General features: G+C 53.1%; 1 protein-coding gene and 1 pseudogene across 1 annotated transcript; one reads left to right on the forward strand and one right to left on the reverse strand.

Moving 5' to 3' along the window:
- Positions 1-6,927: 6,927 nt before the first annotated feature.
- Positions 6,928-7,836, reverse strand: LOC142076264 (olfactory receptor 14A16-like; annotated as a pseudogene).
- Positions 7,837-28,533: 20,697 nt separating this feature from the next.
- Positions 28,534-56,050, forward strand: LOC142076265 (antigen WC1.1-like). The gene is made up of 11 exons (XM_075138632.1): positions 28,534-28,864; positions 30,304-30,548; positions 34,691-34,994; positions 35,042-35,395; positions 35,673-35,987; positions 38,497-38,592; positions 38,998-39,081; positions 39,278-39,430; positions 39,659-39,682; positions 40,340-40,400; positions 55,699-56,050. Exons 1-11 carry the CDS (start codon positions 28,534-28,536, stop codon positions 56,048-56,050), a joined length of 2,319 nt encoding a protein of 772 aa, XP_074994733.1.
- Positions 56,051-70,648: the final 14,598 nt, after the last annotated feature.

Below are 70,648 nucleotides of genomic sequence, written 5' to 3' on the forward strand. Positions count from 1 at the left end.
GGGGCTCACCCCTTCGCCCACTGAGAAATGCCCAGGCATTTAACGTGAGTATTTCACAGACTCGAGGGGAATTTTTAACCGGTATCTTTATGTAGCTATAAGCCTTTGTCTTTCATGAATTTACCTAGCTATGGGCCCCTGCGTGTGAATAGATCTATATTGTGTGTGTGTGTGTATTGATATAGATAACTAACGATACGCATAATCTGTAATTTAGTAATTGCAGTAAACTTGATTAACTTGCTTTGTAACTGTTAAATTAGGCAATGATTAAGTGCTGTCAAAATCTTATGATCTACCTTAAAACTGTAAATGAACTTTAGATTGCTGCTGGACACTTTAAATTGCTCTAAACACATAGAACCCCTTAGGCATAAACCGTTGCCCAAGTCTGAGACTAGGGGTAGATCCAGCCGCACCTGGACTCCTCTCTGAGAAGGAGTTTAGAAAGCAAGGGGGTCTAGTCTGAACCTCGTGACTCAACGGGAGGGTCTTCCTTACCCTTTTTGTTCTTGGTCTTTCTATCAATCATTCCAACGTAATTCTGACGCGATTTTCCCTGTGTATACTTAATCCATGTAATGAGTAATAGAGTGAACCTTGCCATTGAATTCTGTTAAGTCGCACTTTTACAAATTTCTATTAAAATCACCTTTTGCTGATACCTTTGCCACTCATTCTTTAAGTGGCCTCAAAACCACTCACTCGCAACAAATTGGCATAGCCGGCAGGATCCTAAATCAGTATTTCGCGACACGGAAGAAGGAAGGGCTTTAAAGTGGCAATACCAGAGCATGTTCATGAAAGCACCGTCATGCAAGTACACATCCCTTATCACAGACCAACTGCACCGTTACCTCAGTAAGTGACGTTGTCTGCTCATTTGCAGCTCAGGGTCTCTTTTTTCATTAGCGCCGAGCAGTAGGTTGGAATTGGAGCTGGGAAGAAAACCATATGCAGTCAGTCTGGTCTCGTTCAAGTTCACATTTACTAGGAATCACAGCAGGTCCCATCTGTCTCTCCAGACCCCACCACCACTTCTGTGCAGTGTCCTGAGGAGCAATAAGCGCAGAACAAGAAACCTTCCTTCAAAATAAGGCCCACAGCCTGCTCTTTCAACAGGACGCACAGAGCACCAGCTGAGAACAACCTCTGCTTTAACTATGCCTAGCTCCGCTGCCTACGTAAGGAGACCAGCTCCTAAATGATCCCTAGCCCTAAAACCACCGATCTTCCCTAGGGCAATGCTAAGGAAATACCAGAGCCCAGGGACACCTGGTCACTCAGCTTAAGTTGACGGGGAGAAGGACAGTGGACTAGAAAGAGAAAAATATGATGAGAGAAAAGATAGAGGAGCTGAGAGAGAAAGAAAGGTACAGGGGAAAGGCTAGAGAGGTGGAGAAATCAAGAGAAATAGGGATGAGGAGCCCTGCGGAGAGATGGAGGAAGAAAAAGTAGGGTCAAGGAGCAGGACAGAAGGACAGAGATGGTGGCGGGGAAGGAGAGGAAGAAGGAAGGGGGGGATAGAGAATGACAGGGACAGGGAGCAGGACGTCCAGATGGAGAGAGAGAAGGAAGGACAGGGAGCAGGACAAAGGGACTGAGAAATAAAGAGAGGGTCAGATCCTGATGAAGAGACCAAGAAGGGGGAAAAAAATCAGCAACGGGCTTGAGGACAGAGACAGGGGAAGAGGAAAAGAGGGCTGAGAAGCAGAAAGAGGAAGAGAGAACAAATAAAAGGGAGAGCCAGCTGGACGGGGCAGCAGGATATAACAAGAAGCAATGGGACAGGCAGCGGGACAGAGAAATAAAGACAGAAAAGATGGGGACAGGAAGCAGGGCAGAGGGACAGCGAGAGGAAAAAAGGGGCAGGGAGCAGGACAGAGGTGGAAAAAGAAGCAGCAGGAACAGAGGGGGAGAGAGAAGAAAAAGAAAGGTAGGAAGAAGGACGGGAGGCAGAGAGGGAAAGACAAGGAAAGGGAGTAGGACACAGATTGTCAGGGAAAGACAAGGACAGGGAGCAGGACAGGGCGATACAGAGAGAGAAGAAAGGCACAGGGAGGCAGGACAAAGGGAAAGACAGGCAAAACTAAGGGACGGGGAGCAGGACACAGAAGGAGGTAAAAGAACCTGGGCTGGGCAGTGGGACAGAGAGATGGAAGGAAAAAACAGCACTGGGCTGCAGGACAGAGATGGAGTGAGAAATAGCAGCGACAGGGAGCAGGACAGAGTGAGAGGGGTGGGGGGGAACCTGAAAAGGGAGTAGGACAGAAAAATAGTGGGGAGGAGAGACAGGGAGCAGGACAGAGAAACAGAGAGAGACTTAGAGGGCCAGGGAGCAGGACAGAGAGATGGAGCAAGAAGGGGAACAGAGATGGGCAGCAGAACAAAGGGAAGGAAAGACAAAAACAGCAACTGGGAGCAAGAGAAAGGGATGGGAGAAGAAAAAAATAGTGACAGGCTGCAGGACCGAGATGGAGGAATTAAAAAATGGACACAGGGAGCAGGCCAGAATGACTGCGAGATAAAAAAGGAACGGCGGACAGGACACCATTGGAGGGCAACGCCAGCTATGATGGGCAGTGGGACAGAGAGATGAAGAAAGGAAAAATACAGAGCAAGAGAGAGAGGAAAGAAGGCACAGCCAGCTGGACAGGGCGGGTAGTGAGAAAGGGTGGGACAGGGCATGGGACAGAAAGACAGAAAAGAGAAAAAGGACCGAAGGACAGCAAGAGAAAAAAAAGGACAGGGATCTGGACAGAGGTGGAGAAAGAAGCAGCAGGGAAAGAGGAAGAGAGCAGAAAGAGGGGGAGGGAGCAGGAGAGAGAGAGAAATAAGGGCTAGGGGCAGGATAGAGATCGCAAGAGATGAACAGTAAGGAGGACAGGGACAGTGGGATACAGAATGGAAAACCACAGTGGCGGAGATAATTCAGTTAGAGAGAGTGCCTGTTTGGGGGTTTTAGGAGTTTGAGGGCTGTGGTGGTGCATTCCCCCTTCCCTCCCCTTCCTGGGCTGCTCCCCGATCTCAGAAACTCCCATTAAACCTTGGCCTTGGTGTAATGAGTCAGGCGGTGAAGCGTCCCCTTACTGTACCAGGAACTCCTGTGGAGCTGAGGTTGGGGAATGTACTCATTGTACCAGAATCTTCCGCCGCCTGGCCCAAGTGGAGGACGAGGGCAAGGGTAATTGTCATCCTCTGATACCCTTATCTGAGTCATAGCTCAAGTGGAACGATACCACTGAGAGTTTTGACGGATGACTGAAGTCAATCATCTTGCGACCCTATAAACAGCGGTCCCAAGTGAGGCCCTCTGAGCTCTCCTGGACGGCAGCGGGCTGTGCCCAGAATCTCCCTCTGAGTGGAACGCTTCTCAGAGCTCGCGAACTCTCAAGTTTGCGATATTCAGAGGACCGTCACGACTGGCATGGGACCTGGGCTGCAACACTGCTCGGCCGAAACACCCCTCGAGGCTCAACCCTTTGCCCGTTGAGAAATGCCAAGACATTTGACGTGAGCATTTCACTGAACTCGAGGGGAATTTTTAACAGGTATACCTTTGTATATTTATCTATTTTTTGTGTCTATGTGTGCGTGTGTGAATTGATGGAGGTACCTACTAGCAAATACAGTTTGCTTAAATCTTATGATCTATCTTAAGATTGGGAATGAACCTTAGACTACTGCTAAACACATATCATCCTTTAGACATAAACAGTTGACCAAGTTTGGGACTAGAGGTGGATCCAGCCGGGTCTACTCTGAATCGTGTGACTCAATGGGAGGGTTTCTTTACCCTTTTTTTGTATTAGATATAAACCGTTGTCCAAATCTGAGACTAAGATTGGATCCAGCTGGGTCTTCTCTGAACCTCGTGACTCAACAGGAGGGTCTCCCTTAACCTTTTCATCCTCAGCCTCTGTATAAGTCATTCCAACTCAATTCTAACACGATGTTCTGGTTTTGGCTGGGATAGAGTTAATTGTCTTCCTAGTGGCTGGTATAGTACTCTGTTTTGGATTTAGTATGAGAATAAGGTTGATAACCTTAGACCGATGGTTTAGTTGTTGCTAGGTAGTGTTTACCCTAGTCAAGGACTTTTCAGCTTCCCATCCTCTTTTCCTTTGTGTGCTTCATCCGAGTAGTAAGTGATAGAGTGAACCTCGCTATCGAACTCTGTTAAGTTGCGCTTTTATAATTTTCTATTAAAATCACTCTCTGCTAACACCTTTGACAGTGATTCTTTGAGCGGCCTCTAAACCACTCATTCGTGACACCTCACCATGAGCTTCTGAACCACATGACTGCTGCTGGCCTTTCAGCTTCTCTGATGGACACGACCAAGGCACGTGCCTGCTACTGTCGCATCATGGATGCAGGTGGAATGGACGTGACAACTCGCATACAAGCCCTTTTCCTGGAGAGGGCCTATGGGTACTTTGGCAGAGGTACATTCCCAGCCATGTTCCTGCTGCTGGCCTATCGCCTCCAGAGACAGAACCGACCTCACAGTCCCCTTCACAGCCATGTGCTTCCTACTGGATTATGGGTTTCTGAGACACAGCTGACTTCATAATACCATACCCATCCATCACTCTCCTTGTGGCCCAGGACCTGACCAGATAAAAGTATGCTTGTTTGATCAAATCTATCAAATATATTTCCTACCAACGATTTGAGTGGAGAAATTTTCTTCACAGGAACTGCTGTATTTATGTTGACACATTTCATATCTCCTGCCTCTCTTTTTTTTTTCTTCTTCCTCTGCCTATTCTGCCTTCAAAAATCTCTCCAAGGGAAAGATTCACTGAAGCATAGAATAACTCAGGAAGGGATCCCTGAACATCATCTCGTCCGACTCTCATGCTCAAGGCAGAGTGAACTAGACGAGGTTGCTCAAGGCCTCTGCCCAGCTTTGTATCATCCACAAAGGAGCTGGAAGTCCACTCCGTCACATCATACAGGGGGATAGTAAAGACGTTCAACAGTGTTGGCCCAAGTGTTGGTCACTGAGGGATGCCGACAGTGACTGGCTTCTAGGAGGACTTTGTACCACTGATGGCATTTGGGCCTAATCATCCAGCCAACTTCCCACCCCTCATAACATCCACCTCTTCAGCCCAGATAGCACCAATCTGGCTATAAGGACACCATGGGAGACCAGGTCCAAGGGCTTGCAAAATTCCAGGTACACAACATGCTCTTCTTTCCCCCGGACCATTTTGGTTCAGCAATCCCTTTCTTGTCCTTCAAGTGCCTGGAAATGGCTGCAGGAGGATGTGCACCATCACCTTTCCAGGGACGGAGGTAGGCTGACCAGTCTGTAATTCTCCCAATTCTTGCTCCTGCCCTTCTTGAAGATGGGTTTGACATCTGCCTTTTCCAAGGACCCCAGAACCTCTCTGATTGCTTCTGGCACTTCTGAGGGCATAGTCCAGAATCCCAGGCAAGGGTGACGTAGCAGACAGGAGCACTTGCAATGAACCTGTCCAAGGCACCTGAGATGAATGTCACTGGGACAGTGGGGGTTGTTCCTGGAGTGACCCACAGAAATGTCAAGATTCTGTCAGGTGTCCACATCTGAGCTGGCTTTGTGCACTCCTTATGTGCACAGGGGTGGTCAGAGACAGAGTCTTTCCCTTTTACACACAGAGGCAGTGCACTGCAGGAGTCACAGTGTCTCTCTGAATTCCTCCAGAGGATAGGAGACATCTCAGCCCTGCGGTGTATCACCCTGCTCTGCACCCATCTGAGATAGCCCAAGGCATGAAGAATGGACACAGGGACCTCAATTCAAGGGATTTCCCTGGTTTCCCAGGGAAAGTTACTCTCAATGTGAAGTGACCTCAAGGCACTGTCTCTCAGGCCTTCATGGAACCCCTGGGAATAGCCGGTGGCATTTGTGCTCACTGGGGTTCATCTCACCTCACATACATGATGTGCATGCTTACGTCTCATCCCTACAATGCAAACAGGGACTTCTGACCTAGTCATTCGGTGTCCCTCCGTGGAGGGACAAAGGACCTCTCTGGGCTGGGGTGAGAGCCCAGTGCTGGAAATGGTGCTTTTGAGGGGCTCGTCCATTATGATTGCCCTGGGGCAGCTTCCCCAGGGTGTCCAGCGAACACGGGCACAGAGCAGGCCCTGCTCTGCTGGTCCTTCAGGCCTCTCGCAGGAGGCCTGGCTGTGCAAGGACATTGCTGCAGGCCCCAACCTTGCACACTCACATTGTTTAGCTGTTCACTGGTGTTTTCATCTGCGGGCCACTTGCTTGGGCATGTTCTTGAGAGCAGCTTTGGAACAAGACCTAAGCCTTCAGGCAGTGCCCTGAGAAGATCACCTTGCTTTATGGAAATGCTGTTGTGGAGGCCAGCTCTGTCCCAGAAGTGCCCATTGCCTGTCCCTGCCTGCAGTCACAGGACTACCACGCAGCAGGACTGTGACCAAGCTGCCAGAGCACTCAGGCCTTAACCAGTGCAAGAGCTGAGAAGGACAGAGTAGAAGTGGAAAGTGAGCAGCTCTGGAAAGACCAAGCACCGGTGCTCCCTGGCAGTGCTGCTGTGCTGGGACTCTTTTCCCCTCCACCTCTGCACACAGGCACTGCCCCTGTAGCTCCAGAGAAGGTCTCGAAGGAAGGATCTCAGACAAGACACTGCGGGGTTCATTGTTTTGTTTAAACACACAGACAGCACAGCTCCTTATTTACACAGACTCTGGGTAACACCAAAGTTGGATAGACACGTAATTAAAAATGGCACAAATAATGACATATCTTTAGGGACAACATTCTGTGAAGTAAAACAAAGCAAATAAACCCCAACCCCACAACCAAAACCAACAAAAACTACAGAAGATGGGCTTGGCCTGTAAGGAGTTACATTATGAGTGATTTGCAGAAGATGAAAAGCAGTTTATTGCTTTTGAAAATCATCTGGTCACCAGTCTCCACACTGCATCCTTGAGCTCCTTGTTCTTCGTGCTGTACATGACAGGGTTCACAGCTGGAGGCACCACTGAGTCCAGAACTGCCACCACCAGATCCAGGGATAGGGAGGAAATGGAGGGAGGCTTCAGGTAGGCAAACGTGCCAGTGCTGATTAACAGGGAGACCACAGCCAGGTGAGGGAGGCACGTGGAGAAGGCTTTGTGCCGGCCCTGCTCAGAGGGGATCCTCAGCACAGCCCTGAAGATCTGCACATAGGACAGCACGATGAAAACAAACCACCCAAATTCTACACAGATACTAACCACAATGACCCAAACTTCCCTGAGGTAGGCATCTGAGCAGGAGAGCTTGAGGATCTGGGGGATTTCACAGAAGAACTGTCCCCAGCATTGCCTTGGCAGAGTGGTATTGAAAAGGTATTGGCAGTGTGTACCACAGGAGTGAGTGAACCACCACCCCAGGCAGCTGCTGCCATGTGGACACAAGCTCTGCCGCCCAGGAGGGTCCCGTAGTGCGGGGGTTTGCAGATGGTAACGTAGCGGTCATAGGCCATGATGGTGAGAAGATAAAACTGCTGTAGCACCAAAAAAGAAAAAAAAGACCTGTGCAGCACATCCCGAGTAGGAAATGGCCCTGGTGTCCCAGAGGGAGTTGGTCATGGCTTTGGGAACAGTGGTGGAAATGGAGCCCAGGAGGGAGAGGTTGAGCAGGAAGAAGTACATGGGGGTGTGGAGGTGGTGATCACAGGCTACGGCGGTGATGATGAGGCCATTGCCCAGGAGGGCAGCCAGGTAGATGCCCAGGAATATCCAGAAGTGCAAGAGCTGCAGCTCCTGGGTGTCCGTGAATGCCAGGAGAAGGAACTGGGTGATGGAGCTGCTGTTGGACATTTGTTCACTCTGGGCATGGGGGACTGTTGAAAGAGGAGAAGACATTGACTTCTTTGAGCCAATCCTATGCTTGTTTCCCAAAAAATCCCCCCCCAATTACTTCTCTTTCTTTGGTGTAACTTTGTTCCGCTCCTTATGGTGATCTCAGGTTTGTGCTGCTGAGTGCGGGCACTTTCTCTGAAGGGGCAGAAATCATCATCTTCCACATTGCTCTCCGCCTGAACACTGGTGAGCCCTGAGGGACAAAAGGGTTCCCTGTGCCCCCCAGTGCAGAATCAGGAGAGCGGCTCTGCCCGCGAGTGACCTCCTGGTCACCACACGGGTGCCCTGTGCTTACACCACTCTCTGCTGCAGGATGACATCACTAACAACATACTTGAAGAAGAAACTGGACTTTTGTGAGCGTGGAAGAGTCCAGTTTCAAATTCCATTACTGTTCTCCTTCCCTGTGCAGCTGAGCAGAGAGGGATGCAGAGGGGTGGCATGGCTCCCTGCTACCTGGAGCTGTCCCTGATGGGGGCTGTTTCTCTGTCGCCAACTCTCCTCCCTGTCAGTGCATCCCCCCCGCTCTGTGCTCAGCTCTGCCCTGAAGACACCTTCTGGCAGCAGGGCACTGCCCAGGGGCATCTCCCTGTTTTCAGGTCCTAAGGAGCAAATCAGACAAAACCTCAAGCCTCAAGCAAAGGCGATGTCGGTGCTGTCTGTAGGTAGAGAAGTGGTTGAAGGCACTTTCTGAGGTTTCTGGCAGATCTGCTAATCCCTCAGTGTAACAGTTCAGGAGTCTCGGAGACTTATTCAAACTTGACAGCCGCTTTCCCCTTTTCCTTAGAAGAAAGCTGAGATCACAGACCCTGAAAAGGTCCTCGTCTTTAAGGTAGCCCCTGCCTTGACTTTACTCTTGAAATGCGCAGCTTGAGGCCATTTCCTCTCGTCCTATCGCTGTTACTTGGCAGAAGAGACCAACCCCCACCTGGCTACAACCTCCTTTCAGGTAGTTGTAGAGCATGATAACGTCTCCCCTCAGCCTCCTCTTCTCCAGGCTAAACAACCCCAGTTCCCTCAGCCGCTCCCCATCAGACTTGTGCTCCAGGCCCTTCACCAGCTTCGTTGCCCTCCTCTGGACACGCTCCAACACCTCCATGTCCTTCTTGTCATGAGGGGCCCAGAACTGAACACAGGATTCGAGGTGCGGCCTCACCAGTGCCCAGTACAGGGGCACAATCACCTCCCTACTCCTGCTGGCCACACCAGTTCTGATATAGGCCAGGATGCCGTTGGCCTTCTTGGCCACCTGGGCACACTGCCGGCTCATGTTCAGCCGGCTGTCAACCAGCACCCCCACATCCTTTTCCTCCAGGCAGCTTTCCAGCCACTCTTCCCCAAGCCTGTAGCGTTGCCTGGGGTTGTTGTGGCCCAAGTGCAGGACCCAGCACTTGGCCTTGTTGAACCTCATACAGTTGGCCTCGGCCCATCGATCCAGCCTGTCCAGGTCCCTCTGCAGAGCCTTCCCACCCTCCAGCAGATCAACACTCCCGCCCAGCTTGGTGTCATCTGCAAACTTACTGAGGGAGCACTCGATCCCCTCGTCCAGATCGTTGATAAAGACATAGAACAGGACCGGTCCCAGTACTGAGCCCTGGGGAACACCGCTCGTGACTGGCCGCCAACTGGATTTAACTCCGTTCACCACAACTCTCTGGGCTCGGCCGTCCAGCCAGTTTTTTACCCAGCGAAGAGTGGACCTGTCTAGGCCGTGAGCCGCCAGCTTCTCTAGGAGAATGCTGTGGGAGACAGTGTCAAAGGCCTTACTGAAGTCCAGGTAGACCACATCCACTGCCTTTCCCTCATCCATGAGGCAGGTCACCTGCTCATAGAAGGAGATCAGGTTGGTCAAGCAGGACCTGCCTTCCATGAACCCGTGCTGGCTGGGCCTGATCCCCTGGTTGTCCCACACATGGCTCATGAGCGCCATCAAGACGAACCGCTCCATAATCTTCCCCAGCACCGAGGTCAGGCTGACCGGTCTGTAGTTCTCCGGATCCTCCTTCCGGCCCTCTTGTAGATGGGCGTCACATTGGCGAGCCTCCAGTCGTCCGGGACCTCCCCAGTTAACCAGGACTGCTGGTAAATGATGGAGAGCGGCTCGGCAAGCTCCTCCGCCAGCTCCCTCAGTACCCTCGGGTGGATCCCATCCGGCCCCATAGACTTGTGAACATCCAGGTGGCGTAGCAGGTCATGAACTTCTTCCTCTTGGATTATGGGGGGTTCATCCTGCTTGCCATCCCTGTCTTCCAGCTCAGGGGGCTGAGTACCCTGAGGATAACCACTCTGACTACTAAAGACTGAGGCAAAGAAGGCATCGAGTACCTCAGCCTTATCCTCATCCTTGGTGGCAACGTTCCCCCCCGCATCCAATAGAGGATGGAGATTCTCCTTGGCTCTCCTTTTGTCTTTAATGTACTTGTAAAAGCATTTTTTGTTGTCTCTCACAACAGTGGCCAGGTTGAGTTCTAGCTGGGCTTTTGCCTTTCTAATTTCCTCTCTGCACGACCTAACGCGATCCCTGTACTCTTCCTGAGTTGCCTGCCCCTTCTTCCAAAGGTGGTAAACTCTCCTTTTTTCCTGAGTCCCAGCCAGAGCTCCCCGTTCAGCCAGGCCGGTCGCCTTCCCCGCCCGTTCTTCTTGCGGCACATGGGGACAGCCCGCTCCTGCGCCTTTAAGACTTCCTTCTTGAAGAATGTCCAGCGTTCCTGGACCCCTTTGCCCTTCAGGACTGTCTCCCAAGGGACCCTCTTGACCAGTGTCCTGAGCAGGCCAAAGTCCGCCCTCCGGAAGTCCATGGGAGCGGTTTTGCTGGCCCCACTGCTTACTTCACCAAGTATCGAGAATTCTACCATTTCATGGTCGCTAAGCCGGCCTCTGACCACCACATTTCGCACCAGTCCTTCTCTGTTTGTGAACAGCAGGTCAAGCGAGGCACCTCCCCTAGTGGGCTCGCTTACCAGCTGCGTCAGGAAGTTATCCTCCACACACTCCAGGAACCTCCTCGACTGTTTCCTCTCTGCCATGTGGTATTTCCAGCAGACGTCCGGAAAGTTGAAGTCCCCCACGAGAACAAGGGCTAGCGACTGGGAGACTTCTGCCAGCCTCTGGTAGAATATTTTGTCTGCCTCCTTGTCCTGGCTAGGTGGTCTATAACAGACTCCCAGCAGGACATCTGCCTTGTTGGCCTTCCCCCTCATCCTTACCCACAAGCACTCGACCTCATCATCACTACCATCGAGCTCTAGACAGTCGAAGCATTCCCTAACATACAGGGCTACCCCACCGCCTCTCCTTCCTCGCCTGTCCCTTCTGAAGAGCTTATAGCCATCCATTGCAGCACTCCAGTCGTGCGACTCATCCCACCGTGTTTCCGTGATGGCGACTAAGTCATAGCTGCCCCGCTGCACAATGGCTTCCAGCTCCTCCTGTTTGCCGCCCATGCTGCCTGCATTGGTGTAGATGCACTTGAGCTGGGCTGCCGATTTCTCCCCCGACATTGGCGTGCGGTCCCTAGGCTCTTCTCTAGTGAGCCTGGTTTTACCCCCTTCCCCCTTCGAACCTAGTTTAAAGCCCTCTCGATGAGCCCCGCCAACTCATACGCGAGAATCCTTTTCCCCCTGTGAGACAGCTGAACTCCGTCCGTCGCCAGCAGCCCCAGTGCCGTGTAAACCTCCCCGTGGTCAAAGAAGCCAAAATTCTGCCGATGGCACCAGCCCCTGAGCCACGTGTTGATCCGATGAGTTTTCCTGTTCCTTTCAGTGTTCTGCCCTGCCACTAAAGGGATCGAGGGAAACACTACCTGTGCTCCCGATCCTCCCACCAGTTTAAACGTGTCTGCTTAGTGCTGTCTTGTCAGTGCATCCTCTGTTTCGGGCACCCTCTCCTGGTATTGTAATGCTACCCTAAAATGAGAGGATAGATGCGGCTAGCATCAAAGGTCAAATACATACCTGTATGTATAAGGGGATAAGGAAGGAATGGCACTGCTGTTCTAGCGCTGAAAATTAACCAGGCAGATTAGCTTTCTAGTCTTTCAGCTGTGAACATTGCAGAAACAACTGGTAGAGTGGTGGATGTTTGGGAATGATGAATGTACGCGGTAATGGTGGAGAGGCCTTCAAAAATGCGTTACTCTCCTTTTAGTACGCTCTTGAAGGTCAATGTATGAAGAATCCATGCTGTGGTAATCTAAAGGATGTCCTTGTACTTCCTCAACTTCAGGAGGTACGTGGCTGTCATTGCGAGCCTGGTGGTGTTCTAGCAGTGGCAGGGAGCGTGCGCCTTTCTATTTGTACACCAATTGCACAGCAGCCTCTGAATTGCCTCTGCTCATGGGACACTTTGGATGATGTGTGAATTGTTTGTTAACGATATCAATGGTTGCATGGCTGATTCATGATGAGTAGCGTGCAGATACAGACCTATGAGTATGTGGAATCTCAGCAAGTTTTCAAATTTAATAAATATTTCCTAAAATATTGTAGCGTTTTCAAGATTATCTTGAAACAAATACTGGCAAAGACCTTTTTTCTTTTGTCACAGGTCTCCTAAATCGCACAAAGGCCTAGGACCTGCTTTCAGGTGACATTTCTACCACTGTTTTTAGTCAATATAGCATATGTAACACATTTAGTGTTTTGGCACTTTCATGGCTAAGCCAACAGTGCTTGGGCTTCCACAGAGAAACCCTGTTCTAAAGACGATGCTGCTGACATTGTTGTTATTTGTCAGGTGACTGGTTTATTTCACTTAAGTAAACGTGCACTTGGAAGTGTCTAGACTATCACTGTTCTTTCTTAGAAACTAAAGGACTCTATCTGGTACCTATTTGTAATACTAGCGATAGACAGGTTGGCTAAAGTTACCTTCGTATTTTGATGGTTATTTAAGAACACAGAACTGTTGTACAGACTTCATATTTTTGATACTTACATAGCAGAGACAAAATATTTGAGGACTTCCTCTTGCACTGTTGTGTTCTATACCTGTAAGTCTTAGAGTAATTGGTGACAAAGTCGAAATAGGATTTTGGGGGTTTTTTTTAGTTGCACTGAATGTACCAAGAGAGAGCAGGTTATTTATACGAATAAATTTCCACATTCACTAGACTATCAGAACATAATGTTTTGATGTTCAGGTTTTATAATCTGTTTTCACTGCTTTATGTTTTTGGTACAAGTGCTTTATTTGAAGTTCTGATCACCTTTATTTCTTCTTCTAGAAGTCAAACTGAGCCAGGGAGTGGAACACCAAAAGCAGTAGGTAAAAACACAATCTCACCCTTTTTTCTGCACACTGCACTTAATTCTAAACAATGTAGCCTTGGATTAATTTTCCAAACATGAACTTAATATATGTTCCAGTAAAACATAGTATATGTTGTAAATACAATGTATTTGATTCAGCATAGTCAAAACTGAGTAATGCCATCATTTGCACAGTTCCAATGTGGCTATTGGTGTTTGTGCCTAGTAATGCATTGTATTTCATATTGGATACGCCAGACTATTTCCTGAATGACTTTGTGTTCTGCAGGTAATGCACGATCGTTTTTAGATCACGCAGGTTCAAGGTTTGCACAACTGAACATGGTGCCATGTCCTACATCTGCCCGTGTATAGCTAGGAATAAGTATGTTTGTGTAGCTTGTTGTGTGCTTTTTGCTCCTTGCAATAAAAATTGTTTGGAGTGTATTTTTTGCCATTCTGACGTTGTATCACTTAGGTTTTGTTTTTAAATACTTTTTTTTGCCTAATGGTTTTTGAAAATGTTATCAAAAACCACTGAGAAACCATTATTGTTAAACTTGGTACTGTTTCTTACTTTTGACTTGGGGGTTCAAACAAATACCAAAACCAACATATCCCATACGTTCTGAGGACAGTTCCATGCAGCTGAATGCTTCCTTTTCATGTCCTTAAAGACTTGGGTATTTGTTCCTAAAACTGTGTTAATTGAAGTGATATTGTTTGGGCCCCTCCGAGTGCATAAATGTCTTTAATATATTGCCGTGAATGTAAATATCGTTGCTACACAGAGTGGTATGCTAAAGTTCTGCATTTGATCTTTCCACTTTATCGGTCGAAGCAGTTTAGTTTAATAGTTTGTTTGCAAATGAGAACACCTAAAACCCAGTGTACAAATTTTGGCACAAGGTTAGAGCCTGGTGCACTTGTAAAGGGTAAAATCCCTGTCATTTTTCTTAACCTCCGCCTGCAGTACATTTTTGGATCTGGGTGACTTCAGGGCTGGATGCTGCTTTAATTTCCCAAAGGCTAAGCTTTTCTTTAGGATACTGCCACTTTGAATTTACATTTGGAAAAGGGGCAGCATTTTTCTACAGGTTTGAAAACACTGCCGTTCTGCTGCTAAAATAGAAATAAGTAACACAAGGAAATACTTGGCTGGTAATGGTCTAGATCTTGATTTGCCACTTGGGTCAAATACTATCTGTAACTACACATTTCAAAATAGTCCTTATAGGATAAAAATTACTATGTGGTATTTTTTATTTAATCTTTAAGTATAACTGCTTTTTCTTCACTAGAATAGCGTGAGGCATTACACTGACCCTGGATCACTGGATCTGATCACTTGATAAGCTGTTAGGATAACTTAATCTAGAAATTCATGAACTCTGGGTCTGTGTTCTGTGAAGAATACAGCCTCTGATTCTCGTGGAATGGTATACAATCAACTTAAAATCAAAAACTTTTCGTAGGTAGGTCTGAAAGCACTAAGTCTAAATCTGGCATCCGTAATTCTATCACTGACTGGTTTGAATTCCTTTTTGGACATGAATGCCTCTCATTGGGAGTTTGAGTTAGTTTACCAGTGACCCTAGCAGTTAATGTAATGCATTTATGTAAACCACATTTATAGTATTTGATCTGATTCAGATGGGGTTTTCTTTCTTAACAAGTTATTTTTCTCTTTGTTTGCTAGCATGTGCATAAACACAAATCACATGTTCATAAATAAAGTTAACATTCCTTTAGTCTCGTGTGTTCCCTGGCATGTCTGTATTACATGTCTAAGTGGCATCTTGCCATAAGCTAACATAGATGTCTCAAAAAAAAAATTAAAAAGAAGGAAAAATCCTGGAGGGGGAAGGAATACTTAGTGTTAGTTAGAACTAATTAAAGTAAAGGAAAGACAAAGCAAAAACATTCCTTCTTGTTTGCTGTGACTGTACCTGATTTGGGTTGTGGGTAGCCATAGGGAGGGTGGAAGCTTTGCATCTCTCTTTACACGTCCTCTCTCTCTCTCACTGTAGAAGCACTGCGGCCTCAGGTGCTTCTGGTGTTGGAGACACAATTAGCTTTATTCTTAAAGCTAACTCAGGTCTTGGTCTAAAGTGTGGTGGGGTTTTTTTGTTTTGTTTTTTTTTTTTAATACACATATTTCTGTATGTATTTCAAAGCAGAACCTGGATCTTAGTGTGGTAGGAATAAATCACTGCAAAGCTCACCGATTATTGTTGAACAGTAAAGCAGCAAAATTAAAATTAGTTGAGATTTTTTTAAAAAGGATGCACAAAAGGTTATACTTTGAATATTTCTCCATTGTCTTGCTCTTCTGTTAGCTGTCATTCTACACTTCCAAATTTGTGCTGCTGTCCTACTGTTACTACAGCCAAATCAAGAAAGTGGATCCTTTTTGTTTTAGTGTTACTAGTTCAGTAACTGCAAGGGTCTCTGGTTGGTATTTGTCCTTACAGGCTGCAGAAATGCAGAGTCATGCCCGTTGTTTTAGTGCCGTCCAGCACCACTGTGATCCTTCCTGGCTGAAGCTTTAGTTTAGCCAAGCTATCGGGTTTTAGGAAACCACTGTAATTTAAATGTAGCACTCCAGCAGTGAGACCAGCCTTTTCCTCCTATTTCCTGTCCCCTTTCCCACTTGCTTTGTGTTAGTTTCTGTTTAGTCTTCTGTTTGAAATGGGAGTGAATACATTGACTGTCGATGCTGGGGTTTTGGGTTTGGTTTTTGTTTTTTGGGTTTGGTTTTTTTTTCCCAATTCTTCTGCAGTATTATCTGAGGGCTGTATACAAGTTCCATGGAGATGTTGTTTCTACTTGACTGATTGGAGGAACTGGCAGGAAGAAATTCTACTTCAGTAGAAATTTAAAGGGAAAAAAAAGACACAAGAATGTAGGATCATTGGAAGATGGCCTTTGGGCACACGTACTAAATAGTACATTAATTATCTATCTGCTGCTTTTGATAATTGTTGTTATGCAATCATCTCCTTTAAGAAATTAGTCCGTTGCCTGCAGGCCATATAATAACTGCTTCCTAAAAAAGACAAGAACTAGTTAATAGTTTATGAACTGTTCTGTTTCAGTTACTGGTCAATACTAGACTGTTTCATGCTAGACTTCAACAGAGAGCTTTCCTAACTTCTTGTTTGCTTCTGAAAAACCACTAAATGACAGTGGTTGTGCCTGCCATGAGGGAACATAGGCTGTTTTTCCACATGTAAAAAGGAGTGGCATATGGAGCGTGAAGCTGCAAAATACTTAATCAGCCTTCCTTTTTATCATAACTAGGTACAAAACATTCTGAAAAGAAGGAAATTTGAAAGAAGGTCTTTTTTTCCAGATCTGAGTGCTCCTCTCCAAAGGCCCATTTTCAAGAACTCTTGAGTTCGTAATACAGTACTGTTGGATGTGCTTTCCTAAACGTATAGAGAAGGCGTGATGAACTGGAGTGAGGAATCATCTTCTGCATGTAGATTTTTTTTTTCCCCAGAGTCTGCAAAAACTGCTCCCTTGAATTCTTCCACTGCATTAGGTAATAAAGGACAAGAGCTTTTTCCAAGGAAGGGTTTTAATCTCTCTTCTGATCAGTTTAGTGACCTCTTGAGGAGAGCTGTTGCATTTACATTCTATGTTTTTGAGGCATAATAAGCAGTGATTCAAGGGTCTTTCTGATAATGTTTTACTAGGGTCAGCTTAACTGCTGCTTGTGGTGTAATATAATTCAATATACTGGAAAAGGAACAAGATACGAGTTACCCTTTTTACTTGTGGAAAAACTGCACGTCAGTATTAGTCCTCAATAAGCACTGCAGCCCATTACTAACCAGTGGCCTGAGGACTTTGTTCCTGCAAGCTCTTCCAGTAGGAGCTGGGAGGCAGGAGTGTGGTTGCAATGGAGAAAAAAATCACAGGATTGTGCTCTGAACCCATGTTTTCATCATTATTAAAAATTGGTTTGGGTCTGATAGCAAGGAGAATACTATTAAATTCTCACACTTCCCAAACTATTTGGATAGTACGGCCTGTGGCCTAATAAAATACAAGTTTTTGAAGGCTACTCCTTGACGGTAAAGCCCTTTAATTCAATAATTTGAGCAGTTTATTCTTTTTCTAGACAAAGTGGTGGGTTCCTTTTATGGCTGATGTCTTGGACTGGTGTTTTTATTTGGGTTTTGTGGGGTCTGGTGAGGTTGCATTTTGAAACTTACTGACAGGAGGGGCAGAGTTCATCTTTCAGGGCTGATACGGCTGTGCTTTACTTTGACAGGCAACTACTGTGTTCCTAAAAGCATAACCATGTGCGTTTACAAATGATGAGACGTTAACTGATTAATTTACAAGCCACACTGAAAAGACGTTTCCTGTAGTGATGCTTCCTTCTCAAATAAATATATATTTTAAAATCCTTTTTAGCTGAAAATTGAAAGCTTCCTTATCCCTTCGACTTTTAAGCAGCTGTGAGCATTTGACAAGGGTCCCTCTCTGAGATATTCCGGAGGAAAAGGACCTGGGGGTGCTGGTTGACAGCGGCTGAACATGAGCCGGCAGTGTGCCCAGGTGGCCAAGAAGGCCAATGGCATCCTGGCCTGTATCAGAACTGGTGTGGCCAGCAGGAGCAGGGAGGTGATCTTGCCCCTGTACTGGGCACTGGTGAGGCCGCACCTCGAATCCTGTGTTCAGTTTTGGGCCCCTCACCACAAGAAGGACATGGAGGTGCTGGAGCGTGTCCAGAGGAGGGCAACGAAGCTGGTGAAGGGCCTGGAGCACAAGTCTGATGGGTAGCGGCTGAGGGAACTGGGACTGTTTAGCCTGGAGAAGAGGAGGCTGAGGGGAGACCTCATTGCGCTCTACAACTCCCTGAAAGGAGGTTGTAGCGAGGTGGGGGTTGGTCTCTTCTGCCAAGTAACAGCGATAGGACGAGAGGAAATGGCCTCAAGTTGTGCCAGGGGAGGTTTAGATTGGACATTAGGAGAAATGTTTTTACTGAAAGAGTGGTCAGGCCTTGGAACAGGCCGCCCAGGGAAGTGGTTGAGTCACCATCCCTGGAAGTATTTAAAAGACGTGTAGATGAGGCGCTTAGGGACATGGTGTAGCGGGTATGGTGGTGTTACGCTGATGGTTGGACTCGATGACCTTAGATGTTTTTTCCAACTTTAATGATTCCATGATTCTATGATATCCACAAACCCCAAAGGCCATGGAACAGAAAGGGACAGGACACTCCAAACACCGTGGCTCAGAGCCAGGACAAGTGCAGGACACCCCCAAACCCCACAGGTCATGGACCAGAAAGGGACAGGACACCCAAAACCCCATGGCTCAGCGCAAGGACACTGGCAGGATATCCCCAAACAGCACAGGCCATGGACAAGAAAGGGACAGGGTACACCAAACCCCGAGGATCAGGGCCAAGACACGTGCAGGACACCTCCAAAACCCCACAGGTCATGGAACAGACAGGGACAAGACACCCCAACACATGTGAGTCGCAGCTAGGACACTGGCAGGACACTCCCAAACTCCACAGGTCATGGATCAGACAAAGAAAGGGCACCCCAAACCCCAAGGGTCAGAGCCACGACATGGGCTGAACACGCCCAAAACCCACAGGTCATGAACCAGACAAGGACAGGGAAACCAAAACCCCATGGCTCAGGGCCAGGACATGGGCAGAACATCCCCAAACCCCAAAGGTCATGGACCAGACAGGGACCCGCAACCCCAAACCCCGTGGCTCAGGGCGGGGACATGGGCAGGACATCCCCATACCCCAGAGGCCATGAACCAGAGAGGGACAGGGCACCCCAAACCCCGTGACTCAGGCGCAAGACACGTGCAGGACACCCCCAAACCCCACAGGTCATGGACCAGAAAGGGACAGGACACGCAAAACCCCATGGCTCAGCGTAAGGACACTGGCAGGATATCCCCAAACCCCACAGGCCGTGGATCAGGCAAAGAAAGGGCACCCCAAACCCCATGGGTCAGAGCCACGACATGGGCGGGACAAGCCCAAAACCCACAGGTCATGGACCAGAGCGGGACAGGGAACGCCGAACCCTGTGGGTTAGGGCCAGGACATGGGCTGGACACCCCCAAACCTAACAGGTCATGGATCAGACAGGGAACCGGGACCCTCAACCCCGTGGCTCAGGGCTGGGACATGGGCAGGACATCCCCAAACCCCACAGGTCATGGACCAGACAGGGAGAGGACAGGCCAAACCCTGTGGGTCAGGACAAGGATATGGGCAGGAATGCCCCAAACCTCACAGGTCATGGACCAGACAGGGACGGGCCACCCCAAACCCCGTGTGTAAGGGCCACGATGGGGACAGGACACTTCAACACACCACAGGTCATGAACCAGACAGGCACAGGGCACCCCAAACCCCATGGCTGAGGGCCAAGATACGTGCAGGACACCCCCAAACCCCACAGGTCATGGACCAGACAGGGACAGGACACCGCAACACACGTGGGTCGCAGCTAGGACTCTGGCAGGACACTCCCAAACCCCACAGGTCATGGACCAGACAGAGAAAGGGCACCCAAAACCCCATGGGTCAGAGCCACGACATGGGCTGCACAAGCCCAAACCCCACAGGTCATGGACCAGACAGGGACAGGTCACCCCAAACAACATGGCTCAGCGCAAGGCCAATGGCAGGATATCCCCAAACCCCACAGGCCATGGCACAGAAAGGGACAGGACATGCCAAAACACGTGAGTTACAGCAAGGACACTGGCAGGACACTCCCAAAGCCCACAGGTCATGGACCAGAAAGGGACAGGGCACCCCAAATCCCGTCGCTCAGGGCCAAGACACGTGCAGGACACCCAAAACCCCACAGGTCATGGTCTAGACAGGCACAGGACACCCCAAACAACATGGCTCAGTGCAAGGACACTGGCAGGATATCCCCAAACCGACACAGGCCATGGACCAGACAAAGAAAGGGCACCCCAAACCGCATGGGTCAGAGCCACGACATGGGCTGGACAAGCCCAAAACCCACAGGTCATGGACCAGACAAGGACAGGGAACCCAAAACCCCGTGGCTCAGGGCCAGGACATGGGCAGAACATCCCCAAACCCCAAAGGTCATGGACCAGGCAGAGACGGGCAACCCCAAACCCTGTGGCTCAGGGCCAGGACATGGGCAGAACATCCCCAAACCCCAGAGTTCATGGACCAGACGGGGACAGGGAACTCCAAACCCCCGAGGCTCATGGCCAAGACACGTGCAGGAACACCTCCGAAACCCCAGAGGTCATGGACCAGACAGGGACAGTCCACCCTTACTCACGTGGGTCGCAGCTGGGACACTGGCAGGACACTCCTAAACCCCACAGGTCATAGACAGACAAAGTAAGGGCACCAGAAACCCCATGGGTCAGAGCCACGACATGGGCTGGACAAACCCAAAACCCACAGGTCATGGACCAGAGAGGGACAGGGAACGCCAAACCCTGTGGGTTAGGGCCAGGGCATGAGTTTGACAGCCCCAAACCCCACAGGTCATGAACCAGACAGGGACAGGACATCTCAAACCAGGTCACAGTTAGGGCCAGGGCATGAGCTTGACAGCCCCAAACCCCACAGGTCATGAACCAGACAGGGACAGGACACCTCAAACCAGGTCACCGGTAGGACACTGCCAGGACACTCCCAAACCCCACAGGTCATGGACCTTGCAGAGAAAGGGCACCCCAATCCCCATCGGTTTGACCAACGACATGGGCTCACCCCAAACAACATGGCTCAGCGCAAGGGCACTGGCAGAATATCCCCAAACCCCACAGGCCATGGACCAGAAAGGGACAGGGTACCCCAAACCCCGAGGCTCAGAGACAAGACACATGCAGGACTCCTCCAAAACCCACAGATCATGGATCAGACAGTTACAGGACACCCCAACACACGTGGGTTGCAGCTAGGACACTGGCAGGACTCTCCCAAACCCCACAGGTCATGGACCAGACAAAGGGGACCAGAACCAGAGAGGGACAGGAAAACCCAAACCCTGTGGGTTAGGGCCAGGACATGGGATGGACACCCCCAAACCCCACATGTCATGGACCATAGAATCATAGAATCATACAGGTTGGAAAAGACCTCTAAGATCATCGTGTCCAACTGTCAACCCAGCACACCATGTCCACTAAACCATGTCCCTAAGGGCCTCATCTACACGTCTTTTAAATACTTCCAGGGATGGTGACTCCACCACTTCCCTGGGCAGCCTGTTCCAAGGCTTGACCACTCTTTCAGTAAAGAAATTTCTCCTTTCTCATGCTGTTTCCTCTACAAATAAAAGCTTCATCCTCTCTGAAAGCACCCTTCAAGCAGCTGCAGGCTATTACAGCATTGCCCTTGGCTATTACAACATCATGAGGCCAAAGCAGCCCAGCTCCCTCAGCCTCTCCACACAAGTCATGGGATTCAGCCCCTTCACCCCATCTTGGCAGATGTCCTCTGGACCTTCTCCAGATCCTCCCTACTTCTGCAGAACATAGAGCCCCACACCACAACAGATTTATTTCAGAGGTGGCCTCACCAGTGCTGAGTCAAGGGAGAGGGTAACTGCCCTTGGCTGGGTGGCCATGTTCCTCCTAATTCAGCCCCATATGCAGCTGCCCTTAGTAGTGGTCAGCATGCTCCACTGGCTCTTATAAGCATCCCTTGTAGCAACCATGGCCTTCTCCTCAGGCTCACTCCTTAGCCGGTCAGCTCCAAGCTTGCCCTGATACATGGAGCTACTCTGCCCCTGAGGCAGGACTGGCCACTTCTCCATGCAAAACTTGGTGAGGTTTCTGTTGGCCACCCTGTCCTGTGGTGCCTCTAACAAGATGACAGCATGAGGAATTGTGGGACATGACGGACAATAAAAGGAGGTACTAGTGGACTTGCTGAGCAAAGTAAGAATTCCCAATGCAGAATTCCCAGATCCACCAACAGAGGGCACCAGGCAAGCAAAACCAGGGCCAGTGAGGAAAGGGAAAACAGAGGCAGGCTTCTTGTATGAGAGGGTTTGAGGATGACCAAAGGGAAGAACCTGGGAGGGGGGAAACAGGGAGGAAGAGAGTCGGAGGTGAAGCAAAGGGTACAAGCAGGGCTGTTTGTGGGCACCTATCAAGTAGCCCTCAATCTCGGCAGGGAAGTCAGCATGGCTGGGCACACCTCTGATGTGCCCGCACAGGAATGCACACAGCAAAGAGGAGGAATTAGGAGTCTGTGGGCAATGCCCGAGCTATAATCTCACTTAGATAGCAGAGACATGGTCAGATAGCACACACCACCACTGGAGTATGGCCATGGATGGAAGGTGCCTCTTTAGGAAAGATGGGGCAGGTCAGTGAGGAAGGAAAGTTGCCCGGTATGTGGGCAAGCAGAAGGAAAGCGTGGAGCTCTGCCTGGTGACAGGTGATGAGCCAGATGAGAGCTGATGGATTAGTGGGCAGACCAACGTGGGTGACGCTGTAGTTGGTGTCTGCTATGGTGTCTACATATTAGGAAGAAGCAGCAGATGAGGCCTTCTTCAGACAAGTAGAAGCAGCTTCTCATTTGCAGGCCCTGGTCCTCATGGGGGACATTACCCAGCTGGACAACTGCCTGAGGGACAGCACAGCAGGGCACAAGACACCCAGAAGGTCTCCAGAGGGCACCAAGAACCTCCCGAGCATTCAGAGAGGGTGTTAGGAAAGCCAAAGCCCATCTCGATCTCAATCTGGTAATTCAATCTGGACACGAAGAGCATCATGAAAGGATTTAACAATGACGCCAGCAGCAAAAGGAAGGCTCAGGAAAAAGTGGGCCTGCTGCTAGATGGGGTGGGACCCTGGTGACAGAGAACACAGAAAGAGCCAAGGTACTCCATGCCTTCTTCCTCTCTGGAGGAGGAAGTTTACTGGTAAGACCAACCTTCAGGAATCCCAGGCCCCCAAGACCAGAGACAAGGAGCAAGGAAGACTTACCCTTGGTGCAGGAGTCTCAGGTTAGGGAACATTTAAACTCACTGCACATGCGTAAGTCCTTGGGACCTGAGGGCATGCACTCCTGAGTGCTGAGGAAGTTGGCTGATGTCATTGTAAGGCCACTTGAAATCAACTTTGAGAGGTCATGGGGATTGGGTGAGGTTCCTGAGGACTGGAAGAAAGCAAATGTAAATCCCATCTTGAAGCAGGGCAAGGAGGAGGATGCAGGGAGCAGTCAGCATGTCTCCCGTTATATCCCTATAGACAAGGCGAGCAAGTATGGACTAGTTAAGTGGGAAATGAGATGGATGGAAACCTGACTGAAGCCCAGAGGGTTGTGTCCAGTGGCACAAAGTCCAGCTGGAGGAGAGTCACCAGTGGTGTAGCCCAAGGGCTGATACTGGGTCCCATTCCATTCAACCTTTCATTTCAGTTCTGGGTGATGGGACCGAGGGCATCCTGAGCAAGTTTGTGGATGATACAAAATTGGGAGGAATGGCTGATACACCAGTGCACTGGGGAGATCCCGTTTTATTACAGAGAGATTATGGGGGAGCTCCGCCCCAGGGTTAGACACACTCTTACACAGGCTCCAGGTGAGACAGAGCAGGTTCATGCCTCCGGAGAAGTGAAACAAATTCCAACATTTGTCTGGGAACATAATAACCACAAGAAACAAGAATGATAAAGTTAATGATAATGATGCCAATAACGATAATACACCAAAGCACCAGTTTTGGGTGGAATATCCTGGGAGTCGTTTGTGGAGAGAGATGGAGAATTTATGACTATTGCAAAAACTTTCCTGTAAGCCCTGCCTGCGAACGTGGAGAACCAGGACAAAATGCCAACTTCAGAAGAAGATGTGCATGGGGACAATATAGAAAAGAGCCAAAGGGAATCCCCCAAAAAATCACGTGAGCCAGAGAAACCAGCCAATGAGCCCATGAACTCCAAACTGGATTTTGAGGTGCCAAAGAGAGAGGAAGGGTGCTGGTGGGGAACTCCCTTTCCCCGTGGTTGTGGGGGATCTGACAGGTACCTGTAAGACCCCTGTGGGGTGCAGGTGGGGGCTATATAGGTTTCCTTGTCCTCAGGTTGATGACCTGATTGCATGTTTCAAAAAGCTCTGGCTGACTGAGTGAGGGGAGAAGTCAGGAGGGTGCTGGCACTTGCCCACGTCCACCTGAGCCACACCAGCCAAACCCAGTATGCTGTGTGCATGTCATGCCAAGGGATGGGGAAGGGAGTGGTGGTGGTGGATGTAAATGTACTGAATAATGTAGGACCTGAGCAGACGCACACGGTATGGAATAAGGGGTGGAGGTTGTACTGGGTCTGGCTGGGATGAAGTGAATTTTCTTGTTAGCAGCCCCTCTGGTGCCGTGCTTTGCCTTGGTGGCCCAAACAGCTCTGATAACACACTGACATCGTAGCTATTGCTGAGCAGCGCTTGCCCAGCGTCAAGGCCTGCTCTGTTTCTCCCTCTGCCCCAACAGTGAGGGGGCTGGGGGTGGCAAGAGGCTGGGAGGGGACAAAGCCAGCACAGCTGACCCCCAAGTGACCAAAGGGATATTCCACACCACGTGATGTCATGGTCAGCAATAAAACTGGGGAGGAGGGTGTGTTCTTTGAAGTGGTCTTTACTCAGAGACTGGCTGGGCATTGATCTCCTGCTGTGAGCGATTGATTCTGCACTTATTAAACTGTCTTCATCTCGACCCAGGAGATTTTTTTTTCTCGTTTTTTTTCTTCCAGTTCCCTCCTCCATCCCACTGGTGGGGAGTGAGCAAGTGACTGGGCGGGGGATGCCACATGGGGCCACTCCACCACGTGGGCACATAGCAAATAGGTTGGTATGTGCTTGTGAGGTCCCTGGTGCCTAAGTAGATCATAGGCCGAGAGCTGGCACATGGCTTGTGTAAGTGGTTGTGACATTACTGATACCTGAGTAGCTGATAGGCCAAGAGTAGGCACGTAGCTTGTGAGGTCACTTGTACCTTCACATCTCGTAGGCGAGTAGGTAGCAAGTAGGTGGCTTTGTGGTGGTCAGGTCACTGATGCCTGAGTAGATGATAGGCAAGAGGGAGGCACATGGCTTGGGTATGTACTTGTGATGTCACTCTTGGCTGAATAGCTGATAGGCCAGGACCAGGTGCATGGCCTTTCTAGGTGCTTGTGAGGTCACCGGAGGCTGAGGACCTCAACAGCAAGTACATGGCAAATGGGTGTACATGTTCTTGTGAGGTCCCTGGTGCCTGAGGAGCTGATAGGGCAGGAGCAGGCATCTGGCATTGTACTGGTTTTGGCTGGGACAGAATTAACTTTCTATTTACTGAAACAGTGAGCGCGCGACTGTATGGGACTTAGCTGCTGGCCGGGCTTAAACCATGACAGGTACGTGTAGGTTGTTTTGAGGTCACTGGTGCCCGAGTAGCTGATAGGGCAGGAGCAGGCCCATGGCTTGTGTCTGTGCTTATGAGGTCACTCATGCCTGAGTAGCTCACAGGCCGGGAGTAGGCCCATGGCATGTGGAGGTGCTTATAATGTCATTGCTGCCTGAGGAGCTGATAGGGCAGGAGCAGGCCCGTAGTTTCTGTAGGTGGTATGAGGTCATTGGTGCCTGAATAGCCGATAGGCCAGGAGCAGGCCAATATGAGAGGCAGATGCTATGACATCATCTGTGGCTGAGTAGCAGATAGGCCATGGCATGTGTAGGTGCTTATAATGTCATTGCTGCCTGAGGAGCTGATAGGGCAGGAGCAGGCCCGTAGTTTCTGTAGGTGGTATGAGGTCATTGGTGCCTGAATAGCCGATAGGCCAGGAGCAGGCCAATATGAGAGGCAGATGCTATGACATCATCTGAGGCTGAGTAGCAGATAGGCCATGGCATGTGTAAGTGCTTATAATGTCATTGCTGCCTGAGGAGCTGATAGGGCAGGAGCAGGCCCGTAGTTTCTGTAAGTGGTATGACGTCATTGGTGCCTGAATAGCCGATAGGCCAGGAGCAGGCCAATATGAGAGGCAGATGCTATGACGTCGTCTGTGGCTGAGTAGCAGATAGGCCAGGGGCTGTGTATGAGCTTGCGTTGTCACTGGTGCCTGAGTAGCTGATAGGCCAGGAGCTGGCACATAGCTTGTGTAGGTGCTTCTGATGTCACCAGAATAATACTCAGGCCATGCCCAAATGCGGCTTTTTGGAAGAACCAAGGTCAGCAGAAGTCCGTACGCCGCGCACACGTGTGACAGCGTAACTCGTACACACGGTGTCGGCAGTAGGAGGGTGTGAGGTCACCACCAGTATAACTCATGGGCACGCAGCAGTGGCAGGAGGAGGGTGGCAGCAGCCGTGGCACCGATGGCACCCCGTGGCTGTGGGGCTCGGTGCAGAGCGGCCGTGTGCTGCCACAAGGGCATCCCGGGGGATGGGAGCTGCCCGGCCCTGTGTCTGCGAGGCCGAAGGAGCAGCCCCTGCAGCCCTGGCTGGAGCAGTCGGGGTGGGGGTGGCTCGGGGGCACGCCAGGGCTGTGCCCGGGCACGGTGCCACGAGGAAACCACAGACTTCCTGCCTGGGCGCTGCGGGGGGAGCGCGGCGAGCGCCGTGAGGCCACGTGGGCTGTGGTTTGTGCACCTGCAGGCTGTGGCTCCCGATGCGCCGGCGGGGAATAACGGCCCCGTGGTGACACGCTGAGAGCCAGGGATGTGTCTGAGCCTCTGGGCTGTTCGTCTGCTGCCAGGGCAGGGACGTGTCCCAGCGCTGGCTCCTGGGAGGGGTCTTCCATGGGCTCTCCAGGGAAGGAAGGGGGAGCCAGCACTGCTGGGGTGAGGTTCTGGCCTGGGCCAAGGCCCATTCGCAGCTGCTGCTGCCAGCAGAGGGGGGTCTGTAGCAGGGGCAGGGGCTGTTTCCTTCCCTTCCTGACACAGACCCTGCTGCAATCCCAGCCCTCGGGTCCCCCTGGCACGGGGACGGCTGGACTCTCTCACCTTGGGCTCTTGGATGGGCCTGGCGTAGGAGATGCTCAGTGCTCCGGGTCAACACAAGAGGGTTCCAGGGGTGAAAACCCCATTTCCCCCCCAACAACCTGCCCTGTCCTGTGACGGCCCCCCACCACAGTGACGTGACACCTGCAGCAGAGCCGTCTCTCATATATGGTCACGAACGGCGCTGGAGAAGTTCATTGGAGGGCTGGGCTGTGTCGGAGGGGAGATAGCTCCCGATAATGTCTAAAAAGGTCCTGCTGCTTTGATTGGCTCCTCCTGCAGCTGGGCTGGGATCTGCAGAGATATATTGCCCTCCTGTCATCATTGTCCCCAGGAGGCCCCAGGAGCTGAGGCAGGGAGCGTGGCGCAGCAGGGATGTGCTGGCAGGGCAGGAGGCTCAGGATGGGCACAGAGGGACTCCTGTGCCCTCAGATGCTGTGGTTGCTCCTCTGGGTACAGCTGTGCAGCGGTAAGTGCCCGTTCCCTTGTCCCACAGCCCAGGGCCAGCGGGCGCCAGCATGGTCATAGGATCTGTCTGGGAATGGGTTTCTTTGAGGTGCTACTGAGCTGAGGGTCAGAAGGTGCTCGAGTCCATGGACCCTGTGCCTGCCTGTCTGGGTGGGAAAGAGAATCTCCTTTCCCAGGGCTCCGGCGTTTCGGGCAGCCTGTGCCTGGCTGGATTCATAGACCCTCGTAGACACCCTTTTGGGACCCTCTCTTCCCCAGCCGGTGGTGGCCTCTGGAGCCGGTGGTGGCCCAGCTGGCGATGGCAGCACCCAGAGATGCCCAGGGCACTGTCAACCTCTGGGGTGCCCCGGAGGGTCTGTGTGCTGCTCCCTGCCTCCCGGTTCCAGTGGAGCCCTGACCCCCTGAGGGCAGTTTGTGCCCCGAAGAGAGAAGGGGACGGGGACATCTGCGTAGAGAGACATCCTTCCTGGGGGGCCCGGCCCAGCGCAGGGGCTGGGCTGCCAGCAGGGGCAAGGAGGGGCTGTGAGTGGGGAGATCATTGGAATCGTCTCGGTGGGAGCTCGGAAAGCCCTGGGGGTGGGGGTGGGTTTGGATGGTGCGGGGGCAGGTGGTTTGCATGGGAAGCCGTCCTGGGTACACGGGGCTGTTCAGGGGAAGAGGGGTGGGCTGGGGAAGAGCGGGTGCCCTGTGCAGGGCTGGGCACAGTGTGGAGGTGTGCGTGGGCAGGGGGTAGGTGGCCGTTGGGGTGGGCAAAGGTGCTTTCTGTGGTGGGATGGCGAATGACCCAGCAGGGCCAGAACTGCACATCCCCAGCCTTGCGCAGCGTGTGGGGATAGAAGGGACCCCCGTACTGCACTGGGGACAGTCTGGAGGGGAGAGGGCCCCCACCCTGGTATCTCAGACATGGCCAGGGCGTTCCCTCAGACCTGCAGAGCTGGGCCTTGGCACTCTCCTGACTGGTCCCATGTTGGTGTTTGAAGGTGCTGCAGAGGTGAGGCTGGTGGATGGCGGCAGGCGCTGTGCTGGGAGAGTGGAGGTGAAACACAGGGGCAAGTGGGGGACCGTGTGTGGTGACTACTGGAGCATGAACGATGCGGCAGTGGTTTGTAAGCAGCTGGGCTGTGGGTCTGCTGTTGGAGCTCCTCAGTACGGACACTTTGGACCAGGATCTGGCCCCATTTGGATGGATGATGTTGGCTGTAAAGGCACCGAATCTGCCCTGTCTGACTGCCCACATAGAGGATGGGGTAAACATAACTGTGGTCGTAGACGTGACGCTGGAGTGACATGTTCAGGTAAGAGAACAACCTGTTGCTCACCTTTGGGGATGTGACGGGGAAGGGACCTTGGCTGTGCCCTCAGGGAGCAACAAATGAGCACCGGAACATTGCCCAATGTGGCCGGGCACACGGCCGAGCTGGGGCTGTCATTGCTGGTGTTCCCAGTCCCTGGGAAAGCCCAGAGGGAGCCCACCCCAGGGTGAACTAACCCTGCCATAGTGTCTCAGCCCCTCTTCAGTCAGTGTCTTGGGCTGCAGATGGATCCTCCATCCCTGCCCCGGGGTGTCCACTGATCTCCACTGATCTCTACCCATTCTGCCAGTTCCAGCCAACAATGCTGAGGGTCCCTGTGCTGGAGAAACCAGGGGGGACTTGCATGGCACTCCACCCCTTGGAGGAATGGCATGAGATGCTGGTCTCCCTGGGTCATTCCCCTTCACAGGCATGAGTACCTCAGCTGAATCCAAAGGGCTTTTCAGAGGGCGTGAGCACTGGGCCCTGGGAGAGGAACAGGGTGGCACAGAGCCCTTGGCTGCCTGTCCCCAGGGCTCGGCTGTGTGGTCCAGGACTGCGAGGCTTAGGAGCTTGGCAGCTGCTTGACTCTGGCTGCTCCCTTCTGCATCACCACGTGCCCAGGCTGGTCCTGGGACATCCCTGGGGCTGTGACAGTCCCACGGGGACACGGCCCCATGCAGGCAGCGCTGACCTGCTGCCCAACCTCTCCTGCCTTCCCATGGTTCCACACAAAACAGAGGCTTTGGCAGCACTTACTGACTCTCATCTGTGCCTGCCGTTACCCTCTGAGCCAGTGTGAGCCGAGGGGGCATGCAGGTCTCCTGCCCCTCTGCCTGGCCGTTGGCTTGGGACCTGTGCACCTCCAGGCAGAGCACTGTGTGCCTGGCTGAGGACGTGCCCTCCGAGCAGGCATCGGAGAGGTCTGGGCAGGCACCAGCCATGGGAACAGCTGCACCATTTCTGTGCTCTGTGACATCTGCCCCTAACAGGCACCTCCCAACACCCAGAACAGCCCTGGGAGCAGGGTGCATTTCTGGCTGCATCAGGGTGATGGTCCTGCCTGGTCCCAAGCTCTGCAGAGGCTGAGCAGGCTGCAGCAGTCATTACCATCTGGGCCAGTTCTCCCAGACCTGAACTGCGCACCCCACTGCAGTGCTGGGGGGACCACGCCGGGCAGCACAGGGCACCTTGTGCCGCAGCAGATTGTCTGAGCGGTGCCTGGTGCTGAGACAGACACAGACCCTCTAGTGCTGTGATGGTGTAGAGAAGGGGTGCTGCGGGGCCTGGACGTGTTTGTGTCACCAACACTCCCCCAACAGCTTCCTCTGGGATGCGCAATGGGGGCGATTGGGTCACGGCTTGCTTGGAGGTGATGCAGGATGTGGTCATGTATCTGTCAGAGGGCTCTGGGAACTCCCGGTTGTTTTGGTTTTTTCCAGGATTTGTCCGGCTGGTGGAAGGGAAGAACCGCTGCTCAGGACGTGTGGAGGTCCATGACAGGGACCAGTGGAAAACTGTCTGTGACTCCCACTTTGGCCCCAAAGCTGCTGTTGTGGTCTGCAGGGAGTTGCAGTGCGGTGTGGCCCTGCCTGTGGCTGGGCCAGCTCCCTTTGAAGAAGGGGTGGGTCCCATCTGGGCCGGAGAGCTGCAGTGTGTGGGGAATGAATCCCTCCTCGCCTCCTGCCCCAGGGGGTCTCCCAGGGACCAGCCCTGCACCCACATGAACAGCGCTGTTGTCACCTGCACACGTAAGGACTCAGGGTGGGGTGCTGAACACTGGGGTGAGCTCCAGCTTGAGGGGGGGCAGGTTGTGCCTGTGGAGACAAGGGAACTGGGGGGTGTGTTCCCACAGGCTGGCAGAGAGGTGACCTTCTGGGGGATCCCAGACAAGGGCACGGCTGGGCTGATGCCCAAGGACAAGGAGGGGCCATGTGTTGGGAGGGCTCACTGGGACCATCATGTTGCACCCCAGGGGACACAGAAAGGCCTGAGGGTGGAGGATGTCCTGGCAGGTGCCCAGGACAGGCTGTGGTCCAGGGGAGCTCGGGGCCCTGGGCAGAAGCAGCAGTGTGTGCTTGGGGGAGTCCTGGTGGGGGCAGGTCTCTTCTCGGGGTGCTGGCTGGGGAGGAGTGGGTGCCCTGGGTGGGCATGGGCTGGGGGCAGGTTGCAGGGGGTCGTTGGGGTGGAAGGAAGGCTGGGGTGCCAAAGTCTGTGGGGCCACGAATGAGCCAGCAGGGCTGGAGCTGGGCATCCCCAGCCTTGCACAGCCCATGGAGATAGAAAGGACCCCTGCACTACCCTGGGGACAGCCTGGAGGAGAGGGGGCTCCCACCCTGGCACCTCTGACTCCACCCCGGCAGGGGTTCCCCCAGCCCCACAGTGCTGGGGGGCTCAGCGCTGTCCTGAGTGGTCCTGTGTCAGTGTTTGAAGGTGCTGTGGAGGTGAGGCTGGTGGATGGCGGCAGGCACTGTGCTGGGAGAGTGGAGGTGAAACAACAGGGCCAGTGGGGGACCGTGTGCGGTGACTACTGGAGCATGAACGATGCGGCAGTGGTTTGTAAGCAGCTGGACTGTGGGTCTGCTGTTGGAGCTCCTCGGTACGGACACTTTGGGCAAGGATCTGGCCCCATTTGGATGGATGATGTTGGCTGTAAAGGCACCGAATCTGCCCTGTCTGACTGCCCACACAGCGGATGGGGTGAACATAACTGCGTTCATGCGCGTGATGCTGGAGTGATGTGTTCAGGTAAGGGCAGAGCCTATTCCCCACCTCTGGGGCTGGGACGGGTGAAGAGACCTGGCTTGTCCTCAGGGAGCAACGAGTGGGCACCGGAGCATTGTTCAATGTGGCCGGTCGCACTGCCGAGCTGGGACTGTCATTGCTGGTGTCCCCGGTCCCTCGGGAAAGCCCAGTGGGAACCTGCCCAAGGGTGCCCTTACCCTGCCTGGCCCCTGCACTGGCTCAGATTAATCCCCCACCCTGCCCTGCATTGTCTGTTGATTCCCATCTTTCTCCTCCTGTTCACCCAGGACCTGTCTGGCAGTGCCAAGGGCCAGGTCCCCCCATGCAGAGGCACCAAGAGTGACTCCTGTGGCCACCCACAGTACCGGGGAGGGGCGTGAGATGGCTAGCTACTGTGGGGTTGTGCTCCCTGGCAGACACAAGTCCCTTGGCTGAATCAAAGGGGTTGCTTGGAGAGGAGGAGCGCTTGGCCTGGTCTGAGGAGCGGGGTGGCATGTGGCACCTTTCCCAGGGTCACCCCATGAGAGCCTGCCCGTGGGGACATGGCCCCGTCCAGGAGGGCTGACCTGCTGCCCAGCCTCTCATGTCTGTCCCAGCCCCTGGCTGCCTTGCACTTTTGGGTTTGCCAGCATTTACTGGCACTCCCCTGTGCCTGCCCTTGCACTGGGAGCTCGTGTAAGCCCAGGGTTGCTCTCTGTCCACTCTCCTGGCCTCCGCCTGGCTGTTGTCCAGGGACATGAGCATCCAGCAGCGCACTCTGGCCATGGCTGAGGACCTTTTTGCTGGGCAGGTGCCGGAGCAGGGGCTGGCACAGACACCGACCGCAGGTGCAACCTCACTCTACTTTTGCCCTGTGCCATGTCCCATCTACCAGCAGTGCCCCACAGCCCAAGACCCCCCTGGGAACAGGGCACGTTTCTGGTGGCACCAAGAGGTTCCTCATGCCTGGCCCTGAGCTCCATGGGGCAGAGCAAGCTGCAGCAGGCAACAGCGCCTGGGCTCATTTCCCTGGAGCCCAAGTGCTCTGGGAGCTGCAGTGCCCAGGGACCAGTGCCGGGCAGCCCAAGGCCTGTGGGGCAGCAGCAGTTTGTCTGAGCCGTGCCTGTGGCAGTGGGTTTGGGAGAGAAGCAAGCCCACAAGTGCTGGGCTGATTTCTGAGGAGCGGCAGGCGGGCCCTGCTCTGTTTGTGCCATCAGCACCCCCTGAGAGCCGCTGGGGTGGTCGTGGGGCTTTTTGCCTTTGGCCACCTTGGACGTGGGATGTGGTCAGGGGACTGCCAGAGGGCTGTGGGACCTCCCAGGGGTCTTTGGTTGCTCCGGGATCTGGCTGGTTGGTCAGAGGGAATAGCCCCTGCTAAGGACATATAGTGATCCATGACGGGGACCCTTGGAAAACTGTCTGTGACTCACACCTTGGTCGCAAAGGTGCCACCATGGTCTGCAGCGTCTGCTGTGTGTCTGCAATAGACACATGCCCTTGAGTGCTGTGATGGTGTAGAGAAAGGGTGCTGGGGGACCTGGACGTGTTTTTGTCACCAACAGTCCCCCAACAGCTTCCTCTGTGATGCGCAATGGGTAAATTGGTCACAGCTTGCTTGGAGGTGATGTGGGAAAGTGGGCATTTAACTGCCAGAAAGCTCTCAGTTGTTTTGGTTTCTCCAGGATTTGTCCGGCTGGTGGAAGGGAAGAGCCACTGCTCAGGACGTGTGGAGGTCCATGACGGGGACCAGTGGAAAACTGTCTGTGATTCCCACTTTGGTGCCAAAGCTGCTGGTGTGGTCTGCAGGGAGTTGCAGTGCGGTGTGGCCCTGCCTGTGGCTGGGCCAGCTCCCTTTGAAGAAGGGGTGGGTCCCATCTGGGCCGGAGAGCTGCAGTGTGTGGGGAATGAATCCCTCCTCGCCTCCTGCCCCAGGGGGTCCCCCAGGGACCAGCCCTGCACCCACATGAACAGCGCTGTTGTCACCTGCACACGTAAGGACTCAGGGTGGGGTGCTGAACCCCAGGGTGGGAAACAGAGCAAGGACCGTGCTGGGCCGGGCACGAGGACAGAAGGGGTGATGGGTTGTCTGCAGCATGAAAAGAGGGCAGAAGGAGAAGAAAGGCATGCTGTCCCGCTGGCCGCTCCGCCAGCTACCGAGGGTACAAGAGCACCGGTCCACCCTCAGTTCTCCTCCTCTGTCCCCAGAGTACAGAGGGTTCAGGCTGGTGAACGGCAGCACGGCGTGTGCGGGGAGAGTGGAGGTCCAGGTGTTGGGGACCTGGGGCACCCTCTGTGCCTCCCGCTGGCATCTCTCGGATGCCCACGTTCTCTGTAGTCAACTCAACTGCGGGTTTGCTGAGTCCATTCCTGGAGGAGGACATTTTGGGAGAGGAACCGGACCTGTCTGGAGAGACTCATTCCACTGTGACGGGACTGAAGCCCACCTGGGACAGTGCCCAGTGATCACCCTGGGGGCCTCACCCTGCTCCCATGGGAACAACGCCGCTGTCATGTGCTCAGGTGAGTGCCGGGAAAATGCTGCATGAACTCCATTTGCCCTTTGTGTGCGACATGGCCACCCAAAGCAGGGCTCCCAGAGCAGCCCCAGGCTGAATTTCTCCCTGGAGAAACCCTTGCTTCCCCAGGAGCCTTCTGGAGGGCTTTGCCTGCTCAGACTGACTGCTCTACTGCGGGAGAGCTGAGGGCTGAATGGAAGCAGGCATCTGCCCCCAGGGCAGCGCCACTGCCAGGCCTGGCCTCCTGGCTTTTCCTACTGTGGGATGAATCCAGGTCGGGGCTGCGGGGCTCTGCTCCACCCCCTGGCTGCAGACAACCACATCCCACCTCCACAGAGCGCCCTGCAGAGCTTCATCCCACCACCCAGGCAGGAGCTCCTGGGTGCCCCCAGCAGCAGCAGAGCTGGGTGTGAGCTGCAGAGTGGGCCCATGCTTTGCCCTCACTTCTCGTCGGCCCAAGGCTCAATCTTGTCCTGTTTGGTCGGAGAATTCCCCCTCACCCTGCTCCTGAAGGGTGCTGTGCTCCCCAGTGCCGCCAATGGCCGTGGCATCTCTGCTCTCCGCAGGGTCAGCCAGCTTTGCATCCCTGCGGCTGGTGGGTGGAGGGAGCCGGTGCGACGGGCGAGTGGAGATCTTCCAGCGCGGGACTTGGGGCAGAGTCCTGGATGACCAGTGGGATGTGCAGGAGGCCAACGTGGTGTGCCGGCAGCTGCAGTGCGGACAGGCAGAGACAGCCTACAACCCCCCAAAGCCTGAGCGAGGGACAGGCCCCGTAGGGCTGCGAGGGGTCCGGTGCGCAGGGCATGAGACCAACCTGAGCCTCTGCAACACCTCCCTGCCCGAGAGTGCGCTGGCAGCAGGGGTTGCGGAGGACGTGGGAGTCATTTGCGGGGGTGAGCGGCACTGCCCGGGCCCCCCAGATGATGGGGTGGGTGGGCAGCCAGCCCCTGGCAGCAACTGGGGTTTCTCCCCACTGCAGGGAGCCAGCAGGTCCGGCTGGTGAACGGGGCCGGGCGCTGCGCCGGGAGAGTGGAGATCTACTACCAGGGCAGCTGGGGGACTGTCTGCGATGATGGCTGGGACCTCTCTGATGCTGCCGTCGTTTGCCAGCAGCTGGGCTGTGGAGGGGCGGTGGAGGCGGCCGGCTCCGCTCGGTTCGGGGAAGGCTCTGGGCAGATCTGGATGGGTGCCGTGAATTGCTCCAGGGCCGAAGTTGCTCTCTGGGACTGCCCTGCCGGGCCCTGGGGGCAGCACGACTGTGGGCACAAAGAGGACGCGGGAGTCATCTGCTCAGGTCTGTGCTGGGTGGTGTGGTGGGAGCCTGGTTCCCGGGGAGGCCAGGACGTGGGGAGAGCCGCGCATGGCCAAGGCTGTCCCTGGCTGCCTCTAAGCTCCTGCCCGAGCCTGTCCTGCGGACCCTCAGTCCCCCTCAGGGACCTCCCTCTGCCCCTGGGTGCAAGGGGGACGTGCTGGCCGTGCCCCTGCCTGGCTGAGGGCCCGGCGAGCGCAGAGGCGTCCCCTCTCCCACAGCCCCAGACCAGCCTCTTCCCCCTTGCTGCCTTTCCTCCCAGAGTTCATGGCCCTCAGGCTGGAGAACAGCGATGGCTGCTCCGGGCGCCTGCAGGTTTTCTACAACGGGACGTGGGGGAGCATTTGCTCCAACTTGATGACTCCCGATACGGTGTCGCTGGCATGCAAGGAGCTGGGCTGCGGGGACGGAGGATCCCTGGAAACACGCCTGCCCTATGGCAAGGTGTCTGGCCCTGCGTGGCTGGATAATGTGCAGTGTGGGGAGAAAACCAGCTCCTTCTGGCAGTGTCCCTCCACTCCCTGGCACCCGCAGTCATGCGAAGACCTGCGAGACGAGATCCACATCACCTGCAAAGGTAACTCTGAGCCACTCGGGCACCAGTGTCACCCCAGCTCCTGCTCCCCGCTGCCACAAAGGCAGAGAAAGAGCTTGGAGGGGCTTTTCCTTTCCATGTCACCCCGGTGGCACAAATGTGACCACAGCCACACACATCCAGCAGCAGTTGCCACCCAGGTTGCCAGCAGCGCCTGGCGGAGGCAGAGGCATCCCCAGGTGAGGTCTCAGAAGAGACCAGACAGGGCTCAGAAGAGCCTCCCCTCCACAGACACACTACTGCTGCTCTGTGAACCAGGGACCTTTAGGGGCTGAGCAATCAGGGTCCCCCCAGGCCTGCGCATGCCCGCTGAATGACCGGGGTTCAGTTGCTGCCGTGACAAAGATGGTACGGGGAGGCACAAGCAGAGCTCAGCCTCGCTCTCTTCTGCACCATCCCCCAACCAGCCCCTTCACTACAGTGTTTCTCTCTTCAGGGGGACGCCCAGAAATGTCCCCGGCCCCATTGGCCCCGTGCCCCAACTCCACGAGCTGCACAGGTATTGAGCTGCTCCTCTGTGCACCCTTCTTGTCTGGCAGGGCTCTGCGGGCTGTCTCAGTGCCTTGGGAGGTCTTTGCTTTCTCCAGACAGGGAGAAGATTCGCGCCATGGGAGGTGAGGATGGGTGCTCAGGCAGAGTGGAGGTCTGGCACCGTGGCTCCTGGGGGACGGTGTGCGACGACTCCTGGGACATGCGGGATGCCGAGGTGGCATGCAGGCAGCTGGGCTGTGGCCCCGCGCTGTCTGCCCTGAAGGAGGCTGCATTTGGGATGGGGCAAGGCCCCATCTGGCTGGAGCAGGTGGAGTGCCAGGGGACGGAGCCGTCCCTGCAGGACTGCTGGGCCCGGCCCGGGGATGGCGGTGCTTGCCGGCATAAGGAAGACGCGGCCGTACGCTGCTCAGGTGAGCGGCAGGGCTGGGACCCCTTGCTCGGGTATTTGGCAGGGAGCTGGGGAAGGCCTTTCGCCCGCTTGGTCCTGGCATGGCCCCTGACCTGCCAAGAGCACGAAGGTTCCTGCAGAGTGCAGGAGCCTGGTGCCAGGTGGGGAGCAGCCGTGGTGGGACTGGGTGTCCTCCGGCCACTGCCCATGGGGCCCTGCAGCCCCAGGGCTATGCCCTGGGCTGCCTGTGCCATCCTGCCTGCTGCCCAGAGCAGCGGCGCTGCACCCTGTCCCGGCCTCCCTTTCTAGCACTACCGGAGGGGCAATTTGGGTGGGATGTGCCAGGGACATCTACAGACACACACACAGTGTGTTGGGGAGGAGGCTCCCCGGTACCCACACCCCCACCCTCTCAGCCCAGCTCTCCTTTTCCTCCTCTGCAGCTACACCCAGGACAACAGCATCCCCACCCCGAGCAGGTAATTTGTCCTCCCGCTGGGACTGGGTATCCCCGGGGCCAGGCTGTGCCCCACAGCTGGATGGAAGGGGCTCCTTGCTGGGGTGTGAAACTCCCAGGAGGAGGCACTGGGGTGGTGGGGGGGGTTGGGGAGGGTTTTAGTTTGCTCAGCAGGGTGGAAGCTTCCCCATCACTCAGCCCTGGGGCTCTGCACCCCCTGCTGCCGTGTGTGATGGGAGTCAGGAGTGGGGCTGCCCCCAGCTCTCCAGGCCTGGTGCTGCCCCTTCCATGTTCTCGCCCATGCAGATCCCACCCGGGGCCGTTTGAGCAGCAGCGGGAGAGTCTCAGTGCCCGTCATCATCTGCATCATCCTGGGGGCCCTCCTCTGCCTGCTCCTGGCCTTCCTGGCCGGGCAAGTGCTCCGTGCCAGGGCTGGGCGCAGAGGTGGGTCCTTCCACAGCGGTGCCAGGGGGAGAAGCCTGCTGGAAGGGCTGTGGGGTGCTGCGGGCTGTCAGGCACAGGCAGGGCTGGGGGGATGAGGCTGTGTGCTGCCATCTGCCTCATGCACCACCCCACTGACTGCCTGGCTGTGGGGCACGAGCAGCAAGGGGTGGAGAGAGCCCGGAGGCGGGGGGAGCTCGCGATGGGGCGAGCAGGGAAATGGCAGAGTGGGGATGGCCAAGGCTGGCAGCGCTCTGGGTAGTGCTGGAGGGGGCTCTGGGGCAAGGGAGAGAACAGGAGGAGCGTGAGGCAGTAGGGTCCATCTCCGTGGTGTCAGGCCCCCAGGCTGTCCCTCTGCCCAGCCCTGCCCACCACCCGGCAGGACAGGGGCCCTGCTATAGACCCGTGGGGCAGATAGGGGGCAGCTCCAGGTGGAGAGGAGACATGGGAGCTGCTCCGGGGTCAGACAAGGGAGGCAGGACCCAGGGGCCAGAGGGGCATGAGCGCTGTCTCCGAAAGGATGATGCAAGGGTGACGCTGCCCCAGATAATCTCCACAGCAACGTTGCCCTCACGGGGGATGTGCCTGGACGGCACATTTGGGCTGTGCTGTCGGACCAGTCCTGGGCTGGCCAAAGGAACAGGTTTGGGGGAGCACAGTGGGGTCCCATCCCCCTCTGCCTTTCCCTGGGCCAGCCCTGTCTCTGTCCACAGGCTCCAGGAGAGCTCAGGAGCTCTTCCCCGAGGCCGTGTATGAGGAGATCAGTTACAGCCCAGCGTGGGAGAAGCAGGAAAGGTTTGGTCGCTCAGGTGGGTAGGGGTCCTCCCCAAGCGGGAGGCACATCTGCAGGACCCTTTCCCCTGGCCCCAACCAGAGCTGATCCCCTGAAGCCCCCCAGCCCATGGTTCCTGCAGCGCTGGGGCCATGTGGTCTGTGGGGAGAGCATCGGGAGAGGAGCTTCCCCCAACCAGCTGGACAGCCCCTCTCTTCCTGCCCCTGCACCCAATGTGGCACCCGAGGAGCGAGGGAAGGGGCTGTCCTAGGGCAGCTCTGGGAGCAGCTTTGAGACAGTGTTTGTCCCAGGGGAGCAGGGTCAATTCCCAGCCTTCCTCCCCATGCAGCCCCAGCTCTGTGGGTCCCCCTTCCCCCGCAGTGCTGACCATGCGGCAGGGCAGTGGGGCTCACTCCCTGACCCCCGCTGTGCATCTCTCCAGACTCCTATTCAGAGGAATCCCCGAGCCAGCTGCAGCCCTACCCTGGGAACACCGAGGAGGAGGATGGTCTGGGATCAGCACCAGGTAACGGAGGCAGGAAGGGGTTGATCTCCCTGCAGACATGTGATAGACAGGAGTGTCACTGAGCGTCACCGTCAGAGATGGGGAGGACATGGTGCTGCCAACAGCAGTGTCTCAGCCCTCTGTCCCTGCTCGTCCTCCCCTCCTCTGCTCTGCAGGACCTATCTTCTCACTGTCACCAGCTCCCCTCTCCTTTCAGATGTTCTTGTCCTGCCCGGAGGTGACCCAGCAGATGGCTATGATGATGCCAGGGAGGTTTCTGACCCTGGCGATGATGCTGCCCCTGGGCAGGGAGCTTGGGAAATGCCCAGGGCACCAGAGGAGGGAGCAGGGCCCAAGGATGCACTGGGAGGTGAGAGGGAAAGAGAGCGCTGGTGGTTCCTGGGGTGCCGTCCCTGGTGCCACCCAAGTCTCTACTGTACTGACACCCAAACCCCCTGGGAAGGGGGAAGCTGAGCCAGGAGTTTTCCTTGGAGGGACTGGGCGTGGGAGAAGGAGCTGAATGTGGTGAGGAGCAGGGAGGAAGGTGATGTACAGACCCCATGGGACGAACTGCAATGTCCTGCCTTGCTGCTTGCAGGGGGTAGCCTGTGCTCCCGGAGAAGTGATGGGGTCCCTGGAGCTGAAGGAGACACCTCATCCCTGACCCTGGGGAGCATGGGCTATGACGATGCTGAAGAGGTGTCTCTGGCACATCCCCGTGAGGACACAAAGGCTGTGACACCAGAGCTTGCTACGCAACCGTCCCTGAGCCCCAGGCCAGCAGAGCCCATCTCTGCTGTGCCGCTGGGTGCCGCCAGGAGGGAGGAGAGGTCTGTGCAGCTGGGAGAGCTGTGAGCTGTGAAACATCTCCCTGTGCCATGGGCAGCAGAAACCGCCTGGCGTTTCCTCTATCTTTATTCCCATTTTTACACGGTGCATCCATATTTGTTCCTATGAAAAGTCTGTGAGGGCTTTGACCCAGAGCTGGTGCTGGCGGGCCCAGGTGTCGGGTTGTCTCCCTGAGTCTGATCAGGGGGCGCAGAGAAAAAGGACACGGTGGTAGGGAAGGGGCGCGTCTCAGGGACAGCAGGCTTGGGGTCAGGCTGTGGGGCTGCGAGAGCCCATGGTCCCTGGGGAATAATCCTGCTGACAGAGGCATTTCCATCCTGCTGCCCACAGCCAGTTTCTAGTCCAAGTGTCTCTCTGATGGTCCCGTGATGCACTCCAGCGGGAGCACCCATTTCCTCACCCTTGGCTTTCCAGCTCCTCTTTCCCCCAGGCCCTGTCCGGGCCATGCTGGTCCCACAGTGCAGAGGCCATAACAGAGCTGCCGTGTCAGGGTAAGCCCTGGGCTATGGCCCCACACAAGTGAGCCCGAAGGTGGCCGCAGTGCCCTGAACACCCCAGCCAGCCCCAGGGGACATCACGGCCCATGGATTACCTCCCACAACAGTTAATCATAGAATCATAGAATCATAGAATCATACAGGTTGGAAAAGACCTCTAAGATCATCGTGTCCAACCGTCAACCCAACACCACCATGCCCTCTACACCATGTCCCTAAGGGCCTCATCTACACGTCTTTTAAATACCTCCAGGGATGGTGACTCCACCACTTCCCTGGGCAGCCTGTTCCAAGGCCTGACCACTCTTTCAGTTAAGAAATTTCTCCTAATGTTCAATCTAAACCTCCCTTGGTGCAATTTGAGGTCATTTCCTCTTGTCCTATCGCTGTTACTTGGGAGAAGAGACCAACCCCCACCTCGCTACAACCTCCTTTCAGGTAGTTGTAGAGCGCCATGAGGTCTCCCCTCAGCCTCCTCTTCTCCAGACTGAACAACCCCAGTTCCCTCAGCCACTCCTCATCAGACTTGTGCTCCAGGCCCTTCACCAGCTTCGTTGCCCTCCTCTGGACACGCTCCAGCACCTCCATGTCCTTCTTGTGGTGAGGGGCCCAAAACTGAACCCAGGATTCGAGGTGCGGCCTCACCAGTGCCGAGTACAGGGGCACGATCACCTCCCTGCTCCTGCTGGCCACACCAGTTCTGATACAGGCCAGGATGCCGTGGGCCTTCTTGGCCACCTGAGCACACTGCCGGCTCATGTTCAGCCGGCTGTCAATCAGCACCCCCAGGTCCTTTTCCTCTGGGCAGCTTTCCAGCCACTCTTCCCCAAGCCTGTAGCGTTGCCTGGGGTTGTTGTGGCCCAAGTGCAGGACCCGGCACTTGGCCTTGTTGAACCTCATACAGTTGGCCTCAGGTATCGACCCAGCCTGTCCAGGTCCCTCTGCAGAGTCTTCCTACCCTCCAGCAGATCAACACTCCCGCCCAACTTGGTGTCATCTGCAAACTTATAGAGGGAGCACTCGATCCCCTCGTCCAGATCGTTGATAAAGATATTGAACAGGACCAGTCCCAGTACTGAGCCCTGGGGAACACCGCTCGTGACCGGCCGCCAACTGGATTTAACTCCATTGACCACAGCTCTCTGGGCTCGGCCGTCCAGCCAGTTTTTTACCCAGCGAAGAGTGCACCTGTCTAGGCCGTGAGCCGCCAGCTTCTCTAGGAGAATGCTGTGGGAGACAGTGTCAAAGGCCTTACTGAAGTCCAAGTAGACCACATCCACTACCTTTCCCTCATCCATTAGGCGGGTCACCTGGTCATAAAAGGAGATCAGGTTGGTCAAGCAGGACCTGCCTTCCATGAACCTGTGCTGCCTGGCCCTGATCCCCTGGTTGTCCCACACATGGCTCGTGAGTGCCCTCAAAAACAACCGCTCCATGATCTTCCCCGGCACCGAGGTCAGGCTGACCGGCCTGTAGTTCTCTGGATCCTCCTTCCGGCCCTTCTTGTAGATGGGCGTCACATTGGCGAGCCTCCAGTCGTCCGGGACCTCCCCAGTTAACCAGGACTGCTGGTTAATGATGGAGAGCGGCTCGGCAAGCTCCTCCGCCAGCTCCCTCAGTACCCTTGGGTGGATCCCATCCGGCCCCATAGACTTGTGAACGTCCAGGTGGCGTAGCAGGTCGTTAACTGCTTCCTCTTGAATTATGGGGGGTTCATCCTGCTTGCCATCCCTGTCTTCCAGCTCAGGGGGCTGAGTACCCTGAGGATAACTGCTCTGACTATTAAAGACTGAGGCAAAGAAGGCATCGAGTACCTCAGCCTTATCCTCGTCCTTGGTGGCAACGTTCCCCCCCACATCCAATAGAGGATGGAGATTCTCCTTGGCTCTCCTTTTGTCATTAATATACTTGTAAAAGCATTTTTTGTTGTCTCTCACGACAGTGGCCATGTTGAGTTCTAGCTGGGCTTTTGCCTTTCTAATTTCCTCTCTGCACGACCTAACGAGATCCCTGTACTCTTCTTGAGTTGCCTGCCCCTTCTTCCAAAGGTGGTAAACTCTCCTTTTTTCCTGAGTCCCAGCCAGAGCTCCCTGTTCAGCCAGGCCGGTCGTCTTCCCCGCCCGTTCTTCTTGCGGCACGTGGGACAGCCCGCTCCTGCGCCTTTAAGACTTCCTTCCTGAAGAACGTCCAGCCTTCCTGGACCCCTTTGCCCTTCAGGACTGCCTCCCAAGGGACCCTCTCGACCAGTGTCCTAGGCATGCCAAAGTCCGCCCTCCAGAAGTCCATGGTAGCGGTTTTGCTGGCCCCCCTCCTTACTTCACCAAGTATCGAGAATTCTACCATTTCATGGTCGCTAAGCCCAAGCCGGCCTCCGACCACCACATCTCCCACCAGTCCTTCTCTGTTTGTGAACAGCAGGTCAAGCGAGGCACCTCCCCTGGTAGGCTCGCTTACCAGCTGCGTCAGGAAGTTATCTTCCACACACTCCAGGAACCTCCTCGACTGTTTCCTCTCTGCCGTGTGGTATTTCCAGCAGACGTCCGGAAAGTTGAAGTCCCCCACGAGAACAAGGGCTAGGGACTGGGAGACTTCTGCGAGCCTCTGGTAGAATATTTTGTCTGCCTCCTCGTCCTGGCTAGGTGGTCTATAACAGACTCCCAGCAGGACATCTGCCTTGTTGGCCTTCTCCTTCATCCTTACCCACAAGCAGTCGACCTCATTGTCACTACCATTGAGCTCTAGGCAGTCGAAGCACTCCCTAACACACAGGGCTACCCCACCGCCTCTCCTTCCTCGCCTGTCCCTTCTGAAGAACTTATAGCCATCCATTGCAGCACTCCAGTCGTGAGACTCATCCCACCGTGTTTCCGTGATGGCGACTAAGTCATAGCTACCCCGCTGCACAATGGCTTCCAGCTCCTCCTGTTTGCCGCCCATGCTGCGTGCATTGGTGTAGATGCACTTGAGCTGGGCTGCCGATTTCTCCCCCGACATTGGCATGCGGTCCCTAGGCTCTTCTCTAGTGAGCCTGGTTTTATCCCCTTCCCCCTTCGAATCTAGTTTAAAGCCCTCTCGATGAGCCCGGCCAACTCACACGCGAGAATCCTTTTCCCCCTGTGAGACAGCTGAACTCCGTCCGTCGCCAGCAGCCCCGGTGCTGTGTAAACCTCCCCGTGGTCAAAGAAGCCAAAATTCTGCCGATGGCACCAGCCCCTGAGCCACGTGTTGATCCGATGAGTTTTCCTGTTCCTGTCAGTATTCCTCCCTGCCACCGAAGGGATCGAGGAAAACACCACCTGTGCTCCCGATCCTCCCACCAGTCGCCCCAGTGCCCTGAAGTCCCTTTTGATCACTTTGGGACTTCTCTCTGCACCCTCCTCACTGCCAGCCTGTATAACCAGTAGCGGGTAGTGATCGGAGGCCTGCATGAGACTAGGGAGTTTCCTAGTAATGTCCTTCACCCGGGCCCCGGGGAGGCAGCAGACTTCCCTGTGGGATGGGTCTGGCCGGCAAATTGGGCCCTCCGTCCCCCTCAGAAGGGAATCACCTACGACAATTACCCTCCTTTTTTTCTTAGCGGAGGCAGTCGTAATGCGTGGGGCTGACTGCCTCGCCTCAGGCAACCCCCTGGATGGGCCTTCATCTGCGTCCTCGTTTGTCTGGCCCTCAAGTTCCAGGGCCCCATATCTGTTCTATAAGGGCAACTGGGAAGGTTGAGGTGAGGGAGGCCGGGCGGGGGTTCGCCTGGCGCCCCGAGCAGGGACCTGTGTCCATTCCCCCCAGTCTCCTGGGTCCCCTCCCTCTGCCTGGTGGCAAGAGGGCAGGGGATCCTCCGCTTCTTGTGGAGCCTCCATGTGCTGTCCTTGCCTCAGGGACGGCAGGGTGCGGCTCCACCAATCCATCTCCCTCTCACACTCCCTGATACTCCTTAACCTCTCCACTCCTCCTTCAGCTCTGCCACCAGGCTGAGCAGATCATCCACCTGGTCACAGCGCACACAGGCGTCGTCTCTGCTGCCCTCCTGTACCAGGGACAGGCTCAGGCACTCCCTGCAGCCGGAGACCGGGACAGATGTGTGTTTGCGTGGGGGCTCGGGCTGGGTCGCCACGTTTCTCCTGGCGATGGCTTTCGGCCGAGTGGATACCATGGCCAGGTCCTCTTCTGGGAGGGCGATGACCACGAGTTGAGCTAGCCTCTGGAGCCTGGAGGGGGGCTGCGCCCTGCCCGCTCGCCTTCCCCGCACGCCCTGCCGGCGCGAACTGCCGCCCAAACTGCCGCGCCACGCCCTGCTGACGCACCACGCCCTGTTTGCCCACCCTGTTCACTGAGCTCCGGGTCGCTCGCACATCCTCCGCGCTGCTCTTGTATCCAAGGGGGTTTGGCCGCCGTCCCGCCTGTCCCCGCCCGCGCTGAGTCAGAGCCGCCGCTCGTCAGGAGCTCGCTCCTCCGGCTCGGGGGAGGGGGGGTGCTGGGGCTCCCTCTCGCTCCCTGCGCTTTTGCCTTCGCGGTTTTTGCTGCGGTTTTGCCGCTTTAGGAAGGGTTCCCTGGCGCGATCCTCCGCTCCAGAGCCCTTCGCCTTGGTGGCGAAGTTGTAGTGAATGGGGCTACATCTGGCTGGTGACCGGTCACCAGCGGTGTTCCTCAGGGCTCAATTCTAGGGCCAGTTCTGTTCAATATTTTTATCAATGATCTGGATGCAGGAGTTGAATGCACCATTAGCAAGTTTGCTGATGATGTCAAACTGGGAGGTGCGTTGACTCTCTTGAGGGACAAGATGTCTTGCAGAGGGATCTAGATAGGTTGGAGCATTGGGCAATGATTAATGGGATGAAATTTAACAAGTCCAAATGCCGGATTCTGCACCTGAGACGGAATAACGCCAGGCAAAGTATAAATTGGGAAAGGAGTGGCTGGAGAGCAGCCCTGCAGGAAGGGATCTGGGGGTGCTGGTCGACAGCAGGCTCAACAGGAGTCAGCAGTGTGCCCTGGCAGCCCAGAGGGCAAACTGCACCCTGGGGTGCATTAAACACAGTAGAACCAGCCAGTCAAGAGGTGATCCTACCGCTGTATTTAGTGCTGGTGCGGCCTCACCTTGAGCACTGTGTGCAGTTCTGGGCCCCACAATTTAAGAAGGATCTGAAGGTACCTGAATGCGTCCAGAAGAGGGCAACAAAGCTGGTGAAAGGGCTGGAAGGAATGTCCTATGAGGAGCGGCTGAGGACTCTGGGTCTGCCTAGTTTGGAGAAAAGGAGGCTGAGGGGCAACTTTACTTTTCTTTGCTTGCAAACAGAAGAATCCTTCTGTGCCTGTGCACAGCCAGTTCTCCAAGGAGAGCTGGTGGGAGATGGTGCAAAGGAGCTGTAACATTCAGCTGCAGACTTCAGTGGAGAAGTCTGATGTAAGGCAAAGTGATGTAAATCCCTGGTGGCCAATGACAGAAATGGTGGGGTCTGGGAGGTGAGGAGCAAGGTTGTCCATACAGTGTCAGACTCAAGAGACTGATTTTCCTAGCTGTCCAGACCTTCTGAGGAGACACTCTGGATCAATATCAATTGGAGAATGCCGCTATTAGCTCTTCTCTAAACTGAAAAGTAATAAAATATAACCTTTAAAATAAAAAATGTTTTTTATTAGGTGCACTTTGAAATCTTCCTCTGTAACTACACTATGAAACGACTCCAATTAGCTGTACAAGCCTTGGAGACTTGAATAAAATTACAGGAAGAGACATGGCTTGTTAGGGCTTTCTGTATTTTAATGACCCCCACGTGGTATTTGGGGCTGTCCATGAACCACAGACACTGAGAGAAGACTGAACAAATTGCTCAAGAAGTCAAAGTGAGAAACAAAACTCAAAGTACCTTGAAGCATTAGTTGGCCCCACTGAGGACCATCACTGACAAAGCCTCCCCATGGACTCGTTAGAGCAGATAATTGGAGGCTGTGATTGCAGGTAGGCAAAGGCACTGAGCAGGTGGCTGTAATGCTGAGAAAACCCTTGGTTTCTTTTATGAAGCAGAAAGGCCAAGCCCTGACCCCAGACCCTGGGAAGGCAGATCCTGTCCCTCGTTAGACCAGGGTTCTTCCCGGGGCAGTGGGGTGTGAGGGTGAGGAATGCCAAGTGTAGAAAAACTGTGCAACCCTTCCCGGCCTCTCCAAGAAGGGGTGAAGAAGAAACAAAGTCCAGCACCTCAAAATAAAGTTTCTCCTGGTAGGCTTTGGTGGCAGAGGCAGCTGCCATAGCCAAGGGGACAAAGACCTTGGTTCCCTTGGGCCTTTCAACCTTGCCAGAACCCGTGGCCATCTCTACTGCAGGCTGTCCTACACTGTCCATGCCTGCACCTCTTTCCCTTCAGGCTGCAAACACCCATCTTGCTTTCCCATCTAGCTCTCACCCTGGAATTTCTCTACCTTCACTAATGTGTCTCCACCTTCGCTGGTTGTACCTTGAAATACAAAACCATGTGATGATCCAGACTCCCTCTGGGTGACCTCTTGCACCACAACATGACCCTTTGATTAACATTTCTTTTTCCTCACCTCCAGTCTGAACCTTCCAAGCTGCAATCTGTGGAGGTTTTCTTCTCTTCCCACTACAAAGAAAAGCTCCATCATCTCTGAAACCACCCTTCAAGCAGTTGCCGGCTACTCCTGTTGTGCCCTGAGCCTCCACTTCACCAGTCTAAAGAATTCCAGGATCCTCAGCCTCTCTACACAGGCTCCAAACTTCCTCCTGGCAGATCTCCTCTGGAGCCTCTACAGTTCCTCCCCATTCCTCCAGACCAGGGAGCCCCAAAGCCAGACACCAATAATCCAGATGTGGCCACACCAGTGCTGAGACAAGGGGAATGATAACTCTGTTGTCTGGGTGGCCACGCACCCCATAATGCAGCCCCATAGCAGCTGGCCTTATGCATGGTGAGCGTGCACCACTGGCTCATATGGCATCCCTCCTAATGCCCAGGCCCTTCTCCTCAGGGTAAGTCCTGAGCTGTTCAGGTCCCAACCTGCCCTCTTGTATGGGGTTACTCTGCCCCCAGTAAAGGACTGACCACTTCTACTTGTAAAACCTCATGAGGTTTCTATTGCCAAATCCCAGAGTTTTTCAAGGTGCCCCAGGAGTGAAGCACCATTGGACCAGCTTTTAATATGTGCATGCAGATGGCTCATGCTGACATGGGGTGCCTCTGACAAGATAACAGCATGAGAAATTGCAGGACGCTGCACTCATTCAATGATATTGCTGGCCAAGGTCGGAATTTCTATGGTGACAAGCTCAGAAACACCAAATGAGCATACAAAGGAAGTAAAACAAGGGCCAGGGAGAAAAGGGAAAACACAGGTGGGCTGTTTGCCTGGGAGCATACAAGGATGGTCAAGGGGAAGAAACTGTGGGCAGGGAAAAAAGGGAAAAAGAAAAGAAAAGGTGGAGAATAGGCATTAATCAGGGCTGCTTTGGGGGACCTGCCAAGCAGCCCTGCATCTGAGCAACAATGCCTGGAGTGGGACAAGAAAGCCACCGATCATCTGACCAAACTTTCTGTTTGGCTTCAATGGTCACCGGGAACCTGCATGAATTCCCTTCCATCATGAAGGCAAGATCCATGGTGGATGGAAATGCAGAATCCTTCATGCTGGAAGGGAGGTCAGGAGGTCTCTAGGCCAACCTCCTGCTCAAAGCAGGGTCAGCTATGGAGTCAGAGCAGGCTGCTCAGGGCTTTATTCGTCTTGGGCTTGAAAAGCTCCAGGGATGGAGATGACACAAGCTCGCTAGGAAATCTGCTCCAGTGCTTGACTGTCTTGATGGGGAGAAAGTTTTTCCTCACTTGTTTCAGCCCGCTGGCCCTCATCCTCTCATCGTGCACAGCAGGGAAGAGCCTGCCTGCATTTTCTTGCTGATACCCAAGAAGATATGGGAAGGTTGTTAACAGGTCTCCCCAAAGCCTTGTCCTCTCCTGGCTTTACACCTTTGCAGTAAAGACGGCCAACGGCATCCTGGGCTGCGTTAGGAAGAGCACTGCCAGAGGGTTGGTGGAGGTGATCCCTCCTCTCTACTCAGCCCTGCTACAATTTGTCTTGCTCACTTCCCTCGCTGTTTTCTACTCTACCACCTTCTCCCATACTTCAGCCAAAGTCACCCTCCACATCTTCCACCAGTCCTGCCTTGTCTTTTTGTTAAAAACAAGTCCAGGAGAGCATGCCCCCCATGAAAGGTCAGGGATCACCTTCTACCTTCCCTTCAACCCAGGCCCTCAAGTAAAGGTCCATGGTCTTCAAATTTTTCAGTGATCACCAGGGCCTAAAACTGTGTCCGTTCCTCTATTTGTCTAAAGGAGATGTCATCCTCCTTCTAACCTTCACCAGGAGGTTCGGTGATCCTGACCATTGTGCATGGAGGAGTTAGCGATCCATGTAACAGTAAACCTAGGCCTGTGCTGTGCTGGACTGTGCTCCGTGGACAGCTTGGCCTTCAGGCCGTGCTGTGCTGAGTCTATCCCTGGCTTGCAGGATGAGCTTGATCGTAACAGAGAAGTCTGCAGGAAGCTACTGGCGCTTAGGCCAACCGCATGTCCCTACCTTTCTCTGAAACTGTAGTTACAAATTCCCAAGTGCACATCTCATCCTAAACCAGTAGAAATTATGACTAGAATTTTTCCCAGTAAGAAAACACTTAAAGAGCTCGCAGGACCAAAATGGGATAACCCTGCCGTGGGTGGGATCTGCACATCTTGCTGCACCACATCTCTTGCCATGCTGTCAACTCAGTGTTCCCAGCATCTGAAGGAACGTAATATAGCCTACGCAATTGTCTCTTTGTGGATGGTGTTGGCTCTAACAAATGGCATTTTAAATGAGACTTCACAGAGTCTGAGTGCCTTTCTTACTGGGGTCATAACAAACTGGTCTGCTGACTGCCAGTCACCCAAGGAGATTGGAGTCTCCAATGACCTCACACTTGCATTCATGGCCATGTGCCTCCTACTGGCCTATGAGCTTCTCAGACATAATTAATGTCATAATGATAGCCCAACTCATCAGCCTTCTTGTGGCCTATCAACTGACCAGACGGAAGTAACCTCACCATGATCTTCCAAGCCACGTGCCTACTGCTGGTCTTTCAGTTTCTCGGGTGGACATGACTAAGCCATCATGTACTCAGGTGAAAGGGACATGACAAACCATATCCAAGCCCTCTTCCTGGATGGGTCTACCAGGTACTTAGGGAAAGGGATTCTCACAATCAACATACCTCTCGCCTGTCAAAGATACTGGCAGATGTGAGCCTAAGAGCACATATCTCAGCCATGAGTCAAGGGCTGACCTATCAGCTGCTTCAGAAAGAAGTGATCTCACAGGCCCTTTCCCAGCCCTGTTCCTGCTGCTGGCCTTTCAACTCCAGAGACAGAAGTGGCTCACAGCCGCCTTCACAGCCCACGTGCCTCCTGCTGGGCCTTAAGATCCTGAGGCACAGCTGACTTATCATAGCATTCCCACCCATCTCCTCCTTGTGGCCTATGAGCTGATCAGATACAGGTCACCTCACTTTCCTCTTCCAATGCCATGCAACTGCTCCAGGATCTCACGATCCCTGCCCTGGCCAAGCCGCTTAAGTTAGGGTTGGGGAGGGGACAAAGATGAGCAGGTTCGAGCACAGGAAAGAGGGCTTCAGGGATTAGGTGTTCAGGTTAGGGTTTGGGGATTAGAGCTTGCCTTTCAGGGTCAGGGATTAGGCAGAGGCTTAGCAGAAAGATCTGGTGTTCTGCTTAGGGTGTCTGGTTAGTGTTTAGGATATGGGCTAAGTCTATGGGTTAGGGTTTTTTTAAGGGCTGGGGTGAGGGCTAGGATTAAGGCCAACATTTTAATGCTAGGAAAATGGGCTAGGGATTAAGGTGAGAGATAAGGCCAGAGTAAGGCTAGGCAGTTAGGAGTTTGGGTTTGGCTTAGAAGTAAGGTTTGAGGTTAGGGATTACGGTAGTGGATTCCTGTTGGGGTGAGGAGTAACATCTAGTGGTAGGGTTAGGGTGTAAGGTTACTGGATAGAAAAAGGGTAAGGGCCTATCATGAATGTTTTCACAGTCAGCGTGGCAGAGGCATCAACATTACCCGAATCCCTTTTTACCTTATCAAAATCTTTATCTCTGTTGGCAAAGCCCCTCTTCCCTCCCCCAAATCTCCCATCTCTCTCATCCAGGCTCCTCCTGGCCTCCCCAAATGTGTCATCTTGTTGGGGGCAGCTTTGTGATGACCTTCATGACCTCTGAGTATCTGCCCCACCGCTGCTGGCAAGTCATTTCCTGAGAGGTTAAGAAAAGTCGCTTGCTGAGCCTGGAGAAGAGATGGCTTTAGAGAGGAGGGAAATACTAGCAGAGAAGGGGCAGGAGGCTGTCAACGAGATTGAACCACCAGGGTCCTCACAGTGGTGCCAAGGAAGAGGATGAGAGCAGCGGGCAGAACTTGAGAGAAGAGAGGTTCAGACTGGAGAGAAGGAAAATATTTTTCCCCACTAAGACAATTAAGCATTGGAAGAGGTTACCCAGGGATGCTGATCAGTTTCCATCCTTGGAGGTTTGCAAAACTTGATGGATAAAGGCCTGAGCAACTTGGTTTGACCTCAGAACTGACCCTGCTTTGAGTGGAGGTTTGACCTCTGGAGGTCTCTTCCAACCTGAATTATCCTTTCATCTTCTGACATGTATCTCTGGGACTATTCTGATGCTCCTGGGTCTTTGAGAGGGCCAAGAGAGCTGGGGAGATGTGACACAGGGCTTTGATTTGATTCTCAGCTTTTCCCAAAGGGCAACTGGAAGCCAGAGATACGCTGTGAGAGCTGAGCTGCACTGGCTTCCCCTGCATGAGGGTCTCCCATGTACCAGCACTCCCGAAACAAGGAGTGCGTGTGTTGAGCTGTGATGCACACACCTTTGTGTTGGTGTGGTGGTGCATTCCCATCCACGCCTTTTCCCTGGGCCGCTTGTTGATCTCAGAAATTCGCGTGAAACCTCGGCCTTGGTGCACTGAGTCTGGCGGTTGAGCGCTCCTTGACCATATCAGAAACTCTGCACGGCTGAGGCTGGGAACATACTCCCCCTGCCTGGCCCAGGTGCCATCTTATCTGAGTTGTAGCTCAGTTGTAAAAACACTTAAACCTTCAGAATTTTAGTCGCTACCGCCTTGGACTGTGGCCAGGATGGAAATTTACAGATGACTAAAGTCAATCATCTTGCGCACCTATAGATGGTCCTAAGTGGGACCCTTTGAGCTCTCCTGGACCGCAGCGGGCTGTGCTCAGAATCTCCCTCTGAGATGAATGCTCCTCAGAGTTTGCAAACTCTCGAGTTTGTGATATTCGGAGGACTGTCACCGGCTGGCACGGGACCTGGGCTGCAATGCTCCTCAAGGCTCAACCCTTCTCCCGTTGAGAAATGCCAAGACATTTTATGTGAGCATTTCACTGAACTCGAGGGGGATTTTTAACAGGTGTATCTTTGTATATTTGTCCATCTTTGCATCTGTCTGCGTGTGTGTGTGTATTGATGGAAGTACCTGCTAGCAAATAGAGTCTGCTAAAATCTTATGATCTTTCTGAAGGTTGTGAATGAACCTTAGACTGCTGCTAAACACATAATCTTTAGACATAGACCATTGACCAAGTCTGGGACTAGGGGTAGGTCCAGCCGGGTCTACTCTGAAGCTCGTCACTCAACGGGAGGGTCTCCCTTAACCTTTTTTTTTTCTCGGCCTCTGTATAAATCGTCCCAACTCAGTTTTAACATGATACCCTGGCTTTGGCTGGGATAGAGTTAATTTTCTTGCTAATAGCTGGTAAAGTGCTGTGTTTTGGCTTTAGTATGAGAATAATGTTGATAACACGCTGAGATTTAGTTGTTGCTAAGTAGTGTTTACCCTAGCCAAGGACTTCTCAGTTCCCCATGCTCTTTTCCTTTGTGTGCTTCATGCGTGTAGTGAGTGATAGAGTGAACCTTGCCATCGAACTCTGTTAGGTCGTGCTTTTATAAATTTCTGTTAAAATCATTTTCTGCTAATAACTTCGACAGTGATTCTTTGAGCAGCCTCTAAACCACTCATTTGCGACCGTTGGCCATTACATTAAAATGATTGTGGTATTCATAAGAAATGAATCTTCCTGCTGAGATTCATTATCCTTAGCAGCTACAGCACAACTGTGGTGTCCACCCACAGTGCCACCTTCTCCCGCCTTTCCAGCCAGAGTAGAGGCCAAGGACATGGTATCTCATGACTTGCAAGTCCAAGAGGGCTGTGAGGAATCAACCCTATTTGTGCCACAACAGGAGTAAAGGAGGCCCTGGGCCCACCCAGGTAGCAGAGATGGACCCTAAGTGTGAGGACATCTCGGTACTTCCGCTCCCTTCAGCCCCCAACACGCAAGTCCCCTGTGCCTCAGGGAGGCCGCTCCCCACAGGGGGAGAGCCTGGCATCCGAGGGGTCTCACCCCACTCCAAGTCTCTGTGGCTGAGAGGAAATTCCTGCTGGCTCGTTCTCTTCCTTCTTCTGACCACTGGGGGAGGCTGGAGGGGTCAGCTCGGGCAGTCAGGGCTCCCTACACCTAGAAGAGTCAGTGAATATATAGTCAGCTGCAGGGAGGTGACAACGGTCTTAACCTTGGGAACTATTCTGGCATTGTGTCATGAGCTGGGATGAGTCCTGATGATTGCCCTGCCTCACCCTCCTCTCTAGAGGTTCTTGACCCAGAGTTCAAAGGATTCAGGGTTATGGAGAAAGGCAGGCCTTGCCAGAGGCGTTTACAAACTTTCCAGGAGCTCAGAAATTGCAGCCTCCTTTGAGAGTCAATGCAGTAACGCTCCCTTGCTGCAGTCCCCGGGAGACCCGAGCTGTGCCTGGGTCCTTGAAGGAATGTTGGTGCTATAAACCCCAGGAAACAGTGCAGAGCCGAGGGCATTCGGGTGCTGCTGGAGACTCACTGAGTGAGCTGTGGGGAGAAGAGGGCAAGGCCAGAGCAGGGCATTAGACCTGGGTCAGGGTTTGCAGAGAGATCACGGAAGGGAAGATGTGGTAGGGCAGAGGCAGAGAGTGAGACCCCAGGTCTTTGTTCCCAGTCAGCACAGAGGTCACCCCTTCATGCTGAGCATTGCAGGTGGGTGCTGGATGTCCTGAGTCAGGCTACTGTTGATTGTGCTTCTGGGTGTTTGTGCAGTGAAAGTTTGTGAGCGAGAGCTGAGTCTCTGTCTGCCTGTGTCCCCACCCCAGCTCCCTCCTGCCACAGATACCCCGAGCCCCAGTACCATGGAGCAGAGATGCTGGGGAGGGGCTGGTGGTGCTGGGGTGTGTTGGAGCCAGCCTGGGCACTCACCTACCTCGGCTGGGATGAGGGAAGAGTCTGGGAAGAGTGTTTAGGGCCAGGCTGCCTGAGCCCTTCTCCTCCCACAGGGCTGTGTCCTTTCTCAGCCTTCTACTTTTTTTCTCCCTCCCTCATCGCCAGAAAGGCTCAGACCCTCAGCTTTCTCCCATTGACTTTCATCCAGTGGGGAGGGCTGGCGACTTCATTCACCCTGGTCAGCTCTGCTAAAGCTGGTTGTCTTCATCTCTTCCAGAAGCAAACCATCCCAGCCCGGGAGGTGGGTTTGACAATGTTTAGAGTAACAAGTATTTCAACGAGCAAGGCTCAGGGGGCTGTTTCTCAGGCATGCATTCTCCCTGGCTGTTCACCCAGGCATGTCCTGCTCCTCTCCCACCTCAACCCCCAGGCACCCCTGGGACACTCCTCCCAGCCTGGCAGTGCTGCGCAGGGAGCCTGTGAGCACAGCTGGCCGTGCTGAGGTCCTGCCGCTGGGCTGGACGTGCAGCCCCAAAGCCCTGAGGAACCTGTGCTGAGAAGAGGACGATGGGGAGTGGATGGTCCTCCCTGTCATTTTCCTCCCTGCACAAAGTCTCTCACATGCTGCCTGGTTGATGCACAGTTACGCTTTTTCCTTCTTTTTACTGTTTCACACACAGTGAGGGGTTCAAGCATCCTCTGTCATGACCCCATTAAACAGTCCCTTCTTTGTCTGAACTGGAAACTCCTGACCTGCTCTTTGTCAATGCAAGAAATCGGCCTGCTCAGGGCAGGAATACTCTCCTCGGAAGGGCAGTGTTTCAGAGCTGAGACCACTCACCCGGCACTGTGCTCAGCCTTCTCTCATTTGGAGGAAGCACATCTGCCTTGATCGTTTCACAGAAACAATTTATTTTGAATCATGGCACTGGTTTTCCTTGGCAGAGCGCAAAGGATCTCAGTTCTAAACAGCTATTCTGGCCATGTTGGGAAAACCCCTGAGCACAGGAAAGCAGAATGTCAAAATTTCAGCAAATGCACATGATGTTTTTATTCCCGCGTGAGGAAGAGGCAGGTCCATGGTCAGAGTCAGCCCTGTGGCCAGAGGGAGTGCTCTTGGGACAAGCAGGTTTGCCCTCTTGAAGAAGGGTCCCTTCTTTTAGTTTGGAGGGAGACAAAACGGACTATGAACAAAGGCAAAGTATATGAGATTTTTGTTCGTTTGTATCTTTTTTTGGCAGCATTGTCCATCACAGCTCTTCTTCCACTTAATGCAGGAATGCATGTGTTTTGTCACAGGCCTCCTTCCTGACAACTGGGAAAACAAAAATAACCAAAGCTGTATGGAAAAAAGGGAAGAGGCCAAACTGACATCACCCACGAGTTCCTGCTGCTGGGAGTGGGGAATGTGCCCACACTCCAGACTCCACTCTTCCTCCTATCACTCATCACCTATTCCATGACCGTGGTTGGGAACATCCTCATCGTTGCGTTGGTGGTGTCAGTGTGGTGCTAATATCTTTGATGGTGATTCTTTAAGCGTCCTCTAAACCACTCATTTGCAACACAGAGTAACATCTGCACACCCCCATGTACTTGTCCTCCTCGGACACCTGCTACAGCTCCACCATCTTGCCCGGCTGCTGGCCATCTTCCTGACTGGGGACAAGGCGATGTCTGCTAATGGCTGTATGGCTCAGCTCTAGTTCTTTGGCTCTTTGCAAGTACTGAGCGTTACCTGCTGGCAGCCATGTCCTATGATGGGTACTTGGCCATACGCCAGCCCCTGCTCTATGCAAGCTTCATGACCTGGAAAGTCTGTCTTCAGCAGGTGGTTGCATCTTGGCTAGTGGGTATGCTGATGTGTGCAATAGTCACAGACTTCTTATCCCAGCTGAAGTTCTGTGGCTGCAAGGCAATTGACCACTACTCCTGAGACCTTACCCCTCTGCTGGAACTTTCCTGCTGTGACACCAGCATGGTCACACTCACGTCCTTCATCCTGTCTTTCCTGAGTGTTGTTTTCCCCTTCCTGTTCATGCTGGCCTCCTATGTATACATCATAGCTTCCATCCTGAGGATCCCATCCAGCATGGTCAGGCAGAAGGCCTTCTCCACCTGCTCTTCCCACCTCACCGTCATCACTGTTGTCTACCTGCTGCCCAGAACAGCCCCACTGAGGCAGCTCAACAAAGTGCTCTCCTTTTTCTACACTGTCCTCATGCCCCTGGTCAACCTCCTCACCTACAGCCTGAGAAACAGGGAGGTCAGGGAAGCCCTGAGGAAAGGGCTCAGGAAAGCCAAGGCCTGCACCCAGGGCGCACAATAATGTTTCACCTGCAGGAATGAATTGTTTGTGTTTCAGTTTTGTGTAGGTAAGGAGGACTTGGACAGGCATGTGGTGCGCAATGCCCCAGACATTGCTTTAGGAGTATGCAATATTGAGCATGTTTGTGGGATGGGAAGGGTCAGGGAGAAGAGATTTCCTTCGGGAAGGGTGTGGGAGACAATTGGGTAAATATTGCTTGTTTCTGTAAAGCCAATGACTTGCTTCTTTCTTTAAAGCCAGTTGATGGTTCCTTCTTTAGGTACTGTGGAAATGTTCTCGGTTTTCTTTCTGTGAGAGGAATCAAGGGATTGCTGCTGAAACGTGAGCTCTATCCATCGTAGAGGCCTGCATGCCAGCCAGTGACCCCGGTCGCTGCTGTGTTCAGTGGAGAGGCCCAGTTCAGCATGGCTGCCCACCCCCATGCAGGTGCTTCCCGTGATCTGAGATGCCCGCAGGCCTTCCAGAACTAGGTTGTGAGACTGGCAGGTAGAGAATGGGACTTGGGAAGGGGTTTGCTGGGTTCAAAAGCAGAGTGATAATGGAGGCAGGAGGGAGACATGGGGGCATCGGAAAGAGCCCTCAGTGCCAAAGCGAGCCCCACGGCACTCACACCTGCAGGAAGGGACTCCAGAGCCAACCTGTGTGGCGAATAAGGACACGGACTCCATCTGAGAGGGCACAAAGACAAAGACGAAAATCCTTTATTATACAGCACAAGCGCCTTTTTATACCTCACATTATGCCACGTGTGCACTTCAAAGAATTCCCTAGTACATCCCCTAAGCAAAGGTCATCTCGACACTCTTCCGCTAATTTCCTTATCTTTGTCACGCCCTCAGAACCGTCAACTGCCACCTCTTATCTTCCTTTTTCCCAGGGCTTCTTTCACTTCCCATCTTCCCATGGCTTCTTGTTTACCAACGCTATGATACTGCTTGTACTCTCAGACATTGATTCCTCCACATCTCCCCCTTTTTCTTTTATAACAAACACTAAGCTAACTGACTTTTCTATTATTCGTTTCACACATTGCAGTAAACATAGTACACACACAAGAATACATACAAATACAATCAAACGTATAATTCCCAGTTCAATCAAACTCATTACCCATTTTGCCAAGCCCCAATAATTCTATTTCTTGTGGCTCTACGCTCAGGGGCGGACGGTACACCAAACATCCGTTCCAATTGTCAGTCACATTGCGGCCGCCACTACAAAGTGTTGCATGCGGCTCCGTGAGACCTAGGGTCCAATTGTTCCACGGGAGTCCCACTAAGCAGGTGGAAAAAGGATCTCCAGGTGATGAGAGTAAAAGGCAAATGGTCTCCTGGCCTGTCTGATTCGCAAGGGCCATCCAGACGTTCTCTTTGGGTTGCGGTGAGGCCCAAAACGCGCTTACGCCTGCGACAACGGCGAAAAAGACGGCTTGACGAACCGCGCTGGTACCCATCTTGGTGCTCGATCTGTGGAGACACAAGCATACCCTCGACCCCAGGTTATCAAAACGGGCCTTCCCACTCATGAGATTCCAGGTTTCTCACCTTTACCCACGCCTTGTCCCTTATGATTGCCTCATGACCTTCAACAGAATCAAAATGTCTGCAAATGGGGGGTCCACCTTCCCCAGCCCACCAACTGAGAAGATTAAGAACATAAACGGCTTTTGCCAATCTTTCCTGTGGGGTTAAATCCCCTACTCCCCCTTTTTGTTTCGTTATCACGTCTTTGAGCAAACGGTGCGCGCGCTCAGTAATGGCTTGTCCTGTGGGGCTGTGTGGAATTCCCGTGATATGAGTGATTCCCCACGTTTGCAGGAAGGTCCGTGTGGCTTGGGCAACGTACCCGGGGCCGTTACCTGTTTTTATTTTGCTCGGTACTCCGAGAATGGAAAAAGCAAGAAGAAAATGTTTTCGGACATCCCGGGACTTTTCCCCAGTGTGGGCTGTGGCTGCAATTGCTCCCGAATATGTATCCACTGAGACGTGGACACATTTGAGTCGACCAAAGTCGGGAAGATGTGTAACATCAGTCTGCCAAAGTTCGAGCGCCTGCAAGCCACGAGGGTTGACTCCCCCCGGCTGTGGAGGGCCTGCACACTGGCACTCAGGGCATGCAGTGACAATTTGGCGTGCTTGCGTAAGTGGTAAATGAAACATTCTAGCCAAGGCCTTAGCGTTCTGATGATAGAAGTTATGTGAACGCCTCGCTTGCTCAAATTTCCCCGGGACAACAGCAGCCCCTGCAAGCGAATCAGCCAACCGGTTTCCCTCAACCAGGGCCCCCGGCAATGCAGTATGAGATCTGATATGTAATATAAAAAAAGAGTGGATCCTTTGATGAATGCGTTCTCTGAGGGTTTTAAACAGAGCAAAAAGCTGGGCATTATTTACATCTTTCAAATGAGCAAACTCCATGCGGGACACTACCCCTGCAACATATGCAGAGTCAGTCACGATGTTGATGGGGCGTTGCCATTTTTCAAACACTCGTACCACTGCCGCCAACTCCACGATTTGTGGTGAACCGTCTTGTTTCCGGATATCAGATTGCCATTGACCGTGGTCGTACTTCCAGGCAAGGACAGACTTACCCGTGCGCCCAGACCCATCCGTGAAGACCGTTAGAGCGTCCAAAGGGGTCACGCTACATTTCGGCAATTGCTGCAGTGGTAGCGGGGACTGCAGCCATTTCTGACTGGGAGGGTGAATAGAAATCGCTCCTGTAAAACCTTCCATAGCCATTTGAAAAGGTACAGACATTTGCATCAACCAAGTTAGCATAGGCATCACGACAGGAATGGAAATGGTATGCGGCTCTTCTCCGCACAGCGCTATCAACCGTTGCCTCCCTCTCATGACCAGGGATGCAAACATTTCTGCTCTAGTGGTGATGGTTTTTCCAAATTGATGGGGAAGAAACACCCATTCTATGACCAACAACTGTTCGCCGCTGGGTGTTGGCTTCCATTGAAACAACAAACCATATGGTTGGAAGTCAGTGTTCACTATTGCTAACTGAAAAGGAAGCTCTGGATCACAGCGCTGTGCTTGCCGAGCCGATATCATTATAGCAACAACTACAATGCTTGCTGAGCCTCAGGGGTTAACGTTCGTCGACACCCCAACGCAGGATCACCTTTTGGCAAATTAAACAGAGGTTTCAACAGCTCATTGTTGATTCCCAGCAGAGGTCTTACCCAACTGATGGTGCCCAATAATTTCTGCAAATCATTCAGGGTGTGGACCTGACTACTGATCTTGAGCCCTTGCGGTATCACACTTTGCTCAGTAATGCGCCACCCTAGATATTTCCAGGGAGCGGTCTGATGCACCTTTTCTGGGGCAACTATGAAGCCGTTACGCTGGAGGCTCGTTACGACAACCTCCATGGCCCCTCATATCATGGCCTCAGAGGGGGTTGCTACAAGGATATCATCCATATAATGATAAATTACGACTTCAGGCAATTGGGCGCAGGCTGGACTAAGGGCCCGAGCCACGAACCATTGACATATGGTGGGACTATTTTTCATGCCTTGCGGGAGCACCGTCCAATGGTACCGTTGACTCGGCTGGGCTACATTGGTCGCGGGTACAGTAAAAGCAAACCGCAGCGCGTCATCTGGGTGTAGCGGAATGGTAAAAAACCAGTCCTTAAGGTCTATTATAGTGTTGTGCCAGTTCATAGGTATCATGGTTGGTGAAGGGAGGCCTGGCTGTAGAGCTCCCATGTCCTCTATAGCCTCATTTATACGTCTTAGATCGTGAAGGAGCCTCCACTTTCCTGATTTCCTCTAGATGACAAAAACTGGTGAGTTCCATGGGCTCGCGGATGGCACAATGTGCCCAGCGCGCAGCTGCTCAGCAACAAGGTCCTGCAAGTGATGCAGCTTGTCCGTGGGGAGGGGCCACTGATCCACCCATGTAGGCTTTTCACAGGACCATTGCAACTTCAGGGTGTGCTGCCGATGAGTAGCCCCTAGGATAAATTTGTCCCCAGCATGATTCCCCATTGTGACAAACAGTCTCGTCCCCACCGTGAGAGGGGCCGGAAGAACGAACGGTCGGACATTGGCCCGCCGACCCTCCGGTCCCTCGATTTGAATTAATTGAACACTCTGCAGTGGTGCTGTTTGCCCTCTGATACCTGTAAGGGCAATCCGGACCTGTTTCGTCGGCCATTGAGCTGGCCAGTGTGACTGCGCAATGACTGTCACGTCAGCTCCGGTATCAATAAGGCCGCTGATGCGCACAGACTGCTGAGGGCCACCGCCTGACAGGCAGCAAGTCAGCTGCGGTCGCCCCGCAGCGACAGGCTGCGCCCACCACAGTTGTGGCGTGCCGGTGGAACCAAAACCTTCACCCCTCTGTTCCTGGGGCTCCGCCGCAGGAGGGGCAGCTCGAAAGTAGCCGAGCTGTGCTATTCGTGCTCCTGCCGGCACGTAACAGGGCGGAGTAGGCGTCCACAACATGATTTTAATTTCTCCTGTATCGTCTGCATCGATAACCCCAGGGAGAGCGAACAAGCCCTGTAACGTGGCGGATGAACGTCCCAGTAAGAGTGCGCTGTAACCGCCACCTAGCAGCCCCCACACTCCGGTGGGCACCGCTTGAACAGCCGTAGAAGTCAGGTTCACTGGGTGGGAGGGGGCCAAGTCCATGCTGGCACTTCCCCATGTCCAGGCGGATAATTCGGAGGCACGGATGCCAGCGGGGGGCTGGGGGCAGTTTCCATCATCGCATGGGGGGCTGCTTGTGTCATCGCGCGGCCCCTCCCCGCGCTCCTGCAACCGTTTCCCTGGATAGGCTGACCGTCTTTATCATATCGCGACTGGCATTGATTCGCAACGTGCCGGCCCTTCCTACATTTTGGACACGTTCCCAGCTGTGAGTCAGCCAGTTCGCGCCTCCGCCCGCCTGCCTGTGGGCACTGCCTCTTAAAGTGACAGGGACGGCCACAGGTGAAGCACGGCTGTTGACTAAACTTAAAGTTTGCAAAAGCAGTAGCCATCGCCACAGCCTGGTGCTCCGTGATCCCCACACGGTTGCATTCCTCTATCATTTCAACTACCATAGGGTTTTTTAACGGACGGAGCACCTTCTGGCAATCTGCGTTAGCGTTTTCAATTGCCAATTTTTGTAATAATATTTTCCACGCTTCCTCATTCTCTACTTGTTTGTCCAAAGCATCTTTTAATGTCTTGATAAATTTCATATACGGTTCCTGCGGTCCCTGCCTAATATTAGTAAATGAGCTTTGGGGCTTCCCTATATTGGGGACCTTCATAAATGCTAGGTAGGCAGGATTCTTTGAATCATTTAGGGCTTTCATCGGGAGTTGTGCCTGAACAGAGGCAGTGGCATATCGACCCTCTCCTACCAATGCGTCAACTCCCAAGAATCTCACTGGATCTGCTGTGGGACGCTCCAAATATTCCAGTGCTTTTGCCTCACAGAGTCGCCGCCACTCCCCATTCCAGAGCATAAACTGAGCAGAGGAGAGCAACAACTGCGCCAGCGTTCTACAATCGAGCGGACACAACGTATAACTCCTCATGACCGACCCTCGCATGTTCGCAGAGTAGGGGGCACTGAGGCCAAATTCAATCACTCCCCTTCCCAAATCCTTCACTACTTGGAAATTCAGAGCCTCCCACCGGGGCCTTTGATGAGCTTCATAAATCACCGGGAACGCCCGGACCTCACGGAGCTTAACCGCGAGGTCAGAGTCCCCTTCTTTCTGTGCCTCCCTTTGAATCCCCTTCCACACATCATGCAGATGCGAGGGATATAAATCCGGCTCTTTCTCTGGATCGACCAGTCCCGGATCGAACGGATTGGGATCATCACTGCCGCTACCCTGCTCCCCGCAGGCAGCCACCGCTCCAGCCTCGGTGGCCGGGGGCGCAGAAGGCCCTTTGGCCACAGATGCACTCCCTCCTGAGTTTTCACCTCTCAGCTTGTCTTTAGCACTGACATGCTTTTTTAGGGTCTCATTCAGAGTCCTCCAAGGCGCTAGCAGTCCCGCAGCCACCGAGTCCGAACGAGTGGCAGCATCCCAAAGCTGGGTGCCTGCTTCATCCCAAATTTTTGGATCATAAATGTTAGTAGAATCGACTCCCTTAACGGTGGTTGTCACCCACTTCAGGAGTCGTCTCAAGTCCCCATTATCCATGGTTACTTGATATTTTTTCAGGATCAATTCCATGGTCCTGCAAAAAGTTTTTTCCTCCTTTGTCATGTTTAAACCCATGACTACCGCCCCCCGCTGCTCACCTCTGTTCTGCAGAGACAATTACGCGACGTCACTATCCTGTTTCCTTTCAACGGCTTTGCAGTTAAGCGGGGGATCGCCACCGGATCGGCAATTGCCGACTTTATGGCCCTTCAGACAGAATGTCCCTGTCCCTGTTCGGGCACCATTTGTGGTGAATAAGGACACAGACTCCGTCTGAGAGGGCACAAAGACGTAGATGAAAATCCCGTATTATACAGCACAAGCGCCTTTTTATACCTCACATTATGCCACGTATGCACTTCAAAGAATTCCCTAGTACATCCCCTAAGCAAAGGTCATCTCGACACTCTTCCGCTAATTTCCTTATCTTTGTCACGCCCTCAGAACCGTCAACTGCCACCTCTTATCTCCCTTTTTCCCAGGGCTTCTTTCACTTCCCATCTTCCCATGGCTTCCTGTTTACCAACGCTATGATACTGCTTGTACTCTCAGACATTGATTCCTCCACACCAGCCCATGTCCTGGCTCTGACCTATGGGGTTTGGGGTGCCCTTTCTCTGTCTGGTCCATGACCTGTGGGTTTTGGAGGTGTTGTGTGCCATCCGGACGGTGACCCATGGGGTTTGGCGTTCCCTGTCCCTCTCTGGTCCATGACCTGTGGGGTTTGGGCTTGTCCAGCCCATGTCCTGGCTCTGACCCACGGGGTTTGGGGTGCCCTGTCCCTTTCTGTTCCATAACCTGTGGGGTTTGGGAGTGTCCTGCCAGCATCCTAGCTGTGACCCACGTGTTTTGGGGTGTCCTGTCCCTGTCTAGACCATGATCTGTGGGATTTGGGGTGTCCTGCATGTGTCTTCGCCTTGAGCCACAGGGTTTGGGTGCCCTCTCCCTGTCTGGTCCATGACCTGTGAGGTTTGGGGGAGTCCTGCCCATATACTTGCCCTGACACACCAGGTTTGGGGTGTCCTGTCCCTGTCTGGTCCATGACCTGTGGGTTTCGGAGTGTCCTGGTTTCGGCTGGGATAGGGTTAAGTTTCTTCCTAGTGCTGTGTTTTGGATTTAGCATGAGGAGAATGTTGATAACACACTGATGTTTTCAGTTGTTGCTAAGTGCCCTCCTAGTCCAAGGACAGCTCCCGTGCCTACTGACTGAGCTAGGTACACAAGATGGGAGGGAACATAATCAGGACAGCCAGCCCAGCTGGCCAACGGGGTATTCCATACCATGTGACGTCATGCTCAGTATATGAAGGGTAGGCGTGATCCAGGAAGTGCCGATCGCTACTTGGTTATCGGTCAGCGCGGGTGGTGAGCAATTGCATTGTGCATCACTCATTTTCTATATTCTATAATTATTTATTATCATTATTCTCCCTTTTCTGTTCTATTAAACTGTCTTTATCTCAACCCATGAGTTTTTCTCACTCCTACCCTTCCGATTCTCTCCCCGTCCCGCTGGGGGTGCGGGGGGAGTGAGTGAGCGGCTGCGTGGTATTTGGCTGCCTGCCAGGTTGAACCACGACAGTCCTTTTTGGCGCCCAACGTGGGGCTCGAAGGGTTGAGATAACGATAGATCTGACCAAAGTGTGTTAAGGCAAAATTGTTATAAACATCCATTATATGGATTGGTCACAATGTTGATGTATTGGCTGTCAAAGTTGTGGGGCTGGCTCTCAATGTTGGGTCATGTAATACCTTGCTTGCAGTATGTGTTCCCGTTTGTGCTGTTTATCATTATTCGGAACTGGGCCAAGATTATCATTTTGTTGCTGTTTTATGAGGTGATAAAATCATTGGTCATAAGTCTAATCTGGTATCTGCACTCGGCACTGCCGTCATTTCTGTACCTCGGGAACCACCTCTTAGAAATTGTTGGTAATTGCACTTGTTTCTCCTCGGAGAATGAATTTAAGGGGGAGACGGGATGGGACACTTTCTCCCACTTGTTCATCTTCCCTTCCATATTGTCAGAAACTCCTTTTTCTTCTATCCTCTTCACGAAGATGTCCACAATATTCCCTGAGAATTTTGAATATCCTTGGGATGTTCAAACAAGCATGTTCATATTGCTATGTCTCCTGAATGTGGTTCAGGTCTTGTTTAGAGTTAAACAACTATTCAGGAATACTGTCCAGAGATCAACCCCGGCAACAGACACGGTGACTACTCAAACCCCCACGACAGGCACTGTGGCTACTTCAACCCCCATGACAACCACTATGGCTACTCAAACCCTGGCAACAGTCACTGCAGTTACTCCAACGCCCATGACAAGCACTGCAGCTACCCAAAACCCAGCAACAGGCACTACAGCTGATCCAGAGGACCAACCCTTGCTGGTATCCATCGCCCCTGTACAGAAGAAGAAATCTTGGAAGCGGAGGTCAGGTCATTTAGAAAGGGATAATGGAAAAGCAGGGCCATCACGAGGAGGGGAGGAAGAAGAGGAAGAACTCATAAATGAAACGGAAACCACCTGATCCCTATCCCTTAATGAGCATATTGTTACCTGGCTGCTCCAATGCTGGGATAATGGGGCCAGTAGCCTTGAATTAGAGGGGAAGGAAGCCAAACAGCTGGGATCCCTTGCTAGGGAAGTGGGTATTGACAAAGCAATGGGAAAAGGGACACAGGTCCTCAGCCTCTGGAGGCGACTGCTGTCAGGCATGAAGGAAAGGTATCCCTTCAAAGAAGATGTTATATATCGCCCAGGCAAATGGACCACTATGGAGAGAGGTATCCAGTACCTGAGAGAACTAGGCGTGCTGGAGGTGGTTTATAGTGACCTGGACAACAACCAAATGCCCAAAGATCCAGATGAAGTCCAGTGCACACGACCCATGTGGTGGAAGTTTGTACGGAGTGCACCAGCGTCGCATGCCAGTTCGTTGGCAGTACTGTGCTGGAAAAAGGAAGAAGCACCAATGGTGGATGACGTGGTTAGCAGACTCTGGGGTTTTGAAGAAACTGTCACCTCCTCCCTTGTCTCAGCTGTGGAGAAACTGTCCCGGGAGCTCCACCAACTCAAAGACGATAGGTCCTATCCGCCACTTGTACGGACCAGTATCTCAGCCATTAGGAGTCAGCGTTCTTCTACTCAAGAGAGAGGATATAGAAAGTACACACCACGTGGCACCCTGTGGTTTTACCTGCGTGACCACGGAGAGGACATGAGGCAGTGGGATGGAAAACCTACCTTCATCCTAGAGGCACGGGTACGCGAGTTGCAAGGAAAAACAATGACACAAGGGGGTTCTCCCAGGAAGAATGCTGCTCCAGTTTTCAGGAAAAATCTGTCTCACGATGGTCAGATTCCAGTGAGCAGTTCCCCAGACAGAGTAGAAGGGCTGATCTTACTTTGGATTGAATCATGATGAAGAAATTCTTGACTCACGTTTGCAAGAAGTGAGAGTTGGTTACTATGACCAGGACTAGAGGGGCCCTGCCTCCGGCCAGGTGGAGGAAAGGGGCAACCGGGTTTACTGGACTGTGTGGATTCGATGGCCTCACACATCAGAGCCACAGGAGTATAAGGCGCTCGTAGACACGGTGCACAGTGTACCCTGATGCCATCAAGCTATAAAGGGGCAGAACCCATCTGTATTTCTGGAGTGACAGGGGGATCCCAAGAGTTAACTGTATTGGAGGCCGAAGTGAGCCTAACCAGGAATGAGTGGCAGAAGCACCCCATTGTGACTGGCCCAGAGGCTCCGTGCATCCTTGGCATAGACTACCTCAGGAGAGGGTATTTCAAAGACCCAAAAGGGTACGGGTGGGCTTTTTGTATAGCTGCCCTGGGACAGAGGAAATTAAACAGCTGTCCACCTTGCCCAGTCTCTCGGAGGACCCTTCTGTTGTGGGGTTGCTGAGGGTTGAAGAACAACAGGTACCAATCGCTACCACAACAGTGCACCGGTGGCAATATCGCACCAACCGAGACTCCCTGATTCCCATCCATGAGCTGATTCGTCGACTGGAGAGCCAAGGAGTGATCGGCAAGACTCGCTCACCCTTTAACAGTCCCATATGGCCAGTGCGAAAGTCTAATGGAGAGTGGAGACTAACAGTAGACTATTGTGGCCTGAACGAAGTCACGCCGCCACTGAGTGCTGCCGTGCCGGACATGCTAGAACTCCAACAGGAACTGGAGTCAAAGGCAGCCAAGTGGTACGTCACCATTGACATCGCTAATGCGTTCTTCTCCATCCCTTTTGCAGCAGAGTGCAGGCCACAGTTTGCTTTCACTTGGAGGGGCGTCCAGTACACCTGGAACCGACTGCCCAAGGGGTGGAAACACAGGCCTACCATTTGCCATGGACTGATCCACACCGCACTGGAACAGGGTGAGGCTCCAGAACACCTGCAATACATTGATGACATCATCGTGTGGGGCAACACAGCAGAAGAAGTTTTTGAGAAAGGGGAGAGAATAATTCAAATCCTTCTGAAGGCTGGCTTTGCCATAAAACAAAGTAAGGTGAAGAGACCTGCACAGGATCCAGTTTTTAGGAATAAAATGGCAAGACGGACGTCGTCAGATCCCAATGGATGTGATCAACAAAATAACAGCCATGTCCCCACCAACTAGCAAAAAGGAAACACAAGCTTTCTTAGGCGTTGTGGGCTTTTGGAGAATGCATATTCCAGATTACAGTCAGATCGTAAGCCCTCTCTATCACGTGACCGGGAAGAAGAACGACTTCAAATGGGGCCCTGAGCAACGACAAGCCTTTGAACAAATTAAAGGGGAGATAGTTCAGGCAGTAGCCCTTGGGCCAGTCCGGGCAGGACAAGATGTGAAGAATGTGCTCTACACCGCAGCCGGGGAGAATGGCCCTACCTGGAGCCTCTGGCAGAAAGCACCAGGGGAGACTCGAGGTCGACCCTTAGGGTTCTGGAGTCGGGGATACAGAGGATCCGAGGCCCGCTACACTCCAACTGAGAAGGAGATATTGGCAGCATATGAAGGGGTTCGAGCTGCTTCGGAAGTGGTTGGTACTGAAGCCCAGCTCCTCCTGGCACCCCGACTGCCGGTGCTGGGCTGGATGTTCAAAGGGAGCGTCCCCTCTACACATCATGCAACCGATGCTACGTGGAGTAAGTGGGTCGCACTGATCACACAACGGGCCCGAATAGGAAACCCCAGTCACCCAGGAATCTTGGAAGTGATCACGGACTGGCCAGAAGGCAAAGATTTTGGAATATCCCCAGAGGAGGAGGTGACACGTGCTGAAGAGGCCCCACTGTACAACAAACTGCCAGAAAACGAGAAGCAATATGCCCTGTTCACTGATGGGTCCTGTCGCCTTGTGGGAAAACATCAGAGATGGAAAGCTGCGGTATGGAGTCCTATACGCCAAGTTGCAGAAAGTGCTGAAGGAGAAGGTGAATCGAGCCAGTTTGAAGAGGTGAAAGCCATCCAGCTGGCCTTGGACATTGCTGAACGAGAAGGATGGCCAGTACTTTATCTCTATACTGACTCATGGATGGTGGCAAATGCCCTGTGGGGGTGGTTGCAGCAATGGAAGCAGAACAACTGGCAGCACAGAGGTAAATCCATCTGTGCTGCCGCGTTGTGGCAAGATATTGCTGCCCGAGTAGAGAACCTGACTGTAAAAGTACGTCACGTAGATGCTCACGTACCCAAGAGTCGGGCCACTGAAGAACATCAAAACAACCAGCAGGTGGACCAGGCTGCTAAGATTGAAGTGGCTCAGGTGGATCTGGACTGGCAACATAAGGGTGAATTATTTATAGCTCGGTGGGCCCATGACGCCTCGGGCCATCAAGGAGGAGATGCAACATATAGATGGGCTCGTGATCGAGGGGTGGACTTAACCATGGACACTATTGCACAAGCTATCCATGAATGTGAAACATGCGCTGCAATCAAGCAAGCCAAGCGAGTAAAGCCTCTTTGGTATGGAGGACGATGGTTGAAATATAAATATGGGGAGGCCTGGCAGATTGATTATATCACGCTCCCACAAACCCACCACAGCAAGCACTATGTGCTCACCATGGTGGAAGCAACCACCGGATGGCTGGAAACATACCCTGTGCCCCATGCCACCGCCCGGAACACCATCCTGGGCCTTGAAAAGCAAGTCCTATGGCGACATGGCACCCCAGAAAGAATTGAGTCAGACAATGGGACTCACTTCCGAAACACCCTCATAGACACCTGGGCCAAAGAGCATGGCATGGAGTGGGTCTATCACATCCCCTACCATGCACCAGCCTCTGGGAAAATCGAACGATACAACGGACTGCTAAAGACAACACTGAGGGCAATGGGTGGTGGGACATTCAAGCATTGGGACACACATTTAGCAAAGGCCACCTGGTTAGTCAACACCAGGGGATCTGTCACTCGAGCTGGCCCTGCCCAAACAAAACTCTTAAGTACTGTAGAGGGGGATAAAGTCCCTGTCGTGCACATAAGAAATATGCTGGGGAAGGCAGTCTGGGTTACTCCTGCCTCTGGCAAGGGAAAACCCAACCGTGGGATTGCTTTTGCTCAAGGACCTGGGTGCACTTGGTGGGTGATGCGAAAGGATGGGCAAGTCCGGTGTGTACCTCAAGGGGATTTGATTTTGGGTGAAAATAGCCAATGAACTGAATTGTATGATGTTAAATGTTATATGATATTGTATATCATTATTTCTATGGTTGCTATCAATGGTATAGCAGTAAAAATCACCCAGATTAATGAAGAATGAACTAACTCCGATGAAACCAAGCAAAGTGCAACTATGATAGAACCGGACAAGCGCAGCAGTACTGAAATGAGAACTGGCTTCAGGATGCAACAGCCCAACACCACACACCATCTCTCCTGCCCTGAAAGACTGTTATGACAGATGGAGCCCAAAGTCATGGACTAAATGAACTCAATGGATATTTTAGAGGGATGTCCCTTGGACTAAGGGAATCATATCTGTGTGTATATATAAATATAAAGACAAGAAAGGTGATGGTGATTAATTGGAATGTATTGGAAATTGTGAAACCTAAGCATGACGTAAATGGTATAGCATAAGGGGTGGATACTGTCCTGGTTTCAGCTGGGATAGAGTTAAATTTCTTCCTAATGCTGTGTTTTGGATTCAGTATGAGAAGAATGTTGATAAGACTGATGTTTTCAGTTGTTGCTAAGTATCTTGTCAAGGACAACTACCCTCTGCTACCAAGCTAGACTGGGAGGAGGGAACACAGCCAGGACAGCCAGCCCAGCTGGCCAACGGGGTATTCCATACCATGTGACGTCATGCTCAGTATATGAATGGTAGGCGTGATCCAGGAAGTACTGATCACTACTTGGTTATCGGTCAGCGCGGGTGGTGAGCAATTGCATTGTGCATCACTCATTTTGTATATTCTATCATTATCATTATTATTTTCCCTTTTCTGTTCTATTAAACTGTCTTTATCACAACTCATGAGTTTTTCTCACTCTTACATTTCCGATTCACCTCCTCTTTTACTAGCAAGACCGGCCTTCAGGAATACCAGGTGCCAGAGATGAGGGGGGCAAGTCTGGAGCCCAGCAGACATACTCCTGGTGCAAGAGGATCAGGTCAGGGAGTACTTACATGACCTGGATATACATAAGTCCATGGGCCCTGGTGCGATGCACCCATGAGTGCTGAGGGAGCTGGCAGATGTCCTTGTGAGGACACTCTCAATAATCTTTTATCAATCATTGAAACTGGGGGAAGTGCCTGAAGACTGGAAGAAATCAAATGTCACTCCTATCTTCAAGAAGGGCAAGAAGGAGGACCTGGGGAACTACAGGCCAGTCAGTGTCTCCTCAATCCCTGGGAAGGTGATAGAGCACCTAATCCTGGAAAATATTTCCAGGTACATTGCACTGGTTTTGGCTGAGATGGAGTTAATTTTCTGCAGAGTTAATTTTCTGCAGCTCTCACAGACCATAGGTGCTATGGTTGGGATTTGTGACCAACACAGTGTTGGTGTGGTCTTTTCCTGCAGCCCATGGCGAAGACCATAGTGGAGAAGGTAATCCCCGCAGTCCGTGGAGGAGCCAACACCAGAGAAATTGAATAATTCCTGGAAGAACTGTGGCCTGTGGAGAGCCCACAGTGGAGCAGGTTCACCTCGAAGGACTGTAGCTTGTAGGAGGGACCCCATGGGAAAAGTGTGAGAAGGAAGGAGCAGCAGAGAGGAACTGTTATGGCCTGACTACAACCCCCATTCCCCATCTGCTAGCGCTGCTCAAGGGGGAGGAGGTAGAAGAGCTGGGAACAAAGGAGGGAAGTTGAGCTGGGGCAAAAAGGGTGGGGAGGAGGCCTTCCATGGGGAAGGAGATAAGGTCTTCCAACAGCCCCACACTTCTTC

Source organism: Calonectris borealis, unplaced genomic scaffold (assembly GCF_964195595.1).
Source record: "Calonectris borealis unplaced genomic scaffold, bCalBor7.hap1.2 HAP1_SCAFFOLD_40, whole genome shotgun sequence".
In the NCBI taxonomy this organism is placed as follows: domain Eukaryota; kingdom Metazoa; phylum Chordata; class Aves; order Procellariiformes; family Procellariidae; genus Calonectris; species Calonectris borealis.

Excerpts from the sequence above, each read along its gene's own strand:
- LOC142076265 (XM_075138632.1), top strand. The coding sequence starts at position 28,534 with ATGTTGGTGTTTGAAGGTGCTGCAGAGGTGAGGCTGGTGGATGGCGGC. Across the intron at positions 28,865-30,303 it reads CGCTGGAGTGACATGTTCAG|GATTTGTCCGGCTGGTGGAA; the intron begins GTAAGAGAACAA and ends GGTTTTTTCCAG. Across the intron at positions 30,549-34,690 it reads AATCCCTCCTCGCCTCCTGC|CGGCTGGTGGGTGGAGGGAG; the intron begins CCCAGGGGGTCT and ends TTTGCATCCCTG.